Source organism: Nuphar pumila, chromosome 2 (genome assembly GCF_984573655.1).
Source record: "Nuphar pumila chromosome 2, dmNupPumi1.hap1.1, whole genome shotgun sequence".
Lineage (NCBI taxonomy): Eukaryota > Viridiplantae > Streptophyta > Magnoliopsida > Nymphaeales > Nymphaeaceae > Nuphar > Nuphar pumila.
This window is the reverse complement of record NC_143250.1, coordinates 94,253,211-94,314,158: the sequence shown is the minus strand read 5'-3', so window position 1 is coordinate 94,314,158 and position 60,948 is coordinate 94,253,211. Positions and strand designations below refer to the sequence as shown.

Genomic DNA, 60,948 nt, shown 5'->3' with positions numbered 1-60,948 from the left:
GTCAAATCTATGATTTGTACAAATATGGGATTTGAGGTCCAATAATACATCTAGATTCATGATTCACTACTCGAGGGGAGACCTGGAGAGGACTGGGTCATAAATGTTTCTCTCTCTCACACACACATGCAAGTGCACATATATTATGCTCCAAAAGGGTTTGATGTAGTGGGATGGGGCCTAGGCCGCTATGCATGCATTCTAGGTTCAAATTTCATGGGCGTCATCCCTTGTGCAAGTCCAGGGGTGATGACTTCTTGGAGGCAAGGGTAAGCCGATTAGGGGTGGCAATCGGGTCGGGTTGGCGGGTCAGCATACCTCAACCCGAACCCGACCCGTTTATTAAACGGGTCGGCTGTGGCAAACACGATCCCAACCCGTTTAATAAACGGGTAACCCGACACGACCCGCCAACCCATTTAATAAATGGGTTGGGTCGGGTAAACGGGTTTTCAGGTTGGCGGGTTGACGGGTCGGGCAGACGGGTTGGCGGGTTGACCCACCCGCCTAACCCGTTTATTAAACAAGTCAGCCGGGTTGGCGGGTTGGCATACCCCCAACCTGAACCCGACCTGATGGGTTACACGGGTCGACCCGTTTATTAAACGGGTTGGCTTAAGCCCAAACTGAACCCGCCTAAGAGGCGGGTTGGCGGGTCGTGTCAGAAATTGCCACCCCTAAAGCCGATAGAGTTTTATACTCTACCAAAACAGTGACTGTAAGTACGACAGGCAAAGCCAATGAAGTTAGGTTTCTGATCTTGGGGGCAGTTTATCCGTATAAATATAAAAAAAAACACTCAGCCTTATGTGCTCCAACCGTGATAAAGCAATGACAGTCCATGAGTCAGCGACATTCGATCCTGAGCCTTCAGCTTGACACTGACCACATGGGTAACCACTTAGGTGGTAATTTTTTTGACATGTAAAACATGGTGAGGCAATGGTTCTCCTTCCATTTCAAATTTCAACCTAATGAAACCTAAACAGAGGAATCCAACGCCAAATTCCACCAATTCCAATTTCCTTGGAAACCTAGACTATTTGCATACACCGGCACACGTGGAGACGCATCCCATCGGGCAAAGAGACGATACTTACACATGTCCACCATCTGGAGAAGACGCTCCGGCCGCTCCACCCAACTAAACTCTCACTGTACACGTATATTTCTATTTCTTTCAATCATCTGATTCTTTCCGATGCTTCCTCGATTGCTTTCTGCTTTCCTGCATCTTCTCCCACCGAAATTCTCGATACCCACCTCGGCTTTTCTTCATTTCTCCTCTCCCTACCCGGTTTTCCATCTCCAAAAGGGGCACATAATCCATTTTGCTAGAGTTATTGCGATGGCGGAAGACACCCAAAAGCACAAACACGTCAATAGGCTCGCTTCTGAACACAGCCCATATCTCCTTCAGCATGCTCACAATCCGGTATGCCCTCCTCCAAACTGCCATTCGAGGAGGAGTTCTCAATTTTGATTGAAACTGTTTCATTTTAAAGGAAGACTATGATATTGGTGCCTTTTAGTTGGTCATTTGGTGACTTAGTTTTTGTTGATTCCTTTGTTTGTTCTTTGTGGAGGTTGATTGGTTTCCGTGGGGGCAAGAGGCTTTTGACAGAGCTCGGGAGAGAAACATACCCATTTTTTTGTCGAGTATGTAGTTTGGACTTTGGATTTGTCATCATAGATAGTTTTTTTTACTGTTTTCTTAATCCATGGTATTGGTTAAGTTGTTCTAAGATTGTTTCTTGCTCTTTGCTGTCTTGGTTGATGGTGGCTGGTTGTGTGAAGTTGGTTATAGCACATGCCATTGGTAAGTAAAACTAGTTTCCATTTTCTTTATGGTTCTTTGTACATGTTAATTGAAGTTCTGCTTGGATTGTGGAAGCTGTGATAAGGTGATAGTTCCATTCTATTGTTTCCCGCGAAGTAGAAATGTTTTATGTTTATTCTTTGCCAACCAGAACGAACTAGTTTTCTGCATTTCATGTAGTAACTGCACGAGATGTGAGCATTAGACCCTGGTGGTCTTTGTGAGGTGACCATTCCAATTTTGATGTTTCCCATTAATGAGCAGCAATCTTATGAAGCAAACTCTCGACGAAACAAAGTCGTCCTTAATCATTCATTGCATCCTCCCACTCAGAAAGGATCCTACGATAGGTTTCTATTGAGACCGTCCCATTTTTCTTGATGACCGCTAATTGACACATACAAAATAAAGATGATACCATTCATGATGCAGATATGAGCCAATCTTGCCAGCGTAAATAAGTGAACAAAGGTATGCTGTGACAGGCATGCGATAATACAAGCTGACTAATGCAGTTCCAGTGTATATGTAAAAGTTGGGATTTAACAGCTGATCTTGCATAGCGACTTTAATTACATTCTATGCCGGAGAGTGATCCCTAAAATATTTATGGGTTTTCTTTTTGGGAAGGTTTTCAAAGTGAGTACCAGAAATGAAAGACTTTAAGTTATTGAATTGAGATAGGCTAAGAGATATCTCAGAGTTCACTGAGTTCATTTATATGTTCCTCTGGGTCCTTGACTTCAGCTAACAAATACATGGATGAGAATGGCTGTAGAAAAGGTTCTGTATGTATGAAGGCCTTTGCTCCCTCTATTTTCAACTATTTCCTTTTTGTGTAGTTTGTGATGAGAACTTCTTTCTGCTGTCTGTTCATGGTTATGTAATCAGGACCCAATGGTAAGGTTGCCTTATCAAGTATCATTTGGATGCTGCTTTATAGGTGCCATGTGATGGAAGTGGAGTCATTTGAAAATGAAGAGGCAGCAGAGTTGCTCAACAAGTGGTTCGTTAGCATCAAGGTGACCTTTTGATCAAGTAGATAGGGAATCTCATGGCTAATCAAAAGGGAAATGACCTTTTGTTAGTTTACATTTGGATTTTTTTTTTGTAATTGTGTTTCTAAATTTTAGCCATGGCTTGAACAGGTGGATCGAGAGGAACGCCCAGATGTTGATAAGGTATGACCTTGAAGGGAGAGACTAATAATCCTGATGCAGTAGAAATTGTTCTCTTGTGGATTCTTGCATGATGCGATGGTTCAGTATTTCATAATACAATGTTTTTTTTTTGGTTTCGAGGGGGGGGGGGTTACTTGTGCGTATGTACATGTCATGTTTGACATGTACGTGTGCAAGTATGTGTATCTTTTTCCTATATGTTAAATTTAGGTAGCAATCTACGTCACATGGGTGCCGGTACGGGTACGGGTGCGGAGAAATTTCAAAATTTTTGGACACGGGGACACAACTATATATATATGTATATATATTTTTGAATATATATATATATATATAACAATAATAAGACTTGGTCAAAGTTGTGCCCATTAGGGGACACGGCAATATATATATATATATATATATATATATATATATATATATATATATATATATATAACAATAATAAGACTCGGCTATATATATATATATTAAAAAATATATAAAAAGATTTTTTTTTTTTAGTTTTTATATGTCTTTTTCCCTAAAAAATGGACAAAAATAGACTCAGTCAAAGTTGACCGAGTCCAAAATGTGGACGGACTTGGCCCCGGTGCATTGATCGAGTCCGATACTTGGTTGATCGTGTCCAAAGCCGCACCCGTGCCGGGGTGTGTCGACGCGGGTGCGTCAACCTTATAGCTGAGTCCGTGTGACTTAGGTAGCAATTTCCTTCAAAAGAATGCTAACTTTTACACAATTGTCCTGCCAACTAAATTGTTTGGCTGAGAACTCTTGGTTTTGAGCTATGTTACTTGGACACTGATACGGGTGTCGGTGTTGGACATGGTGAGTCTTCAAAATCTAGACACTTGGACACTGCAATATATATGTGTGTGTGTGTGTGAGAGAGAGAGAGAGAGAGAGAGAGAGAGAGAGAGAGAGAGAGAGAGAGAGAGAGAGAGAGAGAGAGAGAGAGAGAGAGAATTATGCAAACAAAACCATAAAACATAAAATGCACATTCCTTTCTCATTTGCAATTTGATCCTTGATGATTTACACAAATGTCAATGATGCAATATGAACATGTAAGATTTTACGTACAAAAAGTTGAAACAAATCATCAAGATTAACGGGAGCATCGGATGCTCGATGCTGGCATGATGGATACTTACTTCCCAGGTAAGTACCTTCCAACTCTAAAATACTCGACGTTTGTTTAACAAAGAAGTATCCACAAAGCTGGACACCCGTGTCTATGATACTCAACACTAGACATGGGTATGGCACTTGCTGGACACGGCGTGTTGAGACACCTTTTAAGGTGTCAGACGCAGGACACACCTGTCCAAATTTTTGGATTAAAAAATTGAGTGTCGGTGTTGATGTCGGGAAGTGTCCGACACTGACACTTCAACCTAGGTGAAGTGTCCATGTAACATAGGTTTCGAGTATGTAGGGGTGTTATACTTCCACTTTAATTATCAGAATATGTGTGCATGTGTGTGCGTGAGTTTTTGTGTGTGTGTGTGTGGGTTTGTGTGCGTGTGCATGTGCGTGTGCGTGTGTGTGTGTGAGAAATGGATAACTTTTCAAAAATAAAAGTGAAGGTAAACCTAGGCGGAATCACATATGAACTGTTATTCCTTAACTTTTCTAATTTTTTGTCTCAGTTTTATGATGCACTTGTGATAATGATTATGACTAAGTCCAAATTGTAGACTTTGAAAGCTTTTGCTTTGTTAGAAGTAATGTCATAATGAAAAGGAAATGGATAAATGCTTTGAAGTTTCCATGCATATACCTTAATGAGAAGAGGGATGGACATCAGGCCAGGTAGACCTGTTTGGGTATTTGCCCGTCTGAACCCTGTTTGATGGAATGAGAGAAAATGCATGATGTGAGCTGCTGCCAGTGAGCATGGATCAATGTTGTGAAGACTTTTGCTTTGTTAGAAGTAATGTCATAATGAAAAGGAAATGGATAAATGCTTTGAAGTTTCCATGCATATACCTTAATGCGAAGAGGGATGGACATCAGGCCAGGTAGACCTGTTTGGGTATTTGTCCCTGTCTGAACCTTGCTTGATGGAAAGGGAGAAAATGCATGATATGAGCTGCTGCTAGTGAGCATGGATCAATGTTGTGAAAAGCATTGAGGCGTAGCATAGCTCTTCGCCAAAAACTAAAGTCAGGCCTAAAGCTTAAGCCTCAAAATAAAAAAAACTTAAAAAATATCTATAAAAATTAAACTAATAAAAATTCAGATTATATTGCAGAATATACATAATTACATATATATAACTATATATACAATTACTCATAACATATCAGTATAAAGTATGAATTCAGTCTTTCACAGAAAAAATCACAGAAGCACAGTAACACACACATATATAATATATTACATAATAAGTAGTATTAAACATGCTTTTGGGTTTTTATAGAAAACTTCACAGAAACAAATAAAATTCAGAAATTAATAACTATGCATATATCAACAAAATTAGCAAGAGTTTAGGATTTTATAGAAAAAATTAATCAACAAAATCAACTATACGTGCTTTCACAAAAAAAAAATTCAACTAATAAAAAATCAGAAAAATAAAAAGAGGAAGAAGAAGAATGGAGGAAGGACAGGGGAGAAGACGAAGAACAGGGGAGAGGAGGAGGAAGAAAGAGTGGGAGGGGGGAAGAAACAGTGGGGGAAGAAGAGGTGAGAAGAAGAAGAAGGAGGAGGAGGAGGGCCCGACCCGATTTTCGATTAAGACCCACAAAATTTCAATGTAAAAATGACAAAAAATATTATTTTACTGGGTATGGTCCGGGTTTGGTTCATGTAGTTCTTATTGGGTTCGGGTATGGTTTCTCTTATAGTTGACTCAATTAGTCCTGGGTCCGGACCCGATTCATACACAAAAATCTGGTCCAAGTCTGGTTCCACCTGGGTCCGAACCAAACCCGACCCATTGACACCCCTAGAAAAGAAGAAGAAGAAGAAGAAGAAGAAGAAGAATAAGAGGGGAGAAGAAAATGAACATGGGAGATGAGGCGGAGGAAGAAACTGTGGGGGAAGAAGAGGCAGAGGAAGGAGAAGAGAACAATGAAGAGGGGGAGAATCTTCTTCTCTTTCTTCTGCTGCGTACATGAGAGACGGGAGAGTGAGAGACGAGCAACAAGAGAGAGGGAGGATGGAGCAGCGAGAGAGGTGGGAGAGATGAGAGAGAGAGAGGATTGATCAACGAGAGAGGGCCCGACCCTAATAAGGGTCGGGCTTGCCCCAAATTTGGGTCAAATGAGGGCTTTGACCCCCCATTTAACCTAAATCAAATGAGGCACGCACCTCATAGTGCATGAGGCATGAGCCATGAGCCATGAGCCATGAGCCATGGCCTTTGTGAGCTATTTAAGTGCACCTCAAGGCACAGAGGGCCGTGCCTCGAGGCAAGGCACGCCTTTTGCGCTTTGAGGCGCTTTTTTAACAACATTGGCATGGATGCATACCTGGTATAGGAAATGTTTGGCCTTGCATCCATCCAGCCTGGGGTGAAGATAGGTCAGTCTCACGCTCGGGTGAGGATTTTTCCTTTCTTTATTTTACTATATCATTTTTTATTCTTCCCCACATCCGAGCCAGCTTGTTTGTAAATATAAATGAAGTGCCTTTTTTATTCCGTTCTGATAGGACCTGAGTTGAGGCTTGAGAGATTTGCACTATATGACACCAAAAATGCCACAATCATTTGACAGATTTAAGAATACCTCCTGAACCTGTGTTATGGAATCCACCGAACCTGTGCTATTATTGTGTTCCCAGGACTAATGGACCAATATCACAAAAGAGGATCCTTTTTTTTCTTGGATCAACATGTGGTGGTAATGTAGATTATAAGCTTCACTGTTTTCTTCTGATTTCAAGTGGAATGTGTTCTCACACTTAATATTTCATGCTTGTTTTGAGAATTCAACTCCTATGCATCATCTTTGATATGTAGGTGTACATGAGTTATGTACAAGCCGTTTATGGAAGTGGGGGCTGGCCTTTGAGTCTCTTTCTTTCTCCTGACCTGAAGCCATTGATGGGTGGAACATACTTTCCTCCTGATGACAAGTATGGGCGACCAGGTTTCAAAACGGTGCTCAGGTTCAAATACTATTTCTTTTTGTCACATCATTTACTTTACTCCTTTCAATATACATATATATATATATGTATATGTATATGTATATATATATATATGTATATATATACATATACATACATATATATATATATATAAAATGTACTTTTGTGATGTAGACTTTATGTGGTTGTTCAGGAGGGTGAAGGAAGCTTGGGAAACTAAGCAGGATATACTGAAGAAAAATGGAGACTTTGCAATTCAAGAACTTTCAGAAGCGCTATCTGCAACAGCTAATGCTCAATCGTTTTCAGAGGACCTTTGTCATAACTCTGTTGAGAGATGTGCTAGTAAGGTGTACTACTACTAGAATTCTGTTTTGCTTTGACTTATATTGGTGGTGCATTGCTTTGAGGATCTTTTTGAAGTTTTCATGTTCTGCTCATTGTCTAATAAATGTAAATTGTCGGCTATGTTTTTTGTTTGACATTTTCTCCCAACAGTTGGTCATTATTTGCAATACCTGCTCCATGTAGGAGAGGTTATTAGTTTCCTACTTTTCTGAGATATTAATAGTCATGGCCTCATCCGTTCCCAAATGAATGCAATCATTATTGATCGATTCTGCCATCTGCCTGTTTGTTATTTGTAAATGCTGTATTCAGCTCATATGGCTGTGACAGATGCATTGGATGTTAAAATTTGTGCCATATATTATATACCTAAGTATATTAAGGTATACTTATAGGTATGTTTCTTTGTATTTTTTTTCTCATTGTAATTCCAAGTATACTAAAGTATACTTATTGTGATTTAGATTTTAGTAAAAGGATAATTTAGGATAAGTATACATATTGTATACTTTTAGGGTAGAATAAGGTTTTTATTTTTATTATTATTAGTCATTATTTAAGATGACTAAAATTATAATTTTATTTATTTATTTACTTTTCTTTAAGAGGAACAAAGATTTGCATATGGTTTTTATTGATTTGGAGAAGGCATATGATAGAGTATACGATAGAGTACCTAGGGACGTTCTCTGGTGGACAATGATGAAGAAAGGTGTGTCTCTAAGTACATTAGTATAATTAAGGATATGTATGAAGGAGTAGTAACCAATGTCCGCACTTGTGGAGGGGTGACAACCAATTTTCCTATAACGGTTGGGTTACATCAAGGATCTGCTTTAAGCCCTTTCCTATTTGCTATAGTGATGGATGAGCTTACAAGATCAATTCAAGAAAATGTGCTGTGGTGTATGTTGTTTGCTGATGATATTGTTTTGATTGATGAGTCTAGAGCTGGGGTTAATGCTAAGTTAGAATTATGGAGACAGACATTAGAAGCAAAAGGTTTTAAGTTGAGTAAGAGTAAGACAGAATACATGGAATGTCGGTTTAGTAAGCAACGAAGTAGTGATGAGAGTGTAGTGAAGCTTGGTGAGCAAGAAATACCGGTGGATGATTGTTTCAAATATTTGGGATCTATCATTCAAAAGTATGGAGAAATTGATGGAGATGTAAATCATAGGATAAAGGTTGGGTAGATGAAATGAAAAAGTGCAACTGGAGTGTTGTGCGATCATAGAATGCCATTGCGGTTGAAGGGAAAGTTTTATAGGACGACTATTAGGCCCGCTTTACTATATGGTACAAAATGTTGGGCTGCCAAGAGACATCATATTAAAAAAATGAGTGTAGCTGAGATGCGTATGCTGAGATGGATGTGTGGAAATAAAATAAAAGATAAGATTCAGAATGAGGAGATACGTAAGAAAGTAGGCGTTGAACCCATTGAAAATAAGATGAGAGAGAATCGTTTACGGTGGTTTGGACATATTCGGCGAAGGCCTTATGATGCTCCAGTTAGAAGGATGGAGAAATGAGAAAATATATTAGTTAAAAGAGATCGGGGTAGGCCTAGGAAGACATGGATGGAGGTGATAGGAAATGATATGAATGCTTTGAACCTCACCGAGGACATGGCATTGGATAGAAATGATTGGAGGAGAAGGATTCATGTGGAAGACCCAAAATGATTTTCTTTTTTGGTTCATATCGCCGACCCCAATTGTTTTGGGATGAAGGCGTAGTTGTTGTTGTTGTTCTTTTTGGTCAAATGAGATCGACCAACTAACCATTGGGCAATGTTGCGAAAAGCATTGAGGCATAGCGTAGCGCTCCACCAAAAACTACAGCAAGATTTTTTTTTAAAAAACTTAAAAAATATCTATAAAAATTCAACTAATAAAAATTCAGATTATATTGCAGAATATGCATAATTACATATATATAACTATATATACAATTACTCATAACATATTAGTATAAAGTATGAATTTAGCCTTTCACAGAAAAAATCACAGAAGCACAGTAACACACATATATATAATATATTACATAATAAGTAATATTAAACATGCTTTCGGATTTTTATAGAAAACTTCACAGGAACAAATAGAATTCAGAAATTAATAACTATGCATATATCAACAAAATTAACAAGATTTCAGGCTTTTACAAACAGGGGAGAAGAAGATGACGAAAAACAGGGGAGAAGAGGCGGTGGAAGAAAGAGTGGGAGGGAGAAAAAAAAATGTGGGAAGAAGAAGAAGAAGAAGAAAGAAGAAGAAGAGGAGGAAGAAGAAGAAGACAGGAGGAGGAGGAGGAGGAGGAGGAGGAGGAGGAGGAGGAGGAGGAGGAAGAAGAAGAAGAAGAAGAAGAAGAAGAAGAAGAAGAAGAAGAAGAAGACAAGATCCAACCTGGACCAAAACCTATAGGGTCCGGGTATAGTTTGTGAAATTTTATACCAGACCCGTTTAAGTTCCGACCCGAAGGTCCGATTAATACATGGACCCGGGTATAGTTTGTGAAATTTTATACCAGACCCGGGCCCGACCCGATTTTTTATTAAGACCCGCAATTTTTCAATGTAAAAATGATAAGAAAATATTATTTTATCGGGTATGGTCCGGGTTTGGTTCATTTAGTTCTTATCGGGTCCGGGTACAGTTTGTCTTATAGTAGACCGATTAGACCTGGGTCCGGACCCGATACCATACCCAAAAATCTCGTCCAAGTCTGGTTCCACCTGGGTCCGAACAAAACCCGATCGGTTGACACCCCTAAAGAAGAAGAAGAAGAAGAAGAAGAAGAAGAAGAAGAAGAAGAAGAAGAAGAAGAAGGAGGAGGAGGAGGAGGAGGAGGAGGAGGAGGAGGAGGAGGAGGAGGAGGAGGAGGAGGACATAAAATACCAGGGCATCTTTATAATTTGTCCACTGGAAGCTGAGATTTTTTTGTCTTAGCAGGACTGCTTTAAAAAAGATGCAGACCATAACTCTGGATATGATGAGTGATACTATTGCAATTTCAGTATGAAAGTTGTCTTGGATCTTCATTTGTGTTTTCTGGAGGGTGTCTTCTTATTTAATTATCTGGCATGAAATTATGCTTATATAAGGTGGTTACAAATTTGTTGGAAATTGCAGCCAGGGTATCTTCTTCTTCTTCTTGATTTTAACATTGTATGAGAGATGAATGGCCTATATGCACTTCGTATCCACCCTTTGTTGTTGGGTTCTCTATTTCTGGTAACAGTTTGCAAGGCATGCATTCCAGTTTTATGGATCATTATTGACATTGTTCAGACATCTATGTAAGGAGCAGTGTGCATGCACAGTCCTCTGCATTCCTTGGATGAAGCAACCGTGGCCATGGTGTTCCCATCTTTGTTCTTTTTCACTTTTTCCAATTTCTATATCTGGTCTAGTTTATTTCCATTACAGCCTAGATCTTGAACTCCAAAAATTTTAGACTTATTGACTCAACGATTTGGTTTCATAACCAATTTTCCTTTAGGATACCTGTCATACATAAGGCTTGATATGCAGTGAGTAGTTGCTGGACCTCTTAATATAGATTCTTCATTGGGGATATTTGCATTTTTTGTATCATCTAAAAAGCTTAGGTCTCAGAGTCACTTTTTACTGAAACTATTTTTCTAACATGGTGGCCACTTGGAGATTTTTACTAAAGATGCACTTCTGGTTTGTTATATACACTTTCAACTTCCAACAAAAGCTTTTGACATATTCTCTGTTTACGGTTTGTATTCTATCATATTTTTGCTGCCTTTTAAGTTTCTATCTGTTATGACATTTTCTAAGGAGAAATATTTCAATCTGTGTATGTGTGTGTGCAGATTAATATAATGAGTGGATATGCTCAATTCGATGTGGAGATGCATTTTGGTCTTCAAAGTTCTCTGATTGCTCTGTTTCCGTGTATCTATTGTGCTTAAAATGATTATTCTCTCAAGATGGCTCACTTTTTCTTGTTTTTTCAGTTTTGAGATTATTTAATAGAGATTCCTTGATTGAATGTTTCCTGTCTCAATAAAGCACAAAGTATTTTATAGCATTTAACTAGTGAGTAGTTATTTACGTTGTAGAGAATGACAAATAGATGTCATTATACTTGAGAAGTAAGTACTTTCTTGAGCATGTTGAACAACCAAAGTGGAAGCCATAGGGTTAGAAAAAGTCTAGCAAAAGGAGTACAATTGAAAGAAGATTTGAAAAAGGCCTAACTGCAAAAATTGATTTATATAGAATCTATAGATTAGTTTTGGAAAATCAATTGATTAGAACCTGGTCTCTTAAAAGTTAAAACCAAGTTTTAGTCCTTCGACAATTGAGGTAGCACTTGGATCTCTCTCTCTCTCTCTTGATTTGTTGTATTTTTTTCTTTTGCTATTTTATTCTTCCTTTTTTTAAAATTTTATATTCATGGCATCTTTTTTGTTGTCTGGTCGTGTCCAAATTCCCAGTTTTTTTTTTAATTATATTAATCAAGTTAGTTTTTAGTTGTTCAGCATGTCTATTATGTTCACCCAATATTTTACATGATGAGTGACACTGACAAATATATTTAGAGACATTTTATTGCATCTATAAATGCTTACACTATTTTAATCCATATTCGTGCCTTATGTTTATGCCCTTCTGCTTCTTATATTAATATCTCCCATAAATCCTCTAGGCTGATACTTGTTGTTTTGACAGCTTAAGCAAAGTTATGACTCTGAGTTTGGCGGATTTGGATCTGCCCCGAAATTTCCAAGGCCTGTAGAAATTCATCTTACGATTTATTATGCAAAAAGGCTGGAAGAAAGCGGAAAGAAGACTGAAGCTAAGAACATCCTAAATATGGCTTTGTTTAGCTTGAAATGTATGGCTAGGGGTGGAATTCATGATCATATTGGGGGTGGTTTTCACAGATACAGTGTAGACGAACGTTGGCATGGTGAGTTGCATTATATCTACATACAAAAATTTACTGCATAATCAGATGTTCTGTTGGAAGTGCATAATGTGAATCAAATATGTTTCAGAATGGTTTTCATTCATCTTTCTGGCAATAGTATGGATGCTTGAAGCAAACAGATTTTGGTGCTTTTGTTGATGTCTCTGACTTTCTGATTTGCTACACGAACTTCCTTTTCTCTTGCTTTAGCTGATAATAACATACTAAATTTCTCTTGATAAAATTCTCTTCATTGTTTGCACATGGATACATAAATATGTATATTGAGAACTATGCAGTTGCAGACCTGCAACTTGGGACCCGTAGTTTGCTAATTCGTGATCCCTGACTTGTCACTCATTGTTTGTACTTTTTTTATTAAAAAATTCTTGTTTATTCATTTCATTAATACTATTATTGGACCTAATTATGGGCCCCTTTGTGGGGGAGTATTCTGAAGCAAGGCCAAACTTGAGTGCTGGGTCAAAGTCTTTGGCTTCCACCCCACCATGCTTGACACAGTCAGGGTTTTAAAAATATGCAAATCAGTCATACTAGTCATTAATATTTCAAAGTATTACGTCTAGGCATCCAACTCAGAGAAAAAGAACTTCAAAAATAAATGTCAAGTTTGTTATTGGGCTAATTATTTTCTGCTGAGCATTGTTTCTGTTCTTCAAAGTGGGACTGAAAAAACAAAAAAATCACAAACAGATGCATCTACATGGACTCGGCATAAAGTCGTGCTAGTACCACATCATAAATGCAGTGCAGACTGCAGACATATTTTCTTTTGTGTATCCCTGCTGCAATTCATAACTCTTTTGTGCTTTCGCAGTTCCACACTTTGAAAAGATGTTGTATGATCAGGGGCAGCTTGCCAATGTTTACCTGGACGCATTCATCATTACCAAAGATTCCTTCTATTCATCCATGGCTAGGGATATCCTTGACTATCTAAGAAGAGACATGATTGGGGAGGAAGGTGGAATATATTCAGCTGAGGATGCAGACAGTGCAGAGTTTGAAGGTGCTGTTAGGAAAAAAGAAGGTGCCTTCTATATATGGACCGGCAAGGAGGTTTTGCTTTTTCCTTTTGGCCTTTTCCCCTTTGTGCTTCATGTCTGTGCATGTAAATATAAAATATGTGAAGTGTTTAGTCTGTTTACTTTCAAACCTATAAATCCGGGTAAACTTTGATTTCATGGAGAAAGTAGGACAGGTATTAACAAAAGGCTGTGTGCGACATGATCTGGACCTTCCTAGTTATCTGAAATGATATTATTTTGCATATAACCAGCAACTCTAAAATTCACACCAAAATATTGCTTAGCTTCATTATTATATATCTCTTTTTTATATACAATTTATTATCATGTAAATACTGAAAAATGTTACTGACAGTTATTCTAGTGTGGATATATTTTGTTTGAAATTTTTATGTCAATATTTGTTGGTGTTCCTACTCAAAATGTATGATTTATCATTCGATCAAGCTATAAAGTCATCTGAAATTATTCACATTTTTTCTGTTTTACCTTGAAATTGCCATTTGCGTATTGGCTAAATCTGAGAAAAGGTGGAAGAGATAGTGCAAGCACATCCCAAGCTTTTTAAAGACCATTACTATATTAAACCATCTGGAAATTGTGATCTTTCAAAAATGAGTGATCCTCATCACGAATTCAAGGGGAAGAACGTGCTCATAGAAAAAGAAGATGCTTCCAAGGTGGCATCAAAGTTGGGCATGGCTGTAGAGGAGTACTTGAATGTCCTTGGGGCATCCCGTCAGCAGCTCTTTGATGCAAGATTGAGACGACTGCATCCTCATTTGGATGATAAGGTGCTTTTTATGCTATTCAAGGAAGAGTAACACTTCACTTTTGTAGTTTCTCTCCCTCTCTCATCTATTCTTTTAACACGTACTGCTTTCTTAGGTAATAGTTGCGTGGAATGGTCTTGCGATATCTTCATTTGCTAGAGCTTCCAAGATTCTCAAATCTGAGCCAGAAGGAACAAAGTTCTACTTTCCGGTAACAGGGTGTGATGTAAGTGGTGCAGTGGTTTGTTCCGTGAGCAGTCTAAAATCTTGATTAATTTTAATATGTACTATTCTTTTTATAGTGGAAATTCACTTTTTCTGTGTCTGCAACATATGATCTGATCTGGTCAAGATATAATAGAGTAGCTGGGCAGTAGAGATGCATTATCTTTAACCAAGGACTTCTGTTTTGAACTTGTTGTTGTATCAATATCGACTTCTGGGATGGTTCAGTTGAAGTCGGTATTTGACCGACTGTAACATGTGTGCTCAACAGATGGCCACGTTAGTGTTTGAGTTAATGTTTTGTCTTTCACTTGTGTCATAACATGGTGGGGTAAGCCATGTCACGAAGTGTAAACTGACCAGTTTTGTGGTCAAGGAAATGACCACTGTCATTTCTGAGTCTCTTCATGTATGTGTCGTAATGTGGTTGGTCAAACCACATCAACAACCTTGTTAACCGTCTTCGTAAGACGGTAATAGGCGTCAATAAATGTGTGTCATCCCCTGTTATCTAATGATGCGTGCCTGAGCCTAAGTTTGAAAATTTGGGCAGGGTAGGCTGGGTTAGGTCAAGGTTTAGGTCAAAAGGTCAACTCGGATAGACAAGGTCTGGTTTTTTGACAAAGTTCGGTAGAAAACTTAGAATGCCCAAACGACACCACAGAAAAATCTCAAATTTGGAGGGATGATTCTGGACATCTTGGACTAGGTACAATTCAAATTTTAGGGGTAGGTGACACAAAAACTGAAAGATATGATTTTTAGAAGTGGCCGGACAGACAGGATAGGACAAGGACATATTGAGTTTGGGGGACATACACGCCAACTTATAAAATCGATATCTCCATACAGATAGCTCAATAAATTGTGAAATTCGATGAGTAGACACTAGACACCCTAAAGTATATTGGGTCCAATTTGCAGACTCAGATATTTCAAGGTTTGGGCTGGGTGAATTTTAAAAGTCAGACAACTTTTCTGGGTTTTGCCGGATTCATGTTTGGATAGAATGGGTTGAAGAAGACTCTAACTTAGAATTGAGACAAGGGAAGGGCTTTCACGACTCACTGGGCTTAGGTTGACTTTGTTGGGTTCTGCTACAAGGGTTGGTTCAGCTGGGGAAGGTTGGGTGCACCACGACTTGGCATGGGAAGTGGGGTCTGCCGATGACTCGGGTTTGACCATGCTGGATTGAGTTGGGCCTTGGCTGCAGCCTTGGACTAGTTGAGTGAGCTGGATCCACATGGGATCAACACACCAAGATCAGAGAAGGGCCTAGCCCTTGAGAGAGAGAGAGAGAGAGAGAGAGAGAGAGAGAGAGAGAGAGAGAGAGAGAGAGAGAGAGAGAGAGAGAATTCAGAATTTATTCATGATTTTCTTGATGTTAAACCAGAAAATAAGGCCTCTATATATAGGCCAAGGGGGGCACATAATGCCTTCACAAGTTACAAAACATGAAATAAGTAAAAACCTAAATCTAGATAAATCTAAATGGGCTAAGACTAATTCTGGTTAAACCTAAATAGGCTTGGGCTTTTCTTGGTTAATCCCTACTTGGACCAAGCCATTTTTAGAATCTTCTTGTCCAAAATTAGACCTCTCCTTGAACTTCCATTTTCCTTTCTTTGAGAGAGACTCAAATCCCCTTACATGAATTCCTTGACATCTATTTTAAAGTGGGGTGCCACTTGAGTGGGACCCACTAAGTCTTCAAGCTCTATTTCAGGATGGGGCGTCCCATGGTTGGGCCCCGATTGGTCTTTAATGTGACATGTAGGTGATGGCACCCCATGGATGGGGCCCAGAGTTGCTAGTCGGGAAAGCGAAAGCGAGAGCGATAAGCGATTCGGGAAGCGGGAAGCGTGGGATAACTTATAAGCGAACCAAAAACCGTCTTGGAAGCGAGAAGAGAAGCGAATCCGAAGCGAACCGGAAGTGAAAAAAGGAAAAAAAAAGGAAAAACAAGAAGGAAAAAGTAGAAAAAAAGAAAAAAAGAAAAAAAGAAGGGGAAGCGAACTTCCCAAGGACCCACTAAGTCTTCAAGCTCTATTTCAGGAGGCGGCGTCCCATGGTTGGGCCCCGCTTGGTCTTTAATGTGACATGTAGGTGATGGCACACCATGATGGGGCCCAGAGTTGCCAGTCGGGAAAGCGAGAGCGATAAGCAATTCGGGAAGCGGAAGCGGAAGCAGGAAGCGTGGGATGACTTATAAGCGAACCAGAAATCGTCTTGGAAGCGAGAAGAGAAGCGAATCCGAAGCGAACCGGAAGTGAAGAAAGGAAAAACAAGAAGGAAAAGTAGAAAAAAAGAAAAAAGAAGGGGAAGCGAGCTTCCCATTAATTGGGAAGCACACTTCCCCGGGTCCTGTGGTGCACTTGGTCTTTAATGTCACATTTAGGAGGTGGCGCCCCATGGGTGGGCCCAACAACTTCAAGCAATTAGAGATTTAGATTCGAGTCTTTAAAATTGGATCCGCATCATCTAAGTAGGTTGAGTGGTTCGTAATGAATTAGTGAAGCTTGAATTCCTTCAGTGTGTGTGTGGGCGTGGTCATGCATGTCCGCATTTTACGTATGTTAAATAATTTATATTTTTAGTTAGTTATATACTTTGGTATCGGGTATCCATCAAACACGATCCACATAAGTGAATGGAGCATGGAAGCTCTGCCAGATTTTTGCTGTTCATGGGACCCACCACATCCAACAAGTGGTATGAGAGCGCAACCCATTTCCAACTCTTGGAGAACCTCACCTGTGGCTATTAAGGAAAAAATGGACATATGATGTGATATGAGAATGTGCTTTCTTTGTTTGCTTTTAATGTGGTAGCATTCGGTTCTAAGTTTTGTATCTAGTATCTAATTCAAAGGCAATAGCCGGAATGACAGTCATACTATCTACGCCTAAGGTATTGGGGTGAACCCTTCCGAGACTCTCACAGCCTGGCTATTGAAAAGAGAAATTTTAGAAGATATGATATGACCTGATATTGTTGTGTTTGTTTAGCTTCCATCTGTAGCATTCAGTTTCTATCTCCACGTTTTGGATATGTTTGTGTCGATGTCTCACCTTTATCTATTCATTATAACTTTTTTGAAATAATAAAACACCTTCCATTTTAGAAATAAAGGAAATATTTATTTTTTTCCTTTTATTTACTTTAGCTTCTTTTAGCTGCAGTAATAAAGCATTTTTTACATTCATTTGAAAGATTGGCTATTTTTTAATTGATGCTATAAAAATAAGGGTTCTAATAGTGGTCATTCGAGCGATCTGAGAAAATGTCTTGTTATAGTCTATCCTATATTCTTGACTGTATCCCTTGGCTACTAGCCTAGCTTTATATCTTTCTAATGTATCATTATTTATATCCTACAATTTTCCTTCCTTTAGGTAATGTCTGAATTTTTTAAGTTTTTGCCTTTTTTAAGGCTTCTAATTCATCATTCATCGCCTTAATCCATTCTTGATGATTTTTAGTCTCATGGTATGATGTTGGTTCTATACATGAGTGTATGACCATTAGACACGATTTATACCTCAGTTCAAAAGATTCATAGGATACAAATTTACTAGTAGCTTTTGAAATTCTCATGGATTTTCTAATACTAGAAGAATCTACATCTTGATTTTTGGAATATCTTTCTAAAGTACATAGTCGATGGTCTTCAGTACGTCGAGTATATGTTTGTATGTCACTATGAGATAGGTCTATATTATCAAGACCCTCATTTACATTCTGATGCAGCGAAGAAGCTGAAAACTCTCGCTAATAGGTGTCGACGTCGACACTCGTTGATGCGTCGTGAACTTTCGCGTTAATGGGTGCCGACGTGCTGCTGGTTTGTCGCTGGTTGCACTCTTTCACTGCACGACTGTACAATACACGATAACCCAAACAATGATGAAGGCGGGGCAAGCAACGAAGTAAAGAAGACAAAGACTGACAACAAACTGATTCAAAAGGAATAAATACATAAACAAACAACAATAACGTGTTGCTAAAATACCCAAAATAAACAAAGTGAAGAAAGACTGCAAACCTGACGTGAAACAGAAAAGTAATAATGAAACTAATAAATAATAGGGGAGAAAGGAAGTAATGACAAAAAAAAAGGGCCGCTGCAATTTCGTTCTTTTTTTTCTTCTTTTCAATGGACTAATAAAGCATTACAAGGTTCAAAAGGTAAAGAGACTGACAAAGAATGTAAAGAAATAAATGCAAACAACGTGAAAGAAACCTACGGCTGGAGTGAACCTACAGAAAATGACAAAACCCAAGATGAAAAGCAACAGTAGGAATAAACAGACGTGCGGCTAAAAAAAATTAAATGACAGAGATTGTCATATTTCTCATCGACCCCACATGCAACCCTAAGTTGGGTTATTTAAAGGCTTCAGCCGGGTCCGGGTCGCAGGTCCGATTCCCGAACCCGAGACCACTCCTGAGTGCTGCTGGATCTGGGGCATCCCAGCCTGTACTCTCTATGCTCGTGGACGTCCCGGACCTGCTCTGCATCATTCTCCCCTGGTTGGGAAGAAGTCGGCTCTGACGACTTGTCACCACAGTATACATATAAATCAAACACATTGACGATAGGTAACATGTATTGATATTTCTGGACGATTCCAAATTAAAGCCTGTAGATTGCTTTTGAAATTGACCGTTTATACCATCTGCTATGGCACCCCATGGAAGCACAAGCTGGATTTTTGTCCCTCCAGCACGCGGTCTTAAGGGTTTGGCTAGAATCCCAATAATACAATCATGCTTACCAAAAACTGGACCACCTGCTGAAAACTTCACTATATCTGCCTCGAATGCATAGTGGCTTTGCTCACCATCCATAGAGAAATCCCCGTTCAGGATCTTGTTCCCAAAAGCAAACCCAAATGACTTTAAAAGATCGATTATTGCTGGAATGTTCAATGTTCTGTAAAAAGGCCCGTCATTCCCCATTGTCGAAACCATAATAATATTATTTGCCGTCAACTCCCAAACCGTTTCGACCAATGGAAGGTCTAAGTAATTAGGTCCACCAATACACAAATTTAAGACGTCCATATTTGTTGTAATGGCATAATTGAATTCATCAAGAAACCATGATGGATATGACACCATCTGCTGGATGGTCGCGCGACTGACATCCTCACGTAGGCCTGCCTCACTGTAATAACCTCAAATTTTGTAATTTATTTATTTAAATTTATTTGAAAATAACGAGTACTTTTCTAATTTTGGGCCTCGGATCCATTACCGGATCCATAAAAAGAACATGTAAATAACCCACAATGGGGTATTAAAAATATACTTATAATAGTTATAAATAATTAATAGTATAAAAGAAAAAAAACGAAAAGAAAAACCGAGTATTTAAGGTTGGATCCGTGTTTGGATCCAAATGGATCCAACATAGGGATCTAAGATCCATAAAAAAATGGTCTTTATATCCATATTCATAATAAAACTAATAATATAATATATGAATAAAATTTAAATTTTTTTATTATCCGAGGATCCGCAGTTGGATCCATTCGGATCCAACTGATGGATCCACATGGTTGGGGGTCGGGTTACGGGCCTCGGGTCCGGACCCGAGCCGCACCCCCTGTGTAACCCTTTTTAAAGAAAGGGGCAACCCGATAAGGGTTGCCCGTTAGGTCTTCAGCAAAACAGGAAAGGGGGGAAGGGGGGGTTACGCAGGGCGTAACCGACCTCCCCCCATCTCGGCGTGAAGGGGGGAGGGGTCTTGCCCGATAAGAGGGAGTGGAGAGGGGACTCTCTTCACTCGCCTCTCTCTCTTTCCCTCATCTCCCTCGTGTCTCTCTCCCTCTACTCTGTCCCCATCTCTCTCCCTCGGTCTGTGTGGGTGCGCCGGAGGCAGGGAGGTCGCCGGCGAGTTTCTTTTGGCCGCCAGCCACCCCAGGCCACGGCAAGCAACCTCGGTCACGGCGGCCGCGTGGAGCGACACCAGCAACTCGATCTTCGCGTTTCCAGCCTCCGATCGCCGGAAAAGCTCCAAACAGGTACGGTTCTCCTCTGGATCTGGGTGAGGAATCGAACGTGGGTTCGATTCCGTACTTTGATTTGAGATGGGTTCTTGGGAACCCCTTCTTAGGGTTTCTTTTCTCAAGAATCATGGGGGTGAACCGTGTATCACTCCCCTTAGTTTGATTTTCCCGTTTTTTTTAAAGATGAAAAAAAAATTTGGGTATGCCAACGAATCCCACTGATTCTTCTTGGTTTAAATCTTGGTTTCTATTTAGAAATTTAATCTGCTGTCTTAATTTGTGTTGGGAATTATGTTCTTGGATTGGATCTACACTCAGTTACTGAAAGGGGGGGTTTTCGGTTGCTATGGACAAGAAAAAAAAATGAAATGAAACCTATGCTATTTTTGGTCACAGACAGACCTGGTATGTGAGTGAATATACATATTATTTAGGACTTAGTCTCTTGCGCAAGTTACTTCAGTAAAGATAGTCATCCAACTGAATATTTACATTGGTTAGTCATCACACCGGTTGTGTGATAAATCCAGGCACATTGAAGTGGGATAAGAGGTTAATGTGTGTTGAATTCAGGCATACAGGGGCTTGTGAAAACTTGCATGCTTTTACCTTCCTAGAGCATGAAATTTCTGAGATAGTTAAATGAGATAGCCAAACATTGAAGGGTACCATTATATTGGTTAAAACTCAAAAACCACTTGATTTTCTAAGCATAAGATAGATCATTCATAATGATGTACATTGTTTGGTTGATTTTTTTTGTTGTCCTAACCGGATATGAAACCATACATACTATACATTGAAGATGTTCAGAATTTTTAAGTATTTAGTTTGGCCGAATATAAAGCTTTATTATTCAATTGTAACCTGTTTCAACTGCAACCGTTTACTGTCGATATTTCTAAACATGTTACATAAATTGTATTTCCAATGTAACTTATATCTATGGTAGGTTGTACTGTATTCTTTTGATTATTCTGATATTCCTGTACTTGGTTGCTGAACATGTGAAGACTTATCTCATGCACGTGGGGTTCAAGATTAGCAGGCTCTAGTAGGGCTGTAGAGTTCGTTTTCTGTAATACGTCACTAACCGTTTGGGTGGATATGTTCACTGCTCAATCATGTTAACTGAATCCTGCATATTATACTGAAACAGAACCCAGAATGGGGTGAATGAACTGGGCATCAGTGTTGTGTTGTAGAATTAGTAACATGTGAAATATTTGATGTCTATACTAGGATGTTGCTTGTATTTGGGGCCACATTCAGTTACATGTAGTAGCAAGGAGCAACACATATTTGGAAGAGTCAACATTTGGACCGAGAATAGGCCTATGGCCTTTGTAATTACAGTGATGTCCTGTTAAGTATATAACAGAAAATGAAATTCTGTTTTGAATAGTCTGGGTTTATTTATCAAAGGAAACTGTTTAGCTAAGTCTTGGTGAAGGTAGTTGCTTTGGATTCCTGTAATTTGAAATAAATTCCTATATTACCTTTGTTTCAGATTTAATATGTGAGGCTTACTTGTTCCCGTATATGAATTAGCAACAAAATTGATTTCAGTGTTAAGTTCTGTGTTAGTTTTAATTAGTTGTATTGACAGCAACTTATTGGTGTCAAGTTCAAGCACATTTGTTGAGTTTAAGTTACTTATGACTTTAGCAAAATAAATTCTTATTCGAGCTTGCGGTTCAGGAGAACCATGGTGGTGCCATATGAATACGAGTTGTATTCTTATTAGAGAAAATGTGTTGTAATAGAGCAATATATATATATATATATATATAAATATATATATATCTATATATATAAGTACATTTCCTTTCCATTTGTACAAGATATGTATGCGTTTTAAAATTTTTGTCACAGGTTCTCTTAACTTATATACGTAACACTTCCTTTTGGGTAGGCAAGTATTAGCACTCATAATGGTTGGTTCTTTGTTAATCATACTCATCATGATAGGTTGATAGAAATGCTCATGCATGAAAATTTTTGCATGATATTGAAATTGGGTGGTACCCTGCCCAGCCCAGCCGAATGGTGCTGGACTATATTTTTACAAAGGAAAGGATGATAAATGTCATTTCCTTAACTGTCCATGCTTGTGGACAAAGGACAGGTCCATTGAATCCTTGTTCATGTATAGTATGACTCATATGGAAGCTTAGCTTAATACCTTAAGTTTTCAGAATACTAGCTAATCATGTTAGATCTGGCTCTTTGCATACAGGTGAATGAAAATGTGAATAGGCTTAAACTTGATTTGATATGCTTGAGTTGGATATCGTTGTCTAGTTGTTTTCATGGGCATGAGCAATCATGAAAGTAATGTTTTATTGCTTAAATCTACATGCATGGGTGTTCACGTGATATAATAAAAATTATCAAGGAATGACAACATACATTTTGGAATAAATATGTGAATCCTTGCACATGAATCTTTGAAACCGTGCTTGTGAATGTTGTTGTTTTATGTCCATGGTTATATTGGCATATATGGATGTGCATTTGGAAACACTTGTCGTGGAGATTTATGCTTTCACTTGACTGTTATGACTATGGTTCGCATGATTCAATTGTTGGTAAGTCTTCTTGAACATGTACGCTTGATTATTGTGTGAATTGATACATGTACACTCACACACTTAAAGAAACCATGAATTTGGTTAAATATGTGATGTAGGTAAAACACAACAACAACAACAACAACAACTACGCCTTCATCCCAAAACAATTGGGGTCAGCGATATGAACCAAAAAAGAAATTCATTTTGGGTCTTCCACATGAATCCTTTTCCTCCAATCATTTCTATCCAACGCCATGTCCTCGGTGAGGTTCAAAGCATTCATATCCTTTCCTATCATCTCCATCCAAGTCTTCCTAGGCCTACCCCTACCTCTTTTAACTAATATATTTTCCCATTTCTCCAACCTTCTAACTGGAGCATCATTAGGCCTTCGCCGAATATGTCCAAACCACCGTAAACGATTCTCTCGCATCTTATTCTCAATGGGTGCAACACCTACCTTCTTACGTATCTCTTCGTTCCTAATCTTATCTTTTATTGTATTTCCACACATCCATCTAAGCATCCGCATCTCAGCTACACTCATTTTTTGAATATGATGTCTCTTGGCAGCCCAACATTCCGTACCATATAGTAAAGCGGGTCTAATAGTCGTCCTATAAAACTTTCCCTTCAACCGCAATGGCATTCTACGATCGCACAGCACTCCAGTAGCACTTTTCCATTTCATCCACCCAACCTTTATCCTATGATTTACATCTCCATCAATTTCTCCATACTTTTGAATGATGGATCCCAAATATTTGAAATAATCATTCACCGGTATATCTTGCTCACCAAGCTTCACTACACTCCCATCACTACTTCGTTGCTTACTAAACCGACATTCCATATATTCAGTCTTACTCTTACTCAACTTAAAACCTCTAGCTTCCAATGTCTGTCTCCATAATTCTAACTTAGCATTAACCCCAGCTCTAGACTCATCAATCAAAACAATATCATCAGCAAACAACATACACCACGGTACATTTTCTTGAATTGATCTCGTAAGCTCATCCATCACTATCGCAAATAGGAAAGGGCTTAAAGCAGATCCTTGATGTAACCCAACCGTTATCGGAAAATTGGTTGTCACCCCTCCACAAGTGCGGACATTGGTTACTACTCCTTCATACATATCTTTAATTATACTAATGTACTTGAGAGAAACACCTTTCTTCATCATTGTCCACCAGAGAACGTCCCTAGGTACTCTATCGTATGCCTTCTCTAAATCAATAAAAACCATATGCAAATCTTTGTTCCTCTCTCTATATCTTTCAATAAGTTGTCTAAGAAGATGTATAGCTTCCATAGTTGATCTTCCAGGCATAAAACCAAATTGATTCTCCGATATCATGACAACCTTCCTCAACCTAGACTCAATCACCCTCTCCCAAAGTTTCATAGTATGACTCATGAGTTTTATACCACGATAGTTTGTGCAATCTTGTATATCACCCTTATTCTTATATAAAGGCACCAAAGTACTCTTCCTCCACTCATTAGGCATCTTATTTGTTCGCCAAATCAAGTTAAAAAGATTTGTCAACCATTCTAAACCTTTCTCTCCCAAGCATTTCCAAGCCTCGATAGGTATACCATCTGGGCCAACTGCCCTTCTTGATTTCATTTTCTTCAAAGCCTCTGCAATTTCTTTCTTTTGAATCTTGCGCATGAAGTCACGATTTATCTCATGAAAAGGAATGGAGAAGTCTCCAAGATCTTGAGCATAACTATCATTAAATAGCTTATCAAAATAATCTTTCCATCTCTCCTTAATCTCCTCATCTTTGACTAAAACCCTTTGCGTTTCATCTTTGATACATCTAACCATACCCAAATCCTTCGATTTCCTATCTCTCATCTTTGCAAGCCTATAAATATCCTTCTCGCCTTCTTTGGTATCCAACTTGTCATAAACCTCCTTATATACCTTAGCCCTCGCGTTTCGAACAACTTTTTTAGCTTCCTTCTTTGCTATCATATACTTCTCCAAATTCTCATTATCACGACTCTTACTTAGATTTCTATAACACTCTCTTTTAACCTTAATAGCTAATTTGACATCCTCGTTCCACCATGATGTATCCTTACCTAGTGGTGCACCGCCTTTAGATTCACCCAATACCTCCTAAGCTACTTTTCTCATACCACCCGCTATCTTATTCCACATTGATTCTGAATCCTCCTCGAGACACCAATCAACTTCCTTAACTACCTGCTCTACAAACATTCCTTGTTTAGCTCCTTTCAGTGCCCACCACTTAATTCTAGGATCTATCCTATGTCTATCCCTTTTGCGGCATTGTCTAATTCTAAGATCTAAAATTAAGACTCTATGTTGTGTAGCTACACTTTCTCCTGGTATAACCTTACAATCGATGCAACAACCCCTATCTCTCTTTCTAAGTAGGAAAAAATCTATCTGACTCGTATTAACCCCACTTTTAAATGTTACTAGGTGAGACTCCCTCTTCCTAAACCAAGTGTTTGCTAAGATCATATCATAGGACAAACAAAAATCTAAAATCCTTTCTCCACTTTCATTTCTTTCTCCTATACCATAGCCTCCATGGATATTCTCAAATCCATCCCTACTAATGCCTACATGTCCATTAAGGTCACCGCCGATGAAAAGCTTTTCTCCATAAGATGTCTCTTGTACTACTCCATCTAAATCTTCCCAAAATTGATGCTTAATGGAATCATCTAAACCTACTTGAGGTGCATAAACACTAATAATATTAATAATATCCGTACCTAATACTAATTTAATAAGTAAAATTATATCACCCTTCCTACGGACCTCAACTACATTATCTATAAATTGACGACTCATAACAATCCCTACTCCATTCCTATTCCTATTTATTTCTGTATACCAAATCTTATATCCCCAAGGTTCTATCACTTTAGCTTTCTCACCTACCCATTTGGTCTCTTGAAGACATAAAATATCAATATTTCTCCTACACATAACATCTACTAACTCTACCAACTTACCAGTTAAAGACCCTATATTCCAAGTGGCTAACCTAATTTTATGGTCTTGGACTAACTTCTTTACCCCCACCCGTCCAACAAAGTGAGGGAACCCTTGCCTATTTGACACCACACCCGGGCGCCGGTGTGACGCGTCGCTTCTGGGCAACGACCTAGCAACCCTTGCACATTTATCACTGCCTCCGGGCCTAGAGAGTACAGCGCGTCGCTCAGTAGGGAACGCCCCAACGAAATTCTCATATTGGTTCATTTTCATAGGATATGACAAAGTTTTTATGCTGGCTGTCACAGGCCTACCGCAACCCTCCTCCTTTATCCGGGCTTGGGACCGGCAGTGTATAACTACACAGGCGGAGTTACACACATATTGAAAATGCATATGAATGAATTATGACATGCATATGTTTGGGTTTAGATTTGCATGAATATATATGCTGTTTGGCATTTTGGCTTAGTGTTATGAATGAAACACTACTTGGTTTTATTATGTGATGCACTAATGGCCAAATTGGACCATCACCGGCCTGAAGAGCCGTGGGTTTGGTTTTCTTTTAATTATGTTTTTAAATGCATCACTTGGCACATTACTACACTGTTCTAGTGGTGGATACGGGCTGGAGTCCCGAATGGGTCCCTGCAAGGGAGGATGCGGGGTTTTCACTTTACTTTTGCATATGTGTGGCAAACTTAAAGAATGAACTTTAAATAAAAATAATGAATAAGAACAGTGTAATATACATTCTGGGATATCTCATCTGGAGTATGAGAATCTTGGATATCCGGTCTTGGGGAGACTGTGAGGATACAAAAAACTCCGTGTGCGTTGTTGCCCCTGAACCCGATATTGAGGTTCTTCTCCTGGCCACGGTTTTAGGGAGAGCCCGCCACTTTACCCGGGAGTGGTGTGTTAGTCACAGCTGTGAGTTTATGGTACCAAGGAAGTGGCACTTGTGGGCGTGGGGTGTCCCTTGTGTCCCCGACATTAGATGTGGAGGTCTAATGTTCCGATGGATGGTGCTGTTTCCTGATATCGGTCGAGGGCTAAGTTGGAACCCAGTAATAAAATATAAATTGTGTGATAAGCTACCCTGGGAACCTACTTGACCTCGGGGTTTGTACCCGTTTGGTGTATCCGCGGGCCACGGTAATTAAAAAGAGGAACTTAAAGATGTGTGCATCTAATAGGGCATGCATATGGAAAGATGAAACTTAAATGAAAGATAACAGAAGGAATCATGCATTGCACATAATCATGCATTTTTCTGTTATGCATTAGATCATGCATGTTTGAATCATTCTTGATATCATGACATCATTTGGTGGTTGCATACGTTTTACTTTGTGAGATCATGCTGAAAGGTTGGTTATTTAGTTATTGATATGAGACATTGTTGTACTGTTCCTGACTGGTGAGGAAATGCAATTATTGGTAGTTATAGATATTTAAATGTTGCAAATTTTATATCTGCATTCACTCAAATCACTGCATGAAATCTTATTCATGTTCTTTCTCTCACCTGTTTCTTTAGAAGTAGCTGTGCTCAGAATTTCGGTTCTGACACCCTACTTTGTTGGTTTTTCACAGGTAAGGGTGAACAGTGAAGTTGGACATGCATTTGGGGATGGATGAGTTACACTTGGGCTTATCAGCTTCAGTAGAGGATAGATTGACTCTTTCTTTTGTCTTTCAGTTTTTTTAAATTCTGCAATTGTTATTTTACTTTCAGTTGAAGAAAACTTTGTCTTTGAAATTTTATTACTCATTAATAAAAGAGTTTTAGTTGGTTGATATGGATGATAATTGCAACTTCGTTTGTGGTGTGTGGTTATCCAACTGAAATTGGAACTGTAGGGACCCCAGGTCTCTGAGAAGTTTTCCGCAACTCTTAGAAAAAAAAAAAATATTCCGCATTTTTAAAAGGGTATGGATTGGGGTCGTTACACTCACTGTCATTCGATTGCATGTCGGGACCCTACAAGCCCAACCCACCTTGTGGCGCGAGCTCCCCAGTTCGAGGCCACAAGCCCAGGCCTGGGACAGGACCCAGCGTAACACTGTGGTCCTGCAACTCGGGCCCAGTCTGCGATGCAGTCGCAGTGACTCGCTGCCACTGCTGGGGTGCATTCGCACCTTGATGGTTCGGTTGGAGGGTACCTGGACATGGGCGACCCAGGGTTGCTGCTGATTCGAGATGGAGGGAAGGTACCAGATCAGGAGAACTGCCGCAACCTGCATCCCTGTGCAAGGTTTCCTCAACGCCTTCCCGTTGCGTTGTGTTGGAGCGTCATCGGGGCTGGATCGACGACGATAGTATCAACAGGGTTAATCGCGCACACGCCTAACTGATTCAATTGCACTGCATGCACATCCACCTTGAATTCAAGCGCACACATCCGTGCTTCAACCCCATCCATGCGCTTTGACAGACCGGCTACCTCCTTTTCTAGGCATAGCATATCTTTCTGCATCTCCGTCAACTTGTTGAGTAACCGCTTCATGATCTCCTCTCGTGCCTTTCTGCTCATAGGACCATTCCTCGCTTCTTGCTTCATGTTGTTGATGAGGGAGGAGGAGTTGGGCTCTGATACCATTTTGATGCAGCGAAGAAGCTGAAAACTCTTGCTAATGGGTGTCAGCGTCGACACTCGTTGATGCGGCGTGAACTTTCACGTTAATGGGTGCCGACGTGCTGCTGGTTTGTTGCTGGCTGCACTCTTTCACTGCACGACTGACGTGAAACAAAAAAGTAATAATGAAACTAATAAACAATAGGGAAGAAAGGAAGTAATGACAAAAAAAAAGTAAAGGGCTGCTGCAATTTCGTTCTTTTTTTTCTTTTTTTCAATGGACTAATAAAGCATTACAAGGTTCAAAAGGTAAAGAGACTTTTGTAAAGAAATAAATGCAAACAACGTGAAAGAAACCTACGGCTGGAGTGAACCTACAGAAAATGACAAAACCCAAGAAGAAAAACAACAGTAGGAATAAACAAACGTGCGACTAAAAAAATTAAATGACAGAGATTGTTAGTTTTCTCATCGACCCCGCACGCAACCCTAAGTTGGGTTATTTCCTTTTATCATCTCTATGATCTTTTCTTCTTTTGTGACAAAATGACTTGATGTGACCCTATTCATAGCAATGGTAACATATGATTTTGCTACCATTTTTGTATTTATGATCACTTCTTTTATCGCTCATGATCACTTCTTTTAGCACTTTGATTTCTTCCATAGTCAATGGAGTTTCTTCCATTTTTATTTTTCACAAAGTGGGGAGGTTTATAACTCTTAGTGTAGTTACCGGGATTTGACATAGCAAGCACCGATTTTTTCATCCTTTGAGGCAGATGGTTTCTTCAACCTATTTTCTTCTATAGGTAACTCTTCAAGAGTTTCAACTATGGTTGGTACACCTCCTCTATGAAGGAGAGCCAACTTGGTCCCTTCAAATTTGGGTCTAAGACTCTAAGCCCATTAACGAATTGGTAGAAATGCTCCATTCTATTTTGTTTTTCACAGAGTTCTATATATTGGGGACAATGCCATTTTGATTCTAGAAGAGTCAATTCATCCTAAAGGAAAGAGAGTGCATTGTAATATTTCCTAATGCTCATTTCTCCTTGGATCATAGTCCTTACTTTATTTTGCACATTGCATATCTGAGAAATATCCTTGAGACTATACATATCTTTAACATATTTCCATGCATCACTAGCGAAATCAAATTTCGCTAAGCTAGAGCACTTGTGGATGTCCATGAAATAAAATGAGGATCTTCCAAACACGAACTTAGATCCGCACGAGAAGGTGTCTAAAAAGACACTAAAGCATAACCCTTAAAAAAGGGTATAATGGAAAACAAAAGAAATAAAATATTCTTTTATTGATATGAAAAACATCAAATGCTTAAGAAGCATTGGAACTATTTTACAAGAAGGGTTGCACCCCTATATATACAAGTTTGAAAGAGGGAAGAAGAAGAGAGTCTCTCCTTGTAGCCGTTGGAATGGTCCAACGGTTAGAAATGTAACCGTTGGACCATTCCAATGGTTACCTTTCTAGTTAAGTTTCAAGTGGAACTTAACTAGATAAGGTTAGTCTAGTTCTATTAGAACTAGACACTAAAAAATACAAAAATAAATACAGAAAAATAAAATAAAAATACAAAAATATATATAATAAGAATATAAATATTATTATTATATATATATGTTTTACATTTTAACACTCCCCTCAAACTTACGGTACAATGAGCAAAAGTTTGTCTAAGAGGAAGCGAAAACGAGGAGCAGCAAGAGGCTTTGTAAAGAAATCTGCTAGCTGATATTCTGAAAGAACATATGACAGATCAATTGTCCCATGTAGATATTCCTCTCTGACGTAGTGACAATTCATTTCGATGTGTTTGGTGCGTTTGTGAAATGTTCTGTTACTTGCAATGTAGATCGCACTTTTGTTGTCACAACACATTTGTGAAACTTTTGTTCCTTCAGCTCCCATGTCAGCGAGCAGACGCCGGAGCCAAACTACTTCCATGGTCGTGGTTGCCATGACTCTGTATTCAGCTTCGGTGGATGATAGAGAGATCTTCTGCTGCTTTTTGCACCTCCACGAGATTAATGATTCACCTAAGAAGACACAAAAACCAGTGGTTGAGTGTCTGCTATTGGAATCACCTCCTCAATCAGCATCAATATATGCAATTAAATCAAGGGAGGAGGAAGACAAGAAAAATCTCCGTGAAATAGAGGACTGGATATATCTGATAATACGCATGACTGCTCCTATATGAACAGAGGTGAGAGCGTGTTGAAATTGGCTTGCTGTATGAACAACATGTGCTATATCTGGTCTGGTAATGGATCGATAGGAAAGTGCCCCGACAAGCTGTCTGTAAGGGGTAGGATCTGCAAGAAGTTCTCCATCATCAATCTTCATTTTAACATTTATAACTTCTGGAGTGTCTACTCTCTTGTCATCAGTAATACCAGACCTGGAAACAATGTCAAAAGTAAATTTAGTTTGAGACAATAAATATCCTCTAGGAGAATAGGTAACTTCAATGCCTAAAAAATATCTCAATAAGCCTAAATCAATCATTTCAAAGTGAGATTTAAGAAGTGTTTTGATCGTTTCAACTCCTTGTTTATCGCTTCCGGTGATGATCATATCATCCACATAGAGAAGAAGTACAATGATTCCTGCATCAGAATTCTTAATAAACAAAGCAGTGCCAGTTAAACAAAATTGAAAACCAATATCAATCATAACCCGACTAAACCTATCATACCAAACTTTTGGTGCTTGTTTAAGTCCATAAAGGGCTTTGTCCAAACGAAGGACTTTACCCTTAGGAATACTGAGATCTTGAAGGGGTTCCATGTATACTTCTTCAAATAGCTTTCCATTTAGAAATGCATTTTTGACATCCATTTGAAAGATGAACCATTTCTTGATGGAGGCTAAGGCAATTAAGGTTTTGACTGTTGTCATACGAGCCACAAGGGTAAAAGTTTCTTCGTAATCAATGCCATATTCTTGGGCATGCCCTTTGGCTACTAATTGGGCTTTATATCTTTCAAGGGTGCCATCACTGTTGGTTTTAATTTTATAAACCCATCGACATCCTATAGTTTTCTTGCTTCGAGGAAGATCTTGAATAGTTTATGTAGAAGCCTTTTCAAGTGCATCTAATTCAACTTTCATGGCTTCTATCCATTTGACATCATTTTTTGCTTGAAGATATGTAGATGGTTCTTCGTATGAGTGAATTAATGCAATGACAACCCTATACGTAGGTGAGAAGGACTCATATGACACAAACTTTTCTGGAGGCCTCGAGACTCGGGATGACCGTCTAGTTGGAATGTCAGAATATCTTTCAAGTGCACATGGAAGATTAAGCTCTCGTCGCCTGGAATACTGAATACTAGTGTCTCTATGAACTTCTTCATTGTCAACATTATGATCAAGATCAATAATTCCTTGATCATTATCAAAGTTATAGTCAAGATCATATTTATCAGATTTTGATGTCAAATCTAACAAAAAAGAGTACTCAGTGATTTTCTTTGGTTTTTCAAAATCAAAGCTCTCCTTTTCGAGAAATGAAACATTTCTAGACACATAATCTATTATTTTTGAGGTCAAAACACCTATAACATTTTTGATTTTCAACATATCCTAAAAAGGCACAAGGAATCGCACGAGGAGAAGGTTTATCATTTTTGTCGGTAAAAATGAAACACTTGTATCCAAATATTCTCAGTCTAGAGTAATCTGGAGAAACATTCATAAGTTTTTCATTGGGAGTTATATTTTGCAAAAAAGAGGATGGCATCCTATTAATCAGATAGGTGGCAGTTAAGGCAGATTTTGCCCAAAAATCTTTTGGGACTTTATTTGCTATTAATAAAGTCCTAGTGGTTTTCATAATATGACGATGTTTGCGTTTTGCCAACCATTTTGTTGAGGTGTGTATGGACAAGACCTTTGATGTATGATGCCATGCAAATTAAGATAATTTTTAAAATCTGTGGATAAAAATTCTCAACCTGAATCTGTGCAAAAATAGTAATATCATTTTGAAACTTGTTTTTAATCATATTATAAATTGTTTGAAAGTATGAAAATACTTCAGACTTATGTTTAAGAAAGTAAATCCACGTATGTCGGAAAAAATTATCGACAAAAATAACGTAATAAGCAAATCCTCCTTTAGAAATTTCTGGTGTAGTACCCCAAACATCTGAGTGTACTAATTCAAGTGGTCTTGAAGAGATAAAAGTTCTGTTTTGAAATGGTAATCTTTTTATTTTGCCAAGAATACAATCTTTACAATCAAATGATTCAGAGTTACAAAATTTTCTTAGATTTGGAAAATGTTAGATTTTGGCTATATGTGGATGACTAAGTCTTTTATGTCACAGTTTCAACTCAATTTTCTAAATGTTATAGCAAAAGCCATTCTTGGACATTTTCAAAAAATCTATGTAATAGAGTCCTCCTTCTCCATGACCTTCCCTAATCAGCTTTCTTGAACCCAGCAACCATGAGAAGAAAAGGAAATATTACACCCATAATTAGATATTTGAGATACAGATAAAAGATTTAAATTTAATTTGGGAATATGTCTAACTTCTGGGATAGAAAATTTCTTAGTTTTATGATTTTTTTCAAAATTTCCTATTCCTTCTATTTCAAGAGAAGTTCCATCAGCTGTAAAAACTTTTGACACTTGTTTTATTTTTAACACATTCAGATAAACTTTGAATATTTAGGGTCATATGGAAAGAAACACCAGAGTCAATGAGCCAAGGAAAGTTACCTGAATCGGAAAAAGATGAGGCAGCTGTGCCAGTTGAAGCTTTAGATGAAGAGGAAGCTCCTTTGATGTGAGATTGGAGAATCTCCATTAGTTGAGCCATAGAAACTGGTGCATCCTGATCTTTGGGCTCCGATCCAGCAATCACAGCTCTTTTCTCGCTCAACTCCTTAAGCTTGGGACATTGAGGCCTGTAATGTCCAGGTTCATGGCAAATAACCTTTTTCTTGTCATAGTCACCACTTTGTCGGTTAAAATGAGGTCTATAAGATCGTACATGATTCCCCGGTCTAGATACAACTAGAGCGGAATCATCTTCAGTCTTTGGAGTATTCTTCTTGATTCTGTTTTCTTCCATAGTTAATTCCTCTATAGTATCGACAATAGAGAGAACTTTTCTCTGATGAAGAAGGGCCGACTTAGTCGACTCAAATTCCGGTCTTAGACCGTTTACGAATTGATAAAAGTGCTCCATGTCAAGTTGCTTTTGCCGGAGCTCAATGTCCTCGAGACAATTCCATTTTGGCTCTAAAATAGCCAATTCACCCCAAAGTTCCGATAGTTCATTATAGTATTCACGTATAGTTTTGTCACCTTGGGTCATAGATCTCACTCTTTCTTGAAGATTGCACACATGTGCAATATCTTTTAGGGAATACATATTCTTGAGATATTCCCATGCCTTATCGGCATGCTCAAACTTGGCGAGACTAGAGCATATCTTTATGTCAAAGCACTACTAATTAGCCATGACATAATTTTAGCATGCGCTATTCGCCATTCCTTCCAACTTTTTTCAAAGTTGGCTAAGACTTTGTTTTTCTCCTCTTCGGTTAAGAGAACTTCTTTATCACCTTCCATTTTGGTGAGGATAAGTTTAGGTTCCGAATCAGAACCATCTACTATGCCCCATAATCCTTTTCCCCATATGTGGTGCTTCATTATTGAAGCCCACATTACATAATTTGTGTTGTTTAGCTTCATGGGTATGACGGTGATTTTATCTTGATCATTCATCTTTTACAAAGGTGATAAAAGAAGAAAAAAAGAAAGAAAAGAAATAAAGGGGAACAAAGATTAAAAGATAGCAAACACAAGATTTTGATGCAACGAGCCTTCCTCTTTTCTCCTTCCTTCAAAAAGGGACTTCAAAGAACCCAACCAAGGTGATAAAACACGTTTGTAAGCTTGGCACGAAAAACAAGGCAAGAAATTCTCACGACGTAGGATGAACCTTGCTTTGATACCATGAAATGAAATGAGGATCTTCCAAACATGAACTTAGATCCGCACGAGGTGTCTAAAAAGACACTAAAGCATAACCCTTAAAAAAGGGTATAATGAGAAACAAAAGAAATAAAATATTCTTTTATTGATATGAAAAACATCAAATGCTTAAGAAGCATTGGAACTATTTTACAAGAGGGGTTGCACCCCTATATATACAAGTTTGAAAAAGGGAAGAATAGGAGAGCTCTTAAGGAGCTCTCCTTGTAGCCGTTAGAATGGTCCAACGGTTAGAAATGTAACTGTTGGACCATTCCAATGGTTGCCTTTCTAGTTAAGTTCCAAGTGAAACTTAACTAGATAAGGTTAGTCTAGTTCTATTAGAACTAGACACTAAAAAATACAAAAATAAATACAGAAAAATAAAATAAAAATACAAAAAAATATAATAATAATAATATAAATATTATTATTATATATATGGTTTACATTTTAACAGTCCACGCTATTGATGAGCCATCCAATTATCTTGGAATGACCCATCCTTCACTCTTTCCATTTCTTTTCATAATCAGACACAACTTTAGACATCTCTTCTCCTTGAAAAACAACTTCTTCTCTATTCTCAATTTTGCTAAGAATGAGTTTAAGCTCTATTTTGGTACCATCAACTAAACCCCATTGACCCTTTTCTTATATTTTGTGCTTTGCTATGGATGCCCATGTTGTTAAATTATAATACCAATTCTATGTAATTGTATATATATAGGAAGATACATGCACATATATATATTTCATATATATATATATATATAAATATATAATATTTATTTCTCGTAATAGTCAGAGGGGTAGTTTAGTCTTTTTGCGCATATCCATTTTTTGATATGTTGCAATTTCTTTTTATTTTTTACTTTTATTTTTTTTCTTTTATTTATTCTTTTCTTTTTTTTATAAACCTAGGTTAGTGTGTACCTTGGGGGGCCCAACATCTAGTCGTTGGGGCCCTCCAACGACTAGAAGTGGAGCCCCTCCAAGGTCTCCACCTCTATATAAATGGGGGTCCTCCCCTTGTATAACATTCATGGCTTTGGGTCAAAGCCCAAGTGTTCAATAAAGCTTTTATTCATTCTTTAAGTGCATTTGTGAGATTCAGTGTTGTGAAAAGCGTTGAAGCGTAGCGAGGCGCTCCACCAAAAACCGAGGCGAGGCGTAAGCCTCGAGGCGTAAGCCTCGAGGCGTAAAGCGTAAGCCTAAATTTTTTTTTTGAAAACTTTTAAAAAATTATAAAAAAATATCTAAAAATGTCAGACATTAGCCCCACTTTGTATACTTGCACCTTGAAGTTAGGCGAGGACCCTGAGCAAATTTTGGTGGATTAAAAAAAAAGAAAGAGTAAAGTGTGGTGTTTGTTAAGGACACAAATCAATCAGAGTTCTAACTCGAGTCCGAACCAAATCTGGCTCATATATTATTGGGTCCACTAGTATATTTTCTAATCTGGGTCCAATTCAAAGCACATATATATAATCAGGTACAGTTAGATATGGGTGAAATCAGGTAAAACAAATATGAACAGATCTGGGTCGAAATTAGCATCACTCAATCGATTTTACTTGCTTGAAATCATTTTTTTTAAGCCAAGCTGCGGTTAGGCAGACTCCTACCAGTTATACAAATATACCATTGGGTTTTGAACCTGCAACTTCCCAACACAAGGTGCACTAGCTGATCCTACCAGACAAGGAGAGCCCCGTGCTTGAAATCATTTTTTTTTATTCGAAGAAACCGCCCCTGGCGCAGAGACCTAGCCATGCTGGCTCAGCCTATCGTACTACGGTCTCTATCCATGTCGGCATAAAACTCCGAGGGCTTACCCCTCGACCCCAGCGAGTTGCCAAGCTTCGGCAGGGGGTGACGCCCATGAGATTTGAACCTAAACTACCCGTCAAACAGTCTAGGCCCCATCCCGCTACGCCTTAGGTCTGCCGTGCTTGAAATCATGATCAATATGTTTTGCCCATTTTCAGTGGATCCAGCACCCAGGAGTAAAAAAATAACTGAATATTCTGCAAATCAGATTCAGATCCAAGTTTGATCCCACTATTCACCAATGGTGGTAGTTGTACCCATGTACCAAATCTCACGATACGTTAAAAAGTAAGGATAAATCTTGGGAAAGTATCAGCATATATTAAATACGAACTATATATACAATACAAAAATAGAAATAACATAAAAAAATACTGTAAAAATGTTTTTTACAGTGATACTTATTTTAATATTACAATAAAAACCTGCAATATTTTCAAAACCGGTGATATCTGATAAATAGTGTTTTCTTATCGTAAGACACTAGCATTTGAAATCATCGTGATAAAATCGTGCTATTTTAAACTTATCGGCAATTCACCACCGCAGTGGCTACTCATGTGGTCAGCGGGGTATTGTGTCAAGCTGAAGGCACCGGATCCGCTGGTGCATTGGGGCTGTTGGTAAGTATCACGATTGGGGCTCTCCATCCACGAGAATGCCAACGGGCTCGCCCGCTACGCCATCATCTGCCAGGAGAACCGGCTGAAAGCCTAGAGGCGTACCTGTTTCGGCTCCACCACGAGAGAGGCGTGCCTGTTTTGGCTCCACCACGAGAGAGACAAAGAGCAGCCTGCAACTGTGAGAGTCAAGAGGGAGAGATTGCTGTGAGAAAAAAAAACAGAAAGAGGGGTTCGAAAATTGTTGATTCAACACATAAAGGGTCGGGGGTTTATCCCTAATTTTTGGTCGAATGAGGGTTTTGACCCTCATTTGACCAAAGGCTTTGAGGCGTGTACGCCTCAGCCTGAGGCGCGCCTCGCCTTGAGGCGTGCGCCTCAAGGCCTATGAGGCGCACGCCTCGAGGGTTTTGCGCTTTACACATGCGCCTCAAGGCAAAAAGCCTCTCGCCTTGAGGCGAGGCGCGCTTTTTGCGCCTTGAGGCGCGTTTTTAATAACACTGGTGAGATTGATTGGATTGTGCCTTTGTGCACAAGTGTTCTAAGTGTTCTTATTGTGCATGTGTTCCCTTGTCTTTCATCAAGAACATTGGGTCTCGATTATAGTATCTTGTTGAAGATACTTTCACATGGTATTAGAGCAAGGTTGGAGAAAGAAGATCGAGTGGACTCACTTTTTTGGTGCCTCGAAAAATGTGTCCTCAAAATTTTTGGCGATTGGCATGGATACTCTTATTCAACCAATATTTTAGAAGCCTCTTCTATCAAGATCTTGTGGTACGTAACTTTTGCCCTTATTTTCCCTCTCTAATGGGTGAAAAAGACTTCCATTTCTCTCTCGGTTTCAAACTTAATGGCTCCAATTATCATGTATGGGCCGGAAACATGGAGACTCATATTAAAGAAAAAGGACTTTGGGGTTATGTCCAAGGCTCAATTCCGAAACCGGAGCCTAAAATCACTTTGACGGAGAGAGGAGAAATAAAGATCCTTGAAGGAGAAGCAAGAACCAAGGCGCTTGAAGACTATAGTAAGAAGCATAAAGAATGAGATATGAGGAACTTTAAAATCCTCTCATGGATTTTCTCATCCTTTGAGACAAGAATTAATGCCAACATTATTAAATTCAAGAAAGCCTCTCAAGCGTGGGAATACCTTGACAAAATGTACACTTCAAGGGATTTGTCCCACAAATATTATCTTCAAAAAAGGGCCTTGACCCTTCAACAAAACGAAATGATTATTAGAGAGTATTTCACGGAGTTGTCTTCCATTTGGGATGAGCTTGCCATACTTGAGCCCAAATGGAGTGGAGAGGCTATTGAGCTTAGGCATAAACAATTAGAGGAAGACCGCTTTTTTAATTTTTTAAATGGGCTTAGGCCTAAATTCAAACAAATTCGGTCTTCTCTTCTATCCGCTTTCACTTCCCTCTCTCTCGAAGATGTAATCACTAAACTAAGTGCGGAAGAGACTCGTATGGGTATAAGCAAGAATAACCCAAGTGTTCTAGCAACACCTTCCAATAATGAAGAAAATGAAGGTGTTAATGCTGTCTCAAGATCAGGGAGCAACTTAAGGACCTACAAGCCTCCCCACTTCAAGAATCAAAACCAAAGTTCAAGTGGTCATGGTGGAAAGAGAGATTATAGCAAGCTCGTGTGCCACTTTTGTAAGGAACCGGGGCACATTAAGCCGATTTGCCCAAAGTGGAAGAAGTTGCTAGCTATGGCTGCCACATCCCAACCTCAAAAAGAAGAGTGCTTGTCACCTTCAAATGGAGCTCTCTCACTTCAACAAATTGTGGATGCACTTCAACCCCTTCTCAAGGGGGTTGTTTCCGGAGCCGCTATGTCAACCTCTTCTCTTCCCGGTAAGACCTCGTGGCTTTTAGATTCGGGTGCTTCATTTCATATGTCTCCAAGTATTAGTTTTTTTTTCCGAATACTCAAAAAATCTTTCCCCATCCTTTGTTTCAACCGCGGATGAAACATCTCTTAAAATAAAAGGAATTGAAAATTTTGAAAAACAAGGGTTCTTTATTCAAAAAATTAGATTTATACCCAAATTAAACTTAAATTTGCTTTCGGTTTCTCAACTCTCGGATCATGGGTGTGATATAAAATTGTTTTCTAACAAATGTTGGATACATGATCGCCGATTCGGGAGGTTGATTGGGGAAGGCTCTAGGAAAGACGATCTATATTATGTCGATTCCCTTTAAATTCCAAAGAACCTGTTTTGTAATGTTGTCCAACAAAATGATATTAATGTATGGCACAAGAGACTTGGACATCCAAATGTTGTAAAAATTTCCCATATACCTTTTGTTAAAAATCTATGTAAAAGTAATTTCACTTGTAATGATTGTATTCTTGGGAAAATGAAAAAATTACATTTTTGTCAAAGATCTATGTTTACAACAAGACCTTTTGAAATTGTGCATTCAGATGTATGAGGACCGGCACCTGTTTTATCAAAAGGGGGTTTTGCATACTGTCATTTTTGTTGACGACTACACGAGATATTGTTGGATATTTTTTCTTAAGCACAAATATGAAGTTTTTTTGACTTTTAAAACCTATCATATGATGATTAAAAATCAATTTAATGGAAACCTAAAAATTTTTAGAACAAACTCTGGTGGAGAATATCTTTCAAGTGAATTCAAAAATTATCTTAAAAGTCATGGTATTTTCCACCAAAGATCTTGTCCGAAGACCCCTCATCAAAATGGATTAGCCGAAAGAAAGCATAGACACATAATAGAGACAACTCAAACTCTACTTATTTTCCAAAACATTCCAAAAGGTTTTTGGGCCGAAGCTGCCTTAGCGTCTGTCTATCTGATAAATCGGCTATCTTCTAAAAATTTGAACAATATCTCACCTTTTGAAATGTTGTATACCAAAGAACCCAACTATAGTCGGTTGAGAATTTTAGGTTGGAAATGCTTTGTTCTTACTGACAAGAACGACAAGCTTTCACCAAAAGCCATTGCATGCGCCTTTCTTGGATATTCTAAAACCCAAAAAGGGTTTCAGTGTTACGATGTCAAGAATGATAAGTTATATGTTTCCAGAAATGTGAGTTTTCTGGAAAATGTTAACGGTTTTGAGAGAAGTGAACCTTATAAAGAAAACATGGAATACTCATTTTTATTTGAGTTGTTAGCACAAGATGATGAACTCACTCATAATGATGCTAATGATAAAGAAGATGCACCAACATCGGTTCACATGAGTGCCATCTTGCTGATCATAAGATACATAAAGGGTACACTAAATAAGGGAGTATTCTTATCCTCTTCTTCTGAATTAAAATTAATTTCTTATACTAACTCTGATTGGGGAGGTGACCCAAATAACCGTCACTCCACTACTGGTTTTTGTGTGTTTTTAGGAGACTCACTAATTTCATGGAGATGTAAGAAGCAACAAAAAATGTCTCTTTCCTCAACTGAAGCTGAATATCGAGCCATGACAACTACTACCATGGAGATTGTATGGATTCATCAACTATTAGAAGACATGGGGATTAATGTAGAAGGGCCTACCAAGCTATGTTGTGATAACAAGAGTGCAATCTATATTGCAATTATCATACGTTTCTTGAGCGGACTAAACACATTGAGATGGATTGTCATTATGTTCGAGAAGCCTATCTGAAAGGAGTCATAGATCTTCCTAAGTTTGAGGGGGGGTGTTAAATTGTAATACCAATTCTATGTAATTGTATATATATTTTATATATATAGGAAGATACATGCACATATATATTTCATATATGTGTGCATATATCTATATCTATATATATAAAAAATATATATATTTATTTCTCGTAATAGTCAGAGGGGTAGTTTAGCCTTTTTACGCATTTCCATTTTTGGATATGTTGTAATTTCTTTTTATTTTTTTTCTTTTATTTTTTCTTTTTTTTATAAACCTAGGTTAGTGTGTACCTTGGGGGGCCCAACATCTAGTCGTTGGGCCCCTCCAATGGTCACATTTGTGACCGTTGGAGGGGCTCAAACGACTAGAAGTGGAGCCCCTCCAAGGTTTCCACCTCTATATAAATGGGGGTCCTCCCCTTGTATAACATTCACGGCTTTTGGTCAAAGCCCAAGTGTTCAATAAAGCTTTTATTCATTCTTTAAGTGCATTTGTGAGATTGATTGGATTGTGCCTTTGTGCACAAGTATTCTTATTATGCATGTGTGCACTTGTCTTTCATCAAGAACATTGGGTCTTGATTATAGTATCTTGTTGAAGATACTTTTACACACATCACATAGTTCGTATAATTGAGTCACACGAGAATGAAGACGATTACTTCTCGTTTATTCTCCATGTTTTACAATAAGAGAGAGAGAGAGAGAGAGAGAGAGAGAGAGAGAGAGAGAGAGAGAGAGAGAGAGAGAGAGAGAGAGAGAGAGAGAGAGAGAGAGAGACTCTTTGATAGTGTCCTTCCTGACGCAACGATCCACAATCTGATGCTTCACCAAACACGATTCTCCTCTTGTTATTATCTGAATGAATAATACTTCAAGAGCATCAAAGCTCTGATACCATGTAATGAAATGGATCAACTCCAAGCGACGTCACTTATGGACTTGCAAGAACACACTCAATCAAGAGAAACACTTGATTGATTAAGCCACACCACCCTCACAATGGTAAAAAATATTCTTATTATTTCTTAGGAAATACTCTTCTAGAGAGTTAAAAATACAAAGGCCTTAGAGGCCTATTTATAATGTAAGAGGCCACAAGGGAGCAACCCAAACTAGCTGTTGGGCTGTACCGTTGGGAGCAACTCCAACAGCTAGTTGGAGCTGCCCCATCATTTCACAAAAAAAAGAGTACAAAAGAATAAAAAATATCAAAAGGTGGTCAGCCCCTAATGCCTATTAAAGTTGGAATGTTACATAAAAATATATATACTAATATATATCTTAACAACTTCATGTCAATAACACTTCTTTCCCATTGTGATTTAAGGAGAGCAAGTTCATCCCATAAGGGGGATAGAGTACTATAATAGTCTCTAATACTCATATCCTCTTGCTTGGTTCCTCTTATCTTTTTTTGTAAAAAGAGGTGCCTAGCAAGGTTCTTTTGAGTGTACGTACCTTTCATGAAGAACCATGCTTCGTTTGTTTTTTTTAATTTAGCTAGATTAGCATAAATTTTGAGTTTCACATTATTCATGAACCATGCCAATATTTTGGCATGCTCATTTTCCCAATCTTCAACTTTAGATTGGTATTCTTTATTAGCTTTGACTTTTTCTTCATCACTCAAGGCTTTTTCTTCATTCTCCTATTTCTTGGTGAGCTTCAATTGTGGTGCCAGAATGGTTTCACATACGTATTTTCGAAGTTTCTTACTTTTGAGGTTGCTTTTCATAGCGGCCGCCCACATTCTATAGTTGGTTCCATTTAATTTGAAGGAAAGATTGATCTTTGTATCTTTGTCGGCCATTATGGAATGAGTTGAAGAAGAACAAAATGTATGAATCTCAAAACCACTCAAACATAAGAGAGAGTAGTCCCAATAGTGCTTCCAATACCTAGTGGCTCTAATACTATGTACTGAAACACTAGGCAAAGAACTATGTCAAAAATGACTAAAAGAGATGCACAAGCATACAAGAGGCCACTAATGGGCAACATACAAGAGGCCACAAAGTAGTAAGTGACAAACACACAATACGAGAGAGCTTAAAAATATAAATAAACTTCTTATTGAAAAAGCTCTCAAACGCCTTACATTGTAGTGGGGCAAGACCCCTATTTATACAACAAGAGCAAGCAAAAAGGGGCTCCCATAGAGTCGTTGGGAGCCCCTCCAACTGTCACATTTGTGATCGTTGGAGGGGCTCCCAACGACTCTATGTGGGCCCATCCTAATACAAAGTACAAAAAGTAAATAAAAATATAAAAACAAAAGATAATAAAAATACAAAAGTAAGTCCCTAATGGACATGCTTATTTACAAGAAAAAGATAAATTTGCCCCTAATGGACATTACAAAAGACATATATATTAACAATAACATCTGTAGCCTTTTTGATTATCTGCATAACCTAAGAAGGGGTAGGGGGGAGAGTTTATTATTTTTGTTGGTGAAGACAAAACATTTGCATCAAAAACTCTCAATCTTGAGTAATTAGGGGACAATTTGACAAGTTTTTCAATTGAAATTATATTTTTCAAAGAAGAAGATGACATTCGGTTAATGATATAGGTAGCAGTTAGGGCTGCTTCTGCCCAAAACTCTTTTGGAATTTGCTTTGCTATCAATAAAGTCCTAGTGGTTTTCATAATGTGTCGTTATTTTCGTTCGGCCAAAACATTTTGTTGAGGTGTGGACAAGATTTTTGATGTGTAATGCCATGAAAATTGAGATAGTTTTTAAATTCTTTTGACAAAACTACTCTCTCTTAATCAGTGCGAAAAATGAAAATATCATTTTGAAATTTATTTTTAGCCATTTTGTGAAATGTTTGAAAATGAGAAAAGACCTCTGATTTATATTTAAGGAAGTAGATCCAAGTATGCCCTAGAGAAGTCATCAACAAAAATTACATAATATGCATATCCGCTTTTTGATATGACCGGTGCGGGACCTCAAACATCCGAATGTATTAACTCAAGTGGTCTAGATGAAACAAAAGTTCTATCATGAAATTGTAATCTTTTCATTTTACCAAGAATACAAAAACTTTCAGAATTACAAAATTAGTTCTTCAACTGTGTCAACAATAGAGAAAACTTTTTGTCTATGTAAAAAAGCCAATTTGGTTGTTTCAAATTCCGGCCTCAAACCATTTATAAATTGGTAAAAGTATTCAATATTGAGTTGTTTTTGGCGAAGCTCAATATCTTCGGGACAATGCCACTTTGGCTCAAGAAGAGCCGACTCTTCTCAAAGTTCGCACTAGTTATTATAATATTCCTTAATACTTTATCTTTTTGAGTCAAAGTCGAAACTTTATCTTGCAAATTGCACACATGTGTAATGTCTTTAAGGGAATACATATTTCTAAGGTATTCCCAAGCCTTATTGACATGCTCGAATTTGGCTAGACTAGAGCATTTTTTGATGTCAACGCTATTAATTATCCATGACATGATTTTGGCATACCCTATCTTCCATTCTTTCTACTTTTTCTTATATGTAGCCAATGACTTATTTTTCTCTCTTTCCGTGAGAGGCACCTCTTTCTCATTTTCAATTTTTGTGAGAATTAGTTTTGGTTCCGAATCGGAACATCTATTATTTTCCACAACCCTTTTCTCCAAATGTGATGCTTTATGAGAAGAAAGAGAGATGAAAAGAGAAAAGAAAAAAAGAAAAAAGAGAAAAGAGGAAAGGACAAGAGCACAACCACTATCTTTGTGTAGCCAACGATCCTCCAAACGTCTTCTTTCTTCAACTATGTTGACACAAAAGGCACTTGAATCACGAACAAGAAGATAAATCAACTTTCGCTAAGGAAACACGAAAAATGAAGTAGAAACTATCCAAAATCTAGAAGCTTCCAAGCTCTGATACCATGTAAGGAAACAAGGATCTTTAATGAAAGCACAAATGCTTGTAATAGGTGTCTATTGAAGACACTACAATCATGATCTACACAAAGGCATAAATAGAAGAACACAAAAGATAAAATAATAAACTTTATTTCATTCACATGAAATACATAAAAGCATTCTTACAATGGAGAGGGGGATCACCCCTTATTTATACACAAAGTGAGAGGGAGAGAGAGGAGCTCTAAAGAGCTCCATAGAGTTGTTGGAGCTAGTCCAATAACTCTAATTGTAGCCGTTGGACCTTAACTAGTCAAGATCTAGTTGGATCTTGACTAGTTTAAGGTCTAGTTCAAATTGAACTAGACAAAAATAAAAATACAAAAAGAAAGAAAAATAAAATAAAATAAAATAAATAAAAATAAAATAAAATAAAATAAATAAGAATAAAAATAAAATAAATAAATATGGAATATTATATTTATTATATATAGTTACATGGATGAGTACACTTTTTAACACATACACTTAATTATTTACTATGAATTCTGGTACATGGATGATTGATCTCACTTAAATACTGATTTCAGCCAGAGGAGTATATGGATGTTGCTGAGAAGGCGGTTTTGTTTTTGAGGAGCAAGCTTTATGATGAGAATACACGCAGGCTATATCATAGCTACAGGAATGGTCCGTCAAGAGCCCCTGGTTTTCTAGATGATTATGCTTTTCTGATTTCTGGCCTGCTGGATATGTGTGAGTATGGTGGAAGAACAAACTGGTTGGCATGGGCCATTGAACTGCAGGCCACACAGGCAAGTAATGCAAGTTACTTGCCATCATGATTCCATTACATGATTGTAACATCTTTCTGCTAAATGCATTTCTAGGACAATCTTTTTCTGGATAAAGTTGGTGGAGGCTATTTTAATACTCCAGGGGAAGATCCATCTGTCCTTCTTCGAGTTAAAGAAGACCATGATGGGGCTGAGCCTTCAGGAAACTCGGTTTCGGCGATCAATCTTGTTAGGTTGTCCTACCTGGTATCGGGTGACTTGTCCAACTATTACAAAGAAACTGCAAAGCATATTTTGGTATGTTCTTCACCTTATGAATTAAATTCCAGTTATTTATGGCGTATTTGTGCTCTTAAATCACATAATTTGTAACCTAAGTCCAGTTCTTCATTCTATGGGTTCTATGCTGTAAGTTTTGTGCTAACTAACGTATGTTTAGTGCCAAACTCTTTTTCAATTTAGTGCTTAGTTGTATATTTTCTCGATGAGCAAAGATTTTTTTTTGAGCTGACACTTGGTTGTATTTGTGGCTTGGAAAAGCCTACAGATATCTCTGCTTATTTGTGCTCCTTTTTATGCAAAAGTTCTTCAAATACAATGACTAGGAAATATGGAACTTGTTAAGATCTAAATTACCAATATGGTGTACCTAGAGTGAATGATTGATGGATGTTTCACTTTGTGCCGGTCACTGCAAGCATTCTTATAAAAAAGGCCATGTCATTGCATGGTTTTGTGCTGCTAACTGATTCAAAACCTACTTTGTTCTATTTCTGCAGGCTGTATTTGAGCCTAGGTTAAGAGACCAGCCTATAGCTGTTCCACTGATGTGCTGTGCAGCAGACATGCTCTGCATTCCTTCTATGAGACAAGTGGTTATTGTCGGTCACAAACCGGCAAAGGAATTCCATGAGATGGTGGTTGCAGCTCTTGCATCTTCGTATGATCCCAACAAAACAGTAAGTAGCTCATCTCATTTTCACACTGTTCATCAAGCTTGTGTATCATTCTGAGCTACTTTGTGCTTAAAGTTTTTATGAACATCTTTACCAGTTGTTTCTCTCTGCTTTTAGCTTCAGGACAGATTGGAGTTTTGCTGCAGTACATAGCATGTGCATTCTCCTTTCATGAAAAATTTGAGTTGGTAGTTTAGTTCTGTATTTTCTGTCTAGATGTATCCCCTGCTTGTTCATTTTTGGTGAATTGAATCAGAGAGACATCTGAAGCTGATGTTGGTTGCAAAATCACAGGTGATTCAGATTGACCCAAGTGACAAAGCGGACATGGCATTTTGGGAAGAGAAGAACCCGAACGTTGCCTCGATGGCGAAAGGTAGCACACCAGACAAGGCTGCGGTGGCTTATGTTTGCATGAATTTCACATGCAGTGCTCCTATAACCCAGCCACAGGCACTTGGAAACTTACTTCGAGGAGGCGGGAGCACCGCCACTACTGGCCCTGCAATCTGAAGCTTGTAAGTTCTTGGTTTCCTTTTCGCGAGAGACATGGAAGCTCCGAAAATGGGAGTTCTAAGTTTTATAAAGTGTACATAAATCTTAGGGTTTTTGGTTATTCAAATCAACTCGCTAATTTTTAAGGGAATCGTTTTCTCCAGATCCAGTTCCTCCACAGGGTCTTTGCCAAAGTGGCAGACTTCCTGGTGGACAAAGGGAGGGCGCTTGAAAGTGGGCCATATGAAACAGTGTCAATCTCTCCTGGGCCCCACCACCTGAACCAACAGGGTTTTCTTTGATAAATATATAAAAAAAGACCGACTTAAATGACACTAATTTTTAACAATACTATATTTGACTGTGAACTAGAAGATATGACAAACATGACCAATTTATTATTTTTCTTGACAGTTTTTTTTTATCTTTTGTTTGGTCCAAATCAGGCATCCAAAGGGTAAAATTGTCAAGGTTTGGCACATTTTGAACCATGAAATGACCATATTTGTCATATTTTGAATCATGATTTGGTCACACATTTCTTTTTAATAATTGTCTATTTGGGGTTCCGCATGGTTGGTAGGAGCTGTCACTGCACGTCTCTTAGTGGTGGGACGTTGTAGGTTCAAAACCCAGTGGTACGTTGAATAGTAACTGGTGGGGTCTACCTAACCCCAGCTTGCCTTAAAAAGAAAAAATTGTCTATTAGGCACTTGCTCATGATTCTTTTGGTGTTCCCCACTTAAAGTGTGGTCAAATTTCAAGCACCAATTTTCATTAGTTCAAGTTCTTGGCCACACTCTCGGCTAGGGGTGTGAACGTGTCGGACCTTCACCAATAGTGCGTGGGTCTAGACACAGATCCAACTAGAGGTTGTTGGTTCTGGCCCAGACCCAGGTCCGACTGGATCTTTCAAAAAAAAAACATGTGTCTGATAAGGATTGCTAAACCACGCAAGGTCCACACTCTGTAAATGAGTATTTTTTTATGCTTTTTATAATGAAACTTTGTGGTGGTTAATTGGAATTTAGTCAGACACCGTTTCCAGGGCCTGAAATGAAACCTCAAAAGCCGTACTTTGGTCGGTTTATTAATCGAAACTCACATCCAACCCAAATAGTTAATCGGGCTGGTTCCTTTGTAACCAAACCCTGACCCTTCCATATTCAGTACGGGCTGTGACCGGGTCATAACCGACCCATTAACACCCTACTCTTGGCACATTTGCTTGGTCATTGTCTCACGTCTATGTGAATGATTCCCATGAGAATCCCTAGAAGGGCCAACCAAACGTGTCTGCATTTGCTACTGGGATTATGACCAGAATCTCAAACCAAGCTCAGTCCCCCAAGTCAATTCCAACCAACTAGTCCCAACTGACTCGGGCACCCCCGAACACACTCAGACCAAGAGTCTGAGTCCATATAGATACTAGGAAGAGAACTCAACAAATCCTAAGTCAAAACACCACAGCTGAAATCAGTCGAGCCTTGATCAAGCTTCTCAAGCCACCAAATTGGTCGAATGGTCCTGGTCTCGAACCAACTTGGTGAGCCACACACCAAAGTCGTTTAAGCCTTAATAAGCCTACCAACACTTACTGATCCACGGCCATCATTAGTCCTGGTCTAAGCCCAATTGACCAAGTCAAGGGCCTGGTAGAGTCAATTGAGTCGAGCATTGACTAAGTGAGCATACGTTATTTATGCTTTTATCGGCTATTTTTTATTAAAATGGGTGATAGTAATTTTATGTTTTTCATTTTATTTCTTCTTACATACATTTTAACATTTTTAATTAATTTATTTTTCCAATGTTTTGCTGATGACAAAAGATCAGCAGCCATTATCTTGCCGTTTTAAACGTTTGTCACTAACATCATTCAATAGGAGGAAATGCAGCCGGGGTGTTGGTGTAGTGGGTGGGACCTTGACTGGTAGACGGGCTCATGGGCAGCAGGGGTACTAGGTTCAGAGTTTTACGCTGCGGGTAGGATGATCATAGGTATGGCAGGCTTAGCTAGTGTGATCAGGTCTTTGTGTCGGGTGTGGTTTTTTTGGGTTATAAATTAAAAAAATAAGAGGAAAAACAAATATGGTTAAAATCGATTCACAATCGGTTTCTTAAATAACCCTGAATCGAATTGAATTAGCAACATTTTACCATCAGATCAGATGGCACCTGTTATTAGACTGAAAATATTTAAAAAGTATTAAACAATGTTTTTAACCTATTAAAAATATAAAAAAAATAGATTGAAGTGACATGTGAATCGGTCTCTTTCGCTAAGGATCAATTCGATCTCGATTCTGACAACATTGGCAGGAAGCCTCCCTTAGAGGAGTCCCAAGATCTCAACATTCAGAAAACTTGAAGAAAAAGAAAAACCAAGTACTATTATAAACAACAAACTGCAAGATTACAGGGTCACTCTCAAATCAATCCTCAGAAGAGTCAGAACTGGAAAGAACCCAAGTCAAAGAAACCATCAGTGAGTGCAGGCACCGACTGATCGAGCCCTTCTGGTACCTGAGACATGAAGCACCCAAGGAAAGGGCTCTGCATGACCTGTGGGTTCAGGAGCCCCAGGCACTCATCCACCATGAAGGGTCTCTCAATGGCAGCAGGTGACTCACAGTGTCTCTCTTCTAAAGGTGGCAGCAAGAACCTCTCCATTTCACCCCACAATCCCTTTCTGATGATCTCATCAAGATCACTGCCTCCAGTACTGCTTGAATTCACATTACCATCTTGGTTGTGGAAGAGATTTGCACCCTTTGAAGCCTCCTCAGCTTCCAAGCCTCCAAAGTTACAGTTTCCATTGTTTGGCAAAGTGGGTTCTGCAGTTTCAGTTGATCTGTGCAACTGGGATTCTATAATCATGCTGCTCAAGCAGCCTGACTCAGAATCAAAAGAGGCCAGGAAACTACTGCCACTGGTACTTCCAAAGTGTTGTGAAGTGTTACAAACATAGGTGGCAGGAACTGGTTGAGGGACAATGTGGGGTGCACGTTGGTGTGGGGTGCAGTGGTTGGCAGTTTGAATGGGGAGTGGGGGTGAAATGATGGGTGTCAGTTCTTGGGAAGTGTTGAAAAAGGGCTTGGTGTCAGAGTAGATGAAGTTGGTTTTGGCTTGTGTGCCCTTGATGGAGAGAGCAGCTCTGTCATAGGCAAGGGCTGCTTCATGGTCAGTGTCAAATGTGCCAAGCCAGTGCCTCTCCTTGTTTGTAGGGTCTCTGATCTCTGCAGCATACCTTCCACAGGGCCTCCCAAGAAACCTCCCTGGCTCATTCTGTTTCTTTCTCCCTCTCCTCTCATGCAGAAATGAAGATCGGTTTGCCTGGTTGAAAAAGAGAATTTGGGTTGGGTCAATTCCTCCTAAATTTGAAGGATTGTCCATTGTTTTAGACATTGAAGAAAATGGTTATGAAACTATAAGGAAATGAATGAATATCTAGAAAACCAGAATTTTGGGTGGAGGAAAAACTTGGAGAGTTGGATGAAAAAAGAGTGAATGAGAGCTTTTTATGGCAGTTTGAGGAAAAAGAAGAGATTGAGAGAAATGGAGAGATAGAGGTAGAGAATTTGAAGGGAGCTGGGGTCTTTAAAAGGGTGTGGTTTGAAGTTTGAACACATTGGAAATGACGATGTGCCCTTAACATGGCGCGCCTTGGAGGACTATTAAACCCTCTAATGGAATTATTAACAGATGTAAGCTAATGGATGGTGATTAGAATGTGGGGACATCTAATATTCCCTCCAATAATTATACACTGGTAATAGAGAAACTTTGTTGGGGCCTAGTGGTTGATAGGAGGCTTTGTTCATGGGGGAGGTAGTCACAAAACCTTCTCCTAGATCTTTGAAAGAGACAAATTCCACCTAATTTTAACTTATGCATAGCTAAATGAACCAAAGCAAGATTTCCTCCTTTTTTCGCATTGCTAGTAGTTGAAGAAATTGAATAAAACTCAGAAAATTCCACAATTTTAGTGGCGCACAAGTGTATGCTATATTAATGCTGCCATTTCCATGTCTTGGTCATAGTCACAAATCTTGTTATCAGGATTTTCTTTAGAAAGGAAAATCTCACGGTAAATTAAACAAAATATTTTTGAGTAAAATTTAGGGAAATATTTGTATTTTAAATCTTAAAAATATAATATATATAAACACTAAAATATTAAACATATATAAGATCTAAATACAAGATAAATAATGAGACAATTTGGGGATAAAAATGCGATAATTTCAAAATAGGCAGTTTTTTTTCAGGTTTTTATCAGTTTTTGAAAATATCATGGTAAAATTGTGTGATTTGGAGAAAAAAAAAACACATTTTTGGCTATGATCTTGGTGCTTCCTCTAGTAAGAGGGAATTTCAAAAAGTTCAGGAAATCTTGGTTATTTGGTGAAACTTCAACACATCAAATGAAATATTCTTGGCCGTCACATCTTCCCTAGGTTCACATCCAACCCCAGCGTAGACCTTCTCTGGACTCCTGCATGCATGGGCCCATTTAGGGGTGTCTAAGGGAGCACAATAATCATGAAGACCCTAGAGCACAAGATCATTCTGAGCCACCTATCGTAGGATGAGAGAAGTTTGTCGCTGCAATGACGATGGTGATTAGAGTCATGACAAGCATGGCTAAAATTGCTAGAGATCTTACACCATGACTCCCACCGATTTGCATCATAGCTGGGGAAAGAGATACATACCGACATAACTACATCGACACTACTTACAAACAATAGTCACAGCCCTACGGACGAGGAATTTATCAATGTCGCTGTCAGAGAGCTTGGTCAGTACGTGACCGGATGACGAGGGATTGAATGGCAGCTCGAGTAGTAGTAGCAAGGAGAGCATCCACTATCACAAATTTTGTCTCAGGGAGGGACTCATATGACTAGTACAAAGGGACAACATATGTCCCGAGCCATCTAGGCGGCTGCCATGAGTACAGTCAGTCGAGGAGTTTTAAATCTAAGTGAGGGGTTTTTTATTGAAGAAACTGGAAGAGAAATAATTTAGGCCGTAGACACAATATGACTTACTGTATAAGCGAATAGAAGCAGTCCAAGACTAGTTCAGGCACGAGCAACATCAAAGAATTCATGGGAGAAAGGCAAAAAATGAAGATCCCACTATTGATCCTGCCTCACCTACCCACACACCTTCCTCACCTACTTATACTCATGCGTCGCCCCCATATGACCTGAATGCTGCTCCTGCGACTCACCAACATCAGGCTCAAAGGAGCACAGAGAACATGCCATGCTTCGGATGGATTAAAGAATGATTAGGATTAGTTAGTTTATTTAGTCGAGTCATATTATCTCTTTTTGCATTGTTCCTTCTTTTTGCTTGCTAGTGACGTTTCTCTTACATGTATGAGATTCATGAATGAAATAAAATGGATGTTTTTTTTATATATTGTGTGATATGTGATGAAATTTTGTACGAGTACAAATGAACCATGTTATAATAAGTTCACTAAGTGATAATTTTTCTGCAGTATAAATGGCCACTCGCAGGGAAACATCCTACCTATTGAAGGACACGATAGTGGTCAGGCGAGAAAGATAGCACCTTGACAGACCATCGCGAAGGGCGCCCTCATCCTCCCCTACTACGAAAGGGGCACAAGTTCAGGAAGGGGGGGGGGGGGGGGCACACGACGATTCACACTCTCGAGAGGCATCCTCCACGTGAGGGTGGAGAAGAGAGTATGGAGATCCCACAAGGATCACCGATGGGAAGTTCAACAGGGAAAAGCACAAGAATACCCTCAGAATACACTACCAATCACATCTTATATGAGCTCCTGCAAATGACTCGAGCCCAACAAAGTCAACCTCAGACGGTGATTTCTAGCATCACCTCATGGGTTGAGAGGTTCAAGAACATGTAACCTTCGCTCTTCGATGGCACTCCTGACGGTGTCGTGGCAGAAAATTGGCTAATGCAATTGGAGAAAGCATTGGATGCCATCCAATGTCTAGATGATCAGAGGGTGTTGATAGCTGTATCAAATGTGACCAACGATGCAGAGCACTGGTGGAGGTCCATCAGGGACACCTTGGAGTCAGACACGTATTTGTCTTGGTCCACATTCGTGAGGAGATTTTACAAGCAATTCTTTTCAAAGTGCCAGAGGATGGAAAATGAAGAAGAATTCAGAAAGTTGAAGCAGGGTGACTTGATTGTCTCCCAGTATACCGCTCGTTTCAACTTTCTTTCTCATTTTCCCAAGTCTTTAGTGGTAAACGAGAAAGAGAAGTGCAGGAGGTTTGAGAGGGGATTGAGGCCCGAAATTTTGAGGTTGGTAGGGCCACAACAAATAAAGAAATACAGTCGGCTCGTAGACTACGCCTCTAGGTATGAGTTTTGGGAGATGAGGAAGAAAAAGAAGCCTCAAGAGAAAGAAAAACCCATGACTGAAGATAAGGCTCAACATAGTGGTGGCAATGTGGTAGAGTCCTCTCGGAGAAAGCTTCAGTCTAGAGGAAGATTCCAGCGAGACAACAAGAGACAGTACGGAGGACAAACCCCTGGTCAGAACCAGGGTAAGCAAGTCAAGTATGCGAGCAATCAACAAGCCAAACGATAGAAGATCCAAAAGCCGGCCCAATCAGATAACGCATGCAAGACATATGGTCTCTAGAGGCACGAGGGCAAATGTGACCAAAGGAATGTCAGGTGCTTCAACTGCCAACAAATGGGTTGCTATGCCAATGACTGCCCTTAATCGGATCAGAGAAGCAGTGTACCCCCAAAGCAGAAGCCCATGGTACCAGGTTGCGCTTATGCGGCTGCTCTTCAAGAAGCTCTTGCTAGTCCTAGAGTGATCGAATGTACACTTTCTATTTATGATATTCTAGCTCATGTATTGTTTGACTCTGAAGCTACACATAGTTTCACTTCTTCAATATTTGAAAAATGGTTGTCAGTGGCACCTTCTCGATTGAGTGTTTCTTAATAGAGACACCTATAGGAGCGACCACCATAGTGGATAGAGTGTATTCTAACTGTGTAGTGAAAATCAAAAATTGTGAATTTCCTGTAAACTTGTTGCAACTCGACTTCAAAGATATAGACGTTGTTCTGGACACAGATTGGTCGTCAGACCATCATGCCACTATCGATTGCAGAAAAAAGAGTGTTAGTTTTCAAATACCTCATACCTCCACTTTCACATATCAGGGTATTAGAAAGTTATCCAAGCCAACTATCATATCATGCTTAAAGGCCAACAAATATATTCAAGAGGGATGTATCAGATTTCTGGCCTACATGAAGACTGAGGTAAGCGAAAACCTTTCTATCTCAGATGTGAACATAGTAAGAGAATATGTCGATGTGTTTCCAAAAGATCTACCAGGCCTTTCTCCTGATCGAGAATCTGAGTTCCAAATTGATCTTGTTCCAGGAACGACTCCCATCTCAAAAGCTCCTTATCAGATGAGACCAACAGAACTTAAGGAGCTCAAGGAGCAACTGCAAGAATTATTAGAGAAATGATTTATTCGACCTTCAATATCTCCATGGGGTGCTTCAATTCTGTTCACGAAAAAGGACGGATCACTGTATATGTGTATTGATTATCGACAACTGAACGCAATGACTGTCAAGAATAAATATCCGTTGCCATATATTGATGATTTATTCAACCAGCTGCAAGGTGCTGCATGTTTCTCAAAGTTGGATCTAAGGTTGGGTTATCATCAACTGAAAATTAAGAAAGAAGATGTGGCTAAGACAACATTCAGATCAAGGTACGACCATTATGAATTCTTGGTCATGCCTTTTGGCCTGAAAAACGCCCCAGCGACATTCATGGATATGATGAATAGAGTCTTCAAACCCTATTTGGATAAGTTCGTGATGGTATTTATTGATGACATCCTCATATACTCTACCATGAGAGAGCAACACGAAGAGCATCTGAGAATAGTTCTGCAGACACTCAAAGAACATCAGCTTTATGTCAAATTCTCTAAGTGTGTTTTTTGGTTGAAACAAGTATTTTTTCTTGGACATATGGTTTCTAAAGATGAAATTATGGTAGACCCTGCAAAGATTGAAGCATTCACCAATTGGACTAGACCCAAGAACCCTACAAAAATTCATAGTTTCTTGGGTTTTGTTCGGTACTATCGATGTTTTGTGGAAAGGTTTTCCTTGTTGGCAGCTCTCATGACAAAGCTCACAAAGAATGATGTAAAGTTCAAATGGAGTGATAAATGTGAGCAGAGTTTTCAGGAGATAAAGAAGTATTTGACCACTGCTCCTGTATTAGTCTTACCTTCTGGATCCGGAGGTTTCACTATTTACAGTGATGCCTCTCATAAGGGATTGAGTTGCGTTTTGATACAATATGGTAAAGTGATAGTTTATGTATCGCGTCAACTTAAAACTCATGAAGTCAACTATCCGACGCATGATTTGGAGCTAATATCAGTTATTTTTGCACTCATGATATGAAGACACTACCTCTATGGTGAGCAATTTGAGGTCTTTACCGACCATCAAAGCCTTAAGTATTTATTTTAGTAGAGAAATTTGAACTTGAGGCAAAGAAGATAGTTGAAATTTCTAAAAGATTATGATTTTGAGCTGAAATATCATCTAGGAAAGGCGAATATAGTCGTTGGCGCTCTTAGCAGAAAGGCAGAAGCACTGGCCAGACTAGCAGATTGGGAGTTATTTTCTTCAGTGGCTCATCAAAAGGCAGAAGCTCAATGCTTACTAGGTCGGTTGCTATTCGTGCAAACTATCATGAGATCATAATTGTGGGAGAAAATTAGGAAAAAACAACTCTTGGACCCAGAATTGACCCAAATAAGAAAAAAAAAAAATTAGAAAATGAAGAGTCAGAATTCAAAGTTGATGATCAAGGATTTCTTAAATTTCGGCAGAGAGTATGAATTCTTAAGGATGACCAACTTAGAAATCAATTATTGGAGGATGCACACCACTCTAGATATGTCATCCTTCCTAGCAACACCAAAATGTATCGAGATCTGAAAGATACATTTTGGTGAAGTGATATGAAGAAAGACATTATTGAGTTTGTTAGCAAGTGTCTAGTATATCAGCAGGTGAAGATTGAGCATCAACGATCAGGTGGTCTTTTGCAACCACTTCTCATACCTGAGTGGAAATGGACGAATATCTCGATGGATTTCATTTTAGGGCTTTCAAGGATGAAAAATGGGATGAAGTCAGTGTGGGTGATTGTTGACAGACTAACTAAGTCAGCTCACTTTTTTGGCCTGTAAGACACCTCAATCTTGTGACCAATTGGCTCAATTATTTATTAGAGAGATCGTCAGACTTCATGGAGTACCAAATTCGATTATTTCAGATAGAGACTCAAAGTTCACGTCGCGATTCTGACAAAGTTTTCAGAAAGCTATGAGGATGCAATTAAAAATGAGTGCAACCTTTCACCCTCAGTCTGATGGGCAGTCAGAGCGAACCATTCAGACCCTGGAGGACATACTCCGGGCATATAGTTTGGAGTATAGCGACTCGTAGAATGATATTCTACCATTGATGGAGTTTGCCAATAACAACAACTTTCAAGCAAGTATAAGCATGGCTCCATTTGAGGTACTGTACGGTCAACGATGTCGAAGTCTTTTGTGTTAGGATGAAGTTGAAGAAAGAAGATTGTTAGGACCCGAGATGGTGAAACGGATGACAAACCAGGTGAGATTCATCCGAGAGCGTCTTCTCACAACGCAAAGTCGACAGAAGAGTTATGCAAACCAAAGATGCTACGAGTTAGAATTTGAGCAAGGTGATCATGTATTTATAAAGATATCTTCTTTTAAGAGAGTGATGCATTTTGGTCGAAGAGAAAAATTGAATCCAAGATATATTGGACCCTTCGAGATACTCTCGAGAGTTGGTCAGACAGCATACAGACTGGCTTTGCCACCTTCCTTGTCTCGAATCCATATGTTTCACGTATCTATGTTATGAAAGTATGTGGTTGATCTTTTCTATATACTGGATTCTGTTGAGTCAGTACTGAAGATAAAAGAAGACTTAAGCTTGAGTGAGAAGCCTATAGAGATTCTAGATTCGAAAGTTCAAAAACTAAGAAACAAAAAGCTATCTCTGGTATTGGTTAGATGGAGTCATCACAACAATAAGAAGGCTACATGAGAGTGCGAAGCGGACATCCTTGAGTAATTTCTATAATTATTTTCAGGTAAGATTTAGGACAAATCTTCTTTTAAGAGGGGTAGAATTGTAACTCCCTCCGGCAAAGTCGTCGAAGGGGATAAGTATAAAAAAAAAAACAAAAAAACAAAAAAAGGAAACAACAGTTTCTCTAAAAGGGAAACCATGTTTTCAAAGGGGGTGAGGATAAACCTCACCCCCCAAAATCTATGAGGGTGAGGCTTATCCTCACCCTGCGTGAGGGTTGTAAATAGCCCTCATGCAACCTCCCTCCATCGCACCTTAACGAGCAGCAGAGGGAGAGACAGAGAGAGGGCAACAAAGAGGGTGAGAGAGAAGAGGTGGCTTACTGACAACGGCGATGATAACAGTGACAACAAGGTGAGAACCCTCCTCTTCTTCTCCTTCTTTTCTTTCCGGTGAGTGAGGGTCGGCAGCCATGGCTGCCAGCGATTTGTAGAGAAAAAAAATAAGAGAGGTAGCAAGAGAGAGAGAGAGAGAGAGAGTGAGGAGGGTCGACCGACAGATCGACGCCGGTGCCGATCCCCTATCTTAAGGGGGGGGGGGGCATCGGCCGGTAGCTGGCCCTGACCCGGTGGGTACAGAGTGGGGGCTGGTCGGTGGCCGCTGCCCCTCTTTGTGAACAAAAGGGGCAACCCCTTTTGACCCATTTTAAGAGACAAGAATCGGTCTGGGTGTGACCCAGACTGAACCTGGTCAGTCTGGGTCACGCCCAAACCGAGGAAGGTTAAAAAAAAAGGATTGGGTTCGATCTGGGTCCGACCCAGACCAGATCGAGTCGGTTTGGGTCTGACCCAGACTAGAACTCGAGTCTGGGTCATGAAAAAAAAAAAATAGGAACTGGTTCTTGTCAAACCGGTTTATAAAGGTCGGTTCAGACCAAACCGGGTCTGAGCTGAACCCGTTGAACCAAACTGAGTCTAAGCTGAACCAGTTGAACCAAACCGGGTCTGACTGAATCAGTTCAATCTGACTGGATCATGGTTCTTGGTTCAGATCCAACTGATATGAAGCAGACCTGTTCTGGATTCAATTGGATCAGCCTCAGGTCTAGACCTAGTCAGATAGGTTTGGATTCAGTCATACTATCATGGATCCAGTCAGACTGTTCTGGATCTAGTCAGACAGGTCTGGATCCAGTCAAACTATTTTGGACCCAATCAGGCAGGTCCGGATCCAGTCAAACAGGTCTGGATCCAGGCTGACAATCTTGGATCTGGGTGAGTAGTGGATCTGGACCCAAATGATGGGTCCTAGATCCAGATCATAGATGGATCTGGATCAGGAAATTCTTTAACGGTCTAAATTCGAAATGACCTAAATATCATTTGAGATACCCGAGATCCATTTTGGTAAAATGAGCATATCTTCGCACCCTAAACTTGGAATTGAGTGAGGTTTAGTGCGTTGGACTCGTATCGTAGAAAGAAATCTACTAGTCTATAAAATTTAGTCAAATTAGTGACACAAAATTAAGGGTTCATGAATAAATTTGGAAAAAGGTATTTGGTAATTTAATAGTAATATGTGAAGTTTTGTGCATTAATATGAGAATATTGTGTAACCAGATCATACTATTAGAGCTTTGTGAGGCTCAATTTGAAGGAAAGCATAGGATTCACCTTCAAGGTAAGAGATATTATAAATAATTTTAGAAGTGAATAAACATTTTACGTTGCATGTTATTGTGATTTTGTTTATTAATATGATTAGCATGATAGCTTTCGAGTGATACCATGACATGCATAAAAATTACCATGCTTGGCATTATGAGTTGATTTTATATATATGGTTGTGATATCCATGTTAGTTGTGGTGTGTCCTGCATGACTGAAAGAGATTGTATTTGTGATTGCATGTCTAAATGTTCATTAATATCATGCATTGTGATGAGAGTATGTTAGATTGGAGTTCCATATAGTCTTTTCATGTTGTATGAATAGATGTGTTGAGATCAGCATGTATAACCCCTTAAATTCTAGAAGTGACGACCTGTGGCAAGGGCTACCTGGTTTGCGGCCAGAGTGCAGCCACCACGGAGAGTGAGCTGTCTGTGATTTAACGATGTAGAGACCCTACATCTTTACGTGCTTAGTGAGAGATGTGTGAGTCCTAAAGTCATCATGAGATTTAAGAATGAGATTCATTGTGAAGAGTTCACAACATTACTCGTGAGAGAACGAGTGTATGATAAGTTTGAGAATATGGTTCAATGAGTTGAACTTAGTTATGACTTAAGGTTTCACTCACACCGGGTTGAGATTCTAGAGGACCAGGGATGATTGATAACCATCATTATTACGATGTAGCATGAATCATGCAGAGATTGAGACCTTGACCTCTGTGCTAGCTACCGATGGGGTCCCCGTGGTGGTTCACTGCAGTGCCTGGTGGTCCGGAGACCACTGGGAGTGTATGGTTTATTGTCTAACCAACATATACAATTTGGGTGTTCTACGGGGTTGCTACGCTAATTGACGACTATGACCGATATAGCCAACTTAGTGATAGTTGTGTGAAATAGTATTTGAGAAAGTTAATGGGAGAAATTAAAATATACGAACTTGTGCGGTGTGTCAAAAACTAAACTAAGACTAGGGACTTAGAGCCTACTACAGTTGCAAGTTAATTGCTTAATTGCTTATAATTATTCCTTACTACGTTGTAGACTCACGCGCATATTTAATTACAACAGTAGGTTTCAGGCATTAGACCAATCAAGACGTGAGCAACTTCTCGTTCTTCAGCAGAGCATTTGGTATATTTCATTTCTTTGTCATTGAATAAAATGTATTTGCTTTCTGTTGTCATGAATGATGAACCTTGTAAGGAAAAAAATGTGATGATGGTAATAAAATAATTTTTTTTTTTTAGCCACGTTTTCTCTATGTAAACTTTGAACTCTTTCCTTTGGGAAGTAATACCAACCAAACTCGAACTCCTGAAGTCCCAGATCGGGGTGTTAGAGTTATAAATTAAAAAAAAAATACTCTATCATTGAAGTGATTTCTCGAGGAAATAAAAGATCATGTGTGCATGCCCATGGAGAAACATCTTCTTAGTTTTTATATGAAAATGTTCATTGATTTTAGACATTCTTTCTCCTTGTCCTACTGTGAAGGCAATGTTCCACTCGATAGAGGCCAATGTCCGCAAGGTTGATGCAACATACAAAATAATTGTGACTTACTGCTCTAAGATTAAGGCCAGATGTTGTGAGTAAATTTTTTAATGGTTATGCTTAGGATTAAAGAGGTTTTTGGTGAATCGGTTAGGAGAATAACTTTATGCTCGCCATCTTCTTAGTTTTTTTGTTTTTGTATTTTATTATTTATTTAATGGTTATGCTTAGGATTAAAGAGGTTTAGGAGAAAATGGGCAATGTGCGGATGTATGGAGATGAGCTGAACGTTTTAGTGGAGGTCTACCACAAAGAATTAAGCCCAGCCTCAAACTTAGACTCAGGGTAAGAGTCAATTCACTACCCCTTGAGTTTTTTTTTCTGCTTTTACAACTAAAGGCGTATTTATATACTTATGCTCAAATACAACTCAAAGCCCCAGTCACGGTACGATTCCAGCGGACCTTGGCCGGCACACCACCAGTCACGGTACGATTCCAGCGGGCGCTACCCCCTTGCATAATCCGAAGCCCAGCATGGGCCCTTGGGGGCTAGCGTCCTAGCTATGGCGTTTTACGCCCTCGAGGACGGCGACTAAGTTTCCGTACCCTAGGCTGCGGTTTCCCCATATATGTAAAATATTGGAAAAACTTTTTTGATATTTATTATTATAATTTATTAAAAAATTTAAAAATTTAAAATATTAAAATAATGACCATAAGTG

General features: G+C 38.9%; 1 protein-coding gene across 2 annotated transcripts; it reads left to right on the top strand.

Annotated features, from left to right (window-relative positions):
* The first annotated feature begins 889 nt into the window (after positions 1 to 889).
* LOC149846189 (catalytics) lies at positions 890 to 47,176 on the top strand. 2 transcript variants are annotated; one of them, XM_089996230.1, is made up of 16 exons: positions 890 to 1,435; positions 1,587 to 1,659; positions 1,798 to 1,819; positions 2,763 to 2,841; positions 2,968 to 3,000; positions 6,974 to 7,122; positions 7,298 to 7,454; positions 12,165 to 12,405; positions 13,244 to 13,485; positions 13,985 to 14,248; positions 14,343 to 14,453; positions 45,225 to 45,449; positions 45,525 to 45,728; positions 46,211 to 46,390; positions 46,682 to 46,905; positions 47,047 to 47,176. In XM_089996230.1, exons 1-15 carry the CDS (start codon positions 1,202 to 1,204, stop codon positions 46,898 to 46,900), a joined length of 2,433 nt encoding a protein of 810 aa, XP_089852356.1. In that variant the 5' UTR covers positions 890 to 1,201; the 3' UTR covers positions 46,901 to 46,905; positions 47,047 to 47,176. The 2 variants fall into 2 exon arrangements, with proteins under 2 accessions (XP_089852356.1, XP_089852355.1); XM_089996229.1 differs by lacking the exon at positions 47,047 to 47,176 and having other exon boundaries at positions 46,682 to 47,035.
* The last annotated feature ends 13,772 nt before the right edge of the window (positions 47,177 to 60,948 follow it).

Excerpts from the sequence above, each read along its gene's own strand:
- LOC149846189 (XM_089996230.1), top strand. The coding sequence starts at position 1,202 with ATGCTTCCTCGATTGCTTTCTGCTTTCCTGCATCTTCTCCCACCGAAA. Across the intron at positions 13,486-13,984 it reads ATATATGGACCGGCAAGGAG|GTGGAAGAGATAGTGCAAGC; the intron begins GTTTTGCTTTTT and ends ATCTGAGAAAAG. Across the intron at positions 45,729-46,210 it reads AAACTGCAAAGCATATTTTG|GCTGTATTTGAGCCTAGGTT; the intron begins GTATGTTCTTCA and ends CTATTTCTGCAG.